Here is a 72089-nt window from a genome sequence, read left to right on the forward strand (position 1 = left end):
CGAGCGAGTTCCTGAGGACCTGGCCGCAACTGGAGGAGTACCCCCAGCTTCACGCCAAAATTCGAGAAACACCACAAAATTATCCCCTCAATGCGAGATGAGGAAATTTTGCCCTGCAGAATCTCTAGAGAAATCCCACATTCCCAATTGAAAGGCAAAAGGGAACTTGACACACTTTATGGCCCTCAGAGAGTTCCCTAACATCCTTCCCCATTGGAGAGGCATACAAAGTTAATGGACTCAACTCGTGAAGAGGCCCTATTCCCATTAAAGGGCTCGAGACTAATCCGGAAGTTCCCCTCCCAGCACAAAAGGGGACCAGACTTCCCTGAAGTAACTCGAGTGAGTTCCTGAGGTCCCCATTTAAACTCAAGAAGTACCGCCAGCGTCCCGCCGAAATTCGAGAAACAGCACAAAATATTCCCCTCAATGCGAGATGAGGAAATTTTGCGCAGCAGAATCTCAAGAGAAATCCCACATTCTGACTTGAAAGGCAAAAGGGTCCGGGCTCCGTTTATGCGACTCAGAATGTTCCCTAACATCCTTCCTCAGTGGAGAGGAAAACACACTTTATGGACTCAAATCGAGAAGAGGCAATATTCCCATTTAACGGCTCAAGAGTAACCCGGAAATTCCCCTTCCAGCACAAAAGGGGACCTGACTTCCCTGAAAAAACTCGAGTGAGTTCCTGAAGTCCCCGTGGCACCTCGAGATGTACCCCCAGCTTCGCGCTGCAATTCAAGAAACACCACAAAATTATCCCCTCAATGCGAGATGAGGAAATTTTGCGCTGCAGAATTTCAAGAGAAATCCCACATTCCCACTTGAAAGGAAAAAGTGTACTTGGCTCCCTTGAGGCGACTCCGAATGGTCCCTAACATACCTCCTCAGTGGAGAGGAGAACGCACTTTATGGACTCAAATCGAGAAGAGGCAATATTCCCATTTAACAGCTCGAGAGTAATGCCGAAGTTCCCCTTCCAACACAAAAGGGGACTTGACTACCCTGAAGAAACCCGACCAGTCCTGAGTTCCCCGTCGAAACTCCAGAAGTAAACCCTGCTTCCCGCAGCAACTCGAGAAACACCACAGAATTATGCTCTCAATGCGAGATGAGGTAAATTTCTGCTGCAGAATCTCAAGAGAAAACCCACATTCCCGTTTGAAAGGCACAAGGGTACTTGACTCCCTTTTGGCGACTCAGAATGGCCCCTAAAACCGTCCTCATTGGAGAGGAGAACACACTTTATGGACTCAAGTCGAGAAGAGGCAATATTCCTATTTAATGGCTCCAGAGTAATCCTGAAGTTCCCCTTTCAACACAAAAGGGGACTTGACTTCCCTGAAGCAACCCGAGCGAGTTCCTGAGGTCCCCGTCACAACTCGAGAAGCACCCCCAGCTTCTCGCCGCAACTCGAGGAACACCCCAAAATTATCCACTCCATGCACGATGTGGAAATTTGGCGATGCAGCATCTCAAGAGAAATACCACATTCCCTCTGGAAAGGCAAAAAGGTACTTGACACCCTTTATTCGACTCAGAAAGTTCCCTCACACAGCCGTGCCTTTGGAGAGGAGAACACACTTTACGGACTCAATTCGAGAGGAACTCCTGTGCACATTTAAGAGCTCGAGAGGAAACCGGAAGTTCCCCTTCCAACACAAAAGGGGACCTGACTTCCCTGAAGCAATCCCAGCGAGTTCCTGAGGTCCCCGTCGCATCTCGAGAAGCACCCACAGCATCCCGCCGCAACTCGAGAAACACCCCAAAATTATCCCCTCCATGCGAGATGAGGAAATTTTGCGATGCAGCATCTCAAGAGAAATACCACATTGCCTCTGGAAAGGCAAAAAGGTACTTGACACCCTTTATTCGACTCAGAAAGTTCCCTCACACAGCCGTCCCCTTTGGAGAGGAGAACACACTTTACGGACTCAATTAGAGAGGAGCCCCTGTGCACACTGAAAGGATCAAGAGGAACCCGGAAGTTCCACTTCCAACACCAAAGGGGACCTGACTTCCCTGATGCAACCCCAGCGAGTTCCTGAGGTCCCCGTCGCAACTCAAGAAGCACCCGCAGCTTCCCGCCACAACTCGAGAAACACCCCAAAATTATCACTTCATGCGAGATGAGGAAATTTGGCGATGCAGCATCTCAAGAGAAATACCACATTCCCTCTGGAAAGGCAAAAAGGTACTTGACACCCTTTATTCGAATCAGAAAGTTCCCTCACACAGCCTTCCCCTTTGGAGAGGAGAACACACTTTACGGACTCAATTCCAGAGGAACCCCTGTGCACATTTAAGGGCTCGAGAGGAAACCGGAAGTTCCCCTTCCAACACCAAAGGGGACCTGACTTCCCTGAAGCAACACCAGCGAGTTCCTGAGGTCCCCGTCGCAACTCGAGAAGCACACCCAGCTTCCCGCCGCAACTCGAGAAACACCCCAAAATTATCCCCTCCATGCGAGATGAGGAAATTTGGCGATGCAGCATCTCAAGAGAAATACCACATTCCCTCTGGAAAGGCAAAAAGGTACTTGACACCCTTTATTCGACTCAGAAAGTTCCCTCACACAGCCGTCCCCTTTGGAGAGGAGAACACACTTTACGGACTCAATTCGAGAGGAGCCCCTGTGCACATTGAAGGGCTCGAGAGGAAACCGGAAGTTCCCCTTCCAACACCAAAGTGCACCCGACTTCCCTGAAGCAACCCCAGCTTCCCGCCGCAACTCGAGAAACACCCTAAAATTATCCCCTCCATGCGAGATGAGGAAATTTGGCGCTGCAGCATCTCAAGGGAAATACCACATTCTCTCTGGAAAGGCAAAAAGGTACTTGACACCCTTTATTCGACTCAGAAAGTTCCCTCACACAGCCCACGCCTTTGGAGAGGAGAACACACCTTACGGACTCAATTCGAGAGGAGCCCCTGTGCACATTGAAGGGCTCGAGAGGAAACCGGAAGTTCCCCTTCCAACACCAAAGTGCACCTGACTTCCCTGAAGCAACCCCAGCTTCCCGCCGCAACTCGAGAAACACCCTATAATTATCCCCTCCATGCGAGATGAGGAAATTTGGCGCTGCAGCATCTCAAGAGAAATACCACATTCCCTCTGGAAAGGCAAAAAGGTACTTGACACCCTTTATTCGACTCAGAAAGTTCCCTCACACAGCCGTCCCCTTTGGAGAGGAAAACACACTTTACGGACTCAATTCGAGAGGAGCTCCTGGGCACATTGAAGGGCTCGAGAGGAAACCGGAAGTTCCCCTTCCAACACCAAAGGGGACCTGACTTCCCTGAAGGAACCCCAGCGAGTTCCTGAGGTCCCCGTCGCAACTCGAGAATCACCCCCAGCATCCCGCCGCAACTCGAGAAACACCCCAAAATTTTCCCCTCCATGCGAGATGAGGAAATTTGGCGATGCAGCATCTCAAGAGAAAAACCACATTCCCTCTGGAAAGGCAAAAAGTTACTTGACACCCTTTATTCGACTCAGAAATTTCCCTCACACAGCCGTCCCCTTTGGAGAGGAGAACACACTTTACGGACTCAATTAGAGAGGAGCCCCTTTGCACACTGAAGGGCTCGAGAGGAAACCGGAAGTTCCCCATCCAACACAAGAGGGGACCTGACTTCCCTTAAGCAACCCCAGCGAGTTCCTGAGGTCCTCGACTCAACTCGAGAAGCACCCCCAGCTTCCAGCCGCAACTCGAGAAACACCCCAAAATTATCCCCTCCATGCGAGATGAGGAAATTTGGCAATGCAGCTTCTCAAGGGAAATGCCACATTCCCTCTGGAAAGGCAAAAAGGTACTTGACACCCTTTATTCGACTCAGAAAGTTCCCTCACACAGCCGTCCCCTTAGGAGAGGAGAACACACTTTATGGATTCAATTCGAGAAGAGCCCCTGTGCACATTGAAGGGCTCGAGGGGAAACCAGAACTTCCCCTGCCAACACCAAAGGGGACCTTACTTCCCTGAAGCAACCCCAGCGAGTTCCTGAGGTCCCCGTCGCAACTCGAGAAGCACCCCCAGCTTCCCGCCGCAACTCGAGAAACACCCCAAAATTCTCCCCTCCATGCGAGATTCGGAAATTTGGCGATGCAGCATCTCACGAGAAATACCACATTCCCTCTGGAAAGGCAAAAAGGTACTTGACACCCTTTATTCGACACAGAAGGTTCCCTCACACAGCCGTCTTCTTTGGAGAGGAGAACAAACTTTACGGACTCAATTCGAAAAGATCCCCTTTGCACATTGAAGGGCTCGAAGGGAAACCGGAAGTTCCCCTTCCAACACCAAAGGGGACCTGACTTCCCTGAAGCAACCCCAGCGAGTTCCTGAGGTCCCCTTCGCAACTCGAGAAGCACCCCCAGCTCCCGCCGCAACTCGAGAAACACCCCAAAATTCTCCCCTGCATGAGAGATGAGGAAATTTGGCGATGCAGCATCTAAAGGTAAATACCACATTCCATCTGGAAACGCAAAAAGGTACTTGACACCCTTTATTCGACTCAGAAAGTTCCCTCACACAGCCGTCCCCTTTGGAAAGGGGAACACACTTTACGGACTCAATTCGAGGGGAGCCCCTGTGCACAGTGAAGGGCTCGAGAGGAAACCGGAAGTTCCCCTTCCAACACCAAACGGGACCTGACTTCCCTGAATCAACCCCAGCGAGTTCCTGAGGTCCCCGTCGCAACTCGAGAAGCACCCCCAGCTTCCCGCCGCAACTCGAGGAACACCCCAAAATTCACCCCTCCTTGCGAAATGAGGAAATTTGGCGATGCAGCTTCTCACGAGAAATACGACATTCCCTCTGGAAAGGCAAAAAGGTACTTGACACCCTTTATTCGACTCAAAAAGTTCCCTCACACAGCCTTCCCCTTTGGCGAGGAGAACACACTTTACGGACTCAATTCGAGAGTAGCCCTGTGAACATTGAGAGGCTCGAGAGGAAACCGGAAGTTCCCCTTCCAACACCAAAGGGGACCTGACTTCCCTGAAGCAACCCCAGCGAGTTACTGAGGTCCCCGTCGCAACTCGAGAAGCACGCCCAGCTTCCCGCCGCAATTCGAGAAACACCCCAAAATTATCCCCTCTATGCGAGATGAGGAAATTTGGCGATGCAGCATCTCAAGAGAAATACCACATTCCCTCTGGAAAGGCAAAAAGGTACTTGACACCCTTTATTCGACTCAGAAAGTTCCCTCACACAGCCGTCCCCTTTGGAGAGGAGAACACACTTTACGGACTCAATTCGAGAGGAGCCCCTGTGCACATTGAAGGGCTCGAGAGGAAATCGGAAGTTCCCCTTCCAACACCAAAGGGGACCTGACTTCCCTGAAGCAACCCCAGAGAGTTCCTGAGGTCCCCGTCGCAACTCGAGAAGCAGCCCCAGCTTCCCGCCGCAACTCGAGAAACACCCCAAAATTATCCCCTCCATGCAAGATGAGGAAATTTGGCGATGCAGCATCTCAAGAGAAATATCACATTCCCTCTGGAAAGGCAAAAAGGTACTTGACACCCTTTATTCAACTCAGAAAGTTCCCTCACACAGCCGTCCCCTTTGGAGAGGAGAACACACTTTACGGACTCAATTCGAGAGGAGCCCCTGTGCACATTGAAGGGTTCCAGAGGAAACCGGAAGTTCCCCTTCCAACAACTAAGGGGACCTGAATTCCCTGAAGCAACCCCTGCGACTTCCTGCGGTCCTCGTCGCAATTCGAGAAGCACCCCCAGCTTCCCGCCGCAACTCGAGAAACACACCAAAATTATCCCCTCCATTCGAGATTCGGAAATTTGGCGATGCAGCATCTCACGAGAAATACCACATTAACTCTGGAAAGGCAAAAAGGTACTTGACACCCTTTATTCGACACAGAAGGTTCCCTCACACAGCCGTCCTCTTTGGAGAGGAGAACACACTTTACAGACTCAATTCGAGAGGAGCCCCTGTGTACATTGAAGGGCTCGAGAGGAAACCGGAAGTTCCCCTTCCAACACCAAAGGGGACCTGACTTCTCTGAAGCAACCCAAACAAGTTCCTGAGGTCCCCGTCGCAGCTCGAGAAGCACCCCAGCTTCCAGCCGCAACTCGAGAAACATCCCAAAATTCTCCCCTCAATGCGAGATGAGGAAATTTGACGATGCAGCATCTCACGAGAAATACCACATTCCCTCTGGAAAGGCAAAAAGGTACTTGACACCCTTTATTCGACTCAGAAAGTTCCCTCACACAGCTGTCCCCTTTGGAGAGGAGAACACACTTTACGGACTCAATTCGAGAGGATCCCCTGTAAACACTGAAGGGCTCGAGAGGAAACTTAAGTTCCCCTTCCAACACCAAAGGGGACCTGACTTCTCTAAAGCAACCCCAGCGAGTTCCTGAGGTCCCCGTCGCAACTAGAGTAGCAACACCAGCTTTCCGCCACAACTCGAGAAAAACTCCAAAATTATCCCCTCCATGCGAAATGAGGAAATTTGGCGATGCAGCATCTCACGAGAAATACCACATTCCCTCTGGAAAGGCAAAAATGTTCTTGACACCCTTTATTCGACTCAGAAAGTTCCCTCACAAGGCCGTCCCCTTTGGAGAGGAGAACATTTTTAACGGACTCAATTCGAGGGGAGCCCCTGTGCACATTGAAGGGCTCAAGAGGAAACCGGACATTCCCCTTCCAACAACAAAGGGGACCTGACTTCCCTGAAGCAACCCCAGCGAGTTCCTGAGGTCCCCGTCGCAACTCGAGAAGCACCCCCAGCTTCCCGCCGCAACTCGAGAAACACCCCAAAATTATCCCCTCCATGCGAGATGAGGAAATTTGGCGATGCAGCATCTCAAGAGAAATGCCACATTCCCTCTGGAAAGGCAAAAAGTACTTGACACCCTTTATTCGACTCAGAAAGTTCCCTCACACAGCCGTCCCCTTTGGAGAGGAGAACACACTTTACGGACTCAATTCGAGAGGAGGCCCTATGCACATTGAAGGGCTCGAGAGGAAACCGGAAGTTCCCCTTCCAACATCAAAGGGGACCTGACTTCCCTGAAGCAACCCCAGCGAGTTCCTGAGGTCCCCGTCGCAACTCCAGAAGCACTCCCAGCTTCCAGGCGCAACTCGAGATACACCCTAAAATTCACCCCTCCATTCGAGATGAGGAAATTTTGCGATGCAGCATCTCAAGAGAAATACCACATTGCTTCTGGAAAGGCAAAACGGTACTTGACACCCTTTATTCGACTCAGAAAGTTCCCTCACACAGCCGTACCCTTTGGAGAGGAGAACACACTTTACGGACTCATTTCGAGAGTAGCCCCTGTGCACATTGAAGGGCTCGAGAGGAAACCGGAAGTTCCCCTTCCAACACAAAAGGGGACCTGACTTCCCTGAAGCAACCCCAGCGAGTTCCTGAGATCCCCGTTGCAACCCCAGAAGCACCCCCAGCTTCCCGCCGCAACTCGAGAAACACCCCAAAATTATCCCCTCCATGCGAGATGAGGAAATTTGGCGATGCAGCATCTCAAAAGTAATACCACATTCCCTCTGGAAAGGCAAAACGGTACTTGACACCCTTTATTCGACTCAGAAAGTTCCCTCACACAGCCGTCCCCTTTGGAGAGGAGAACACACTTTACGGACTCAATTCGAGAGGAACCCCTGTGCACATTGAAGGGCTCGAGAGGAAACCGGAAGTTCCCCTTCCAACACAAAAGGGGACCTGACTTCCCTGAAGCAACCCCAGCGAGTCCCTGAGGTCCCCGTCGCAACTCGAGAAGCACCCCCAGCTTCCCGCCGCAACTCGAGAAACACCCCAAAAATTTCCCCTCCATGCGAGATGAGGGAATTTGGTGATGCAGCATCTCACGAGAAATACCACATTAACTCTGGAAAGGCAAAAATATACTTGACACCCTTTATTCGATTCAGAAAGTTCCTCAGACAGCCGTCCCCTTTGGAGAGGAGAACACACGTTACGGACTCAATTCGAGAGGAGCCCCTGTGCACATTGAAGGGCTCGAGAGGAAACCGGAAGTTCCCCTTCCAACACCAAAGAGGACCTGACTTCCCTGAAGCAACCCCAGCGATGTCCTTAGGTCCCCGTCGCAACTCGAGAAGCACCCCCAGCTTCCCGCCGCAACTCGAGAAACACCACAAAATTCTCCCGTCTATGAGAGATGAGGAAATTTGGCGATGCAGCATCTCACGAGAAATACCACATTCCCTCTGGAAAGGCAAAAAGGTACTTGACACCCTTTATTCGACTCAGAATGTTCCCTAACACAGCCGTCCAATTTGGAGAGGAGAACACACGTTACGGACTCAATTCGAGAGCAGCCCCTGTGCATATTGAAGGGCTCGAGAGGAAACCGGACGTTCCCCTTCCACACCACAGGGGACCTACTTCCCTGGAGCAACCCCAGCGAGTTCCTGAGGTCCCCGTCGCAACTCGAGAAGCACCCCCAGCTTCCCGCCGCAATTCGAGAAACACCCCAAAATTCTCCCCTCCATGCGAGATGAGGAAATTTGGCGATGCAGAATCTCACGAGATATACCACATTCCCTCTGGAAAGGAAAAAAGGTACTTGACACCCGTTATTCGCCTCAGAAAGTTCCCTCACACAGCCGCCCCCTTTCGAAACGAGAACACACTTTACGGACTCAATTCGAGATGAGCTCCTGTGCACATTAAAGGGCTCGAGAGGAAACCGGAAGTTCCCCTTCCAACACCAAAGGGGACCTGACTTCCCTGAAGCAACCCCAGCGAGTTCCTGAGGTCCCCGTCACAACTCGAGAAGCACACCCAGCTTCCCGCCGCAACTCGTGGAACACCCCAAAATTCTCCCCTCCATGCGAGATGAGGAAATTTGACGATGCAGCATCTCACGAGAAATACCACATTCCCTCTGGAAAGGCAAAAAGGTACTTGACACCCTTTATTCGACTCAGAAAGTTCCCTCACACAGCCGTCCCCTTTGGAGAGGAGAACACACTTTACGGACTCAATTCGAGAGGATACCCTGTAAACACTGAAGGGCTCGAGAGGAAACCGGAAGTTCCCCTTCCAACACCAAAGGGGACCTGACTTCTCTGAAGCAACCCCAGCGAGTTCCTGAGGTCCCCGTCGCAACTAGAGTAGCAACCCCAGCTTTCCGCCACAACTCGAGAAAAACTCCAAAATTATCCCCTCCATGCGAAATGAGGAAATTTGGCGATGCAGCATCTCACGAGAAATACCACATTCCCTCTGGAAAGGCAAAAATGTTCTTGACACCCTTTATTCGACTCAGAAAGTTCCCTCACAAGGCCGTCCCCTTTGGAGAGGAGAACATATTTAACGGACTCAATTCGAAGGGAGCCCCTGTGCACATTGAAGGGCTCAAGAGGAAACCGGACATTCCCCTTCCAACAACAAAGGGGACCTGACTTCCCTGAAGCAACCCCAGCGAGTTCCTGAGGTCCCCGTCGCAACTCGAGAAGCACCCCCAGCTTCCCGCCGCAACTCGAGAAACACCCCAAAATTATCCCCTCCATGCGAGATGAGGAAATTTGGCGATGCAGCATCTCAAGAGAAATGCCACATTCCCTCTGGAAAGGCATAAAGTACTTGACACCCTTTATTCGACTCAGAAAGTTCCCTCACACAGCCGTCCCCTTTGGAGAGGAGAACACACTTTACGGACTCAATTCGAGAGGAGGCCCTATGCACATTGAAGGGCTCGAGAGGAAACCGGAAGTTCCCCTTCCAACATCAAAGGGGACCTGACTTCCCTGAAGCAACCCCAGCGAGTTCCTGAGGTCCCCGTCGCAACTCCAGAAGCACTCCCAGCTTCCCGGCACAACTCGAGATACACCCTAAAATTCACCCCTCCGTTCGAGATGAGGAAATTTTGCGATGCAGCATCTCAAGAGAAATACCACATTGCCTCTGGAAAGGCAAAACGGTACTTGACACCCTTTATTCGACTCAGAAAGTTCCCTCACACAGCCGTACCCTTTGGAGAGGAGAACACACTTTACCGACTCAATTCGAGAGTAGCCCCTGTGCACATTGAAGGGCTCGAGAGGAAACCGGAAGTTCCCCTTCCAACACCAAAGGGGACCTAACTTCCCTGAAGCAACCCCAGCGAGTTCCTGAGATCCCCGTTGCAACCCCAGAAGCACCCCCAGCTTCCCGCCGCAACTCGAGAAACACCCCAATATTATCCCCTCCATGCGAGATGAGGAAATTTGGCGATGCAGCATCTCAAAAGTAATACCACATTCCCTCTGGAAAGGCAAAACGGTACTTGACACCCTTTATTCGACTCAGAAAGTTCCCTCACACAGCCGTCCCCTTTGGAGAGGAGAACACACTTTACGGACTCAATTCGAGAGGAACCCCTGTGCACATTGAAGGGCTCGAGAGGAAACCGGAAGTTCCCCTTCCAACACAAAAGGGGACCTGACTTCCCTGAAGCAACCCCAGCGAGTCCCTGAGGTCCCCGTCGCAACTCGAGAAGCACCCCTAGCTTCCCGCCGCAACTCGAGAAACACCCCAAAATTTTCCCCTCCATGCGAGATGAGGGAATTTGGTGATGCAGCATCTCACGAGAAATACCACATTAACTCTGGAAAGGCAAAAATATACTTGACACCCTTTATTAGATTCAGAAAGTTCCTCAGACAGCCGTCCCCTTTGGAGAGGAGAACACACGTTACGGACTCAATTCGAGAGGAGCCCCTGTGCACATTGAAGGGCTCGAGAGGAAACCGGAAGTTCCCCTTCCAACACCAAAGAGGACCTGACTTCCCTGAAGCAACCCCAGCGATGTCCTTAGGTCCCCGTCGCAACTCGAGAAGCACCCCCAGCTTCCCGCCGCAACTCGAGAAACACCACAAAATTCTCCCGTCTATGAGAGATGAGGAAATTTGGCGATGCAGCATCTCACGAGAAATACCACATTCCCTCTGGAAAGGCAAAAAGGTACTTGACACCCTTTATTCGACTCAGAATGTTCCCTAACACAGCCGTCCACTTTGGAGAGGAGAACACACGTTACGGACTCAATTCGAGAGCAGCCCCTGTGCATATTGAAGGGCTCGAGAGGAAACCGGACGTTCCCCTTCCACACCACAGGGGACCTACTTCCCTGGAGCAACCCCAGCGAGTTCCTGAGGTCCCCGTCGCAACTCGAGAAGCACCCCCAGCTTCCCGCCGCAATTCGAGAAACACCCCAAAATTCTCCCCTCCATGCGAGATGAGGAAATTTGGCGATGCAGAATCTCACGAGATATACCACATTCCCTCTGGAAAGGAAAAAAGGTACTTGACACCCGTTATTCGCCTCAGAAAGTTCCCTCACACAGCCGCCCCCTTTGGAAAAGAGAACACACTTTACGGACTCAATTCGAGATGAGCTCTGTGCACATTAAAGGGCTCGAGAGGAAACCGGAAGTTCCCCTTCCAACACCAAAGGGGACCTGACTTCCCTGAAGCAACCCCAGCGAGTTCCTGAGGTCCCCGTCACAACTCGAGAAGCACACCCAGCTTCCCGCCGCAACTCGAGAAACACCCCGAAATTATCCGCTCCATGCGAGATGAGGAAATTTTGCGATGCAGCATCTCAAGAGAAATACCACATTGCCTCTGGAAAGGCAAAAATATACTTGACACCCTTTATTCGACTCAGAAAGTTCCCTCACACAGCCGTCCACTTTAGAGAGGAGAACACACTTTTCGGACTCAATTCGAGAGTAGCCCCTGTGCACATTGAAGGGCTGGAGAGGAAACCGGAAGTTCCCCTTCCAACACCAAAGGGGACCTGACTTCCCTGAAGCAACCCCAGGAGTTCCTGACGTCCCCGTCGCGACTCGAGAAGCACCCCCAGCTTCCGTCGGAACTCGAGAAACACCCCAAAATTATCCCCTCCATGTGAGATGAGGAAATTTGGCGTTGCAGCATCTCAAGAGAAATACCACATTCGCTCTGGAAAGGCAAAAAGGTACTTGACATGCTTTATTCGACTCAGAAAGTTCCATCACACAGCCGTCCCCTTTGGAGAGGAGAACACACTTTACGGACTCAATTCGAGAGGAACCCCTGTGCACATTGAAAGGCTCGAGGGAAAACCGGAATTTCCCCTTCCAACACCAAAGGGGACCTGACTTCCCTGAAGCAACCCCAGCGAGTTCCTGAAGTCCACGTCGCAACTCGAGAATCCCCCCCAGCTTACTGCCGCAACTCGAGAAACACCCCAAAATTATCCCCTCCATGCGAGATTAGGAAATTTGGGGATGCAGCATCTCAGAGAAATACCACATTCACTCTGGAAAGGCAAAAAGGTACTTGACACCCTGTATTCGACTCAGAAAGTTCCCTCACACAGCCGACCCCTTTGGAGAGGAGAACACACTTTACGGACTCAATTCGAGAGGAGCCCCTGTGCACATTGAAGGGCTCGAGAGGAAACCGGAATTTCCCCTTCCAACACCAAAGGGGACCTGACTTCCCTGAAGCAACCCCAGCGAGTTACTGAGGTCCCCGTCGCAACTCGAGAAGCACCCCCAGCTTCCCGCCGCAACTCGAGAATCACCCCAAAATTATCCCCTACATGCGAGATGAGGAAATTTGGCGATGCAGCATCTCACGAGAAATAGCATATTCCTTCTGGAAAGGCAAAAATGTACTTGACACCCTTTATTCGACTCAGAAAGTTCCCTCACACAGCCGTCACCTTTGGAGAGGAGAACACATTTTACGGACTCAATTCGAGAGGAGCCCCTTTGCACACTGAAGGGCTCGAGAGGAACCTGTAAGTTCCCCTTCCAACACCAAAGGGGACCTGACTTCCCTGAAGCAACCCCAGCGAGTTCCTGACGTCCCCGTCGCAACTCGAGAAGCACCCCCAGCTTCCCGCCGCAACTCGAGAAACACCCCAAAATTATCCCCTCCATGCGAGATGAGGAAATTTTTTGATGCAGCATCTCACGGGAAATACCACATTCCCTCTGGAAAGGCAAAAAGGTACTTGACACCCTTTATTCCACTCAGAAACTTTCCTCACACAGCCGTCCCCTTTGGAGAGGAGAACACACTTTACGGACTCAATTAGAGGGTAGCCCCTGTGCACATTTAAGCCTCAAGAGGAACCCGGAATTTCCCCTTCCAACACAAGACGGGACCTGACTTCCCTGAAGCAACCCCAGCGAGTTCCTGACGTCCCCGTCGCAACTCGAGAAGCACCCCCAGCTTCCATTCTCAACTCGAGAAACACCCCAAAATTATCCCCTCCATGCGAGATGAGGAAATTTCGCGAATTAGCTTCTCAAGGGAAATACCACATTCCCTCTGGAAAGGCAAAAAGGTACTTGACACCCTTTATTCGACTCAGAAAGTTCCCTCACACAGCCGTCCCCTTTGGAGAGGAGAACACACTTTATGAATTCAATTCGAGAAGAGCCCCTGTGCACACTGAAGGGCTCGAGAGGAAACCGGAAGTTCCTCTACCAACACCAAAGGGGACCTGACTTCCGTGAAGCAATCCCAGCGAGTTCCTTAGGTCCCCGTCGCAACTCGAGAAGCACCCCAGCTTCCCGCCGCAACTCGAGAAACACCCCAAAATTATCCCCTCCATTCGAGATGAGGAAATTTTGCGATGAAGCATCTCAAGAGAAATACCACCTTGCCTCTGGAAAGGCAAAAAGGTACTTGACACCCTTTATTCGATTCAGAAAGTTCCCTCACACAGTCGTCCCCTTTGGAGAGGAGAACACACTTTACGGACTCAATTAGAGGGGAGCCCCTGTGCACATTGAAGGGCTCAAGAGGAACCGGGAAGTTCCCCTTCCAACACCAAAGGGGACCTGACTTCCCTGAAGCAACCCCAGCGAGTTCCTGAGGTCCCCGTCGTAACTCGAGAAGCACCTTCTGCTTCCCGCCGAACGTCGAGAAACACCCGAAAATTATCCACTCCATGCGAGATGAGGAAATTTGGCGATGCAGCATCTCAGGAGAAATACCACATTCCCTCTGGAAAGGCAAAAAGGTACTTGACACCCTTTATTCGACTCAGAAAGTTCCCTCACACAGCCGTCCCCTTTGGAGAGGAGAACACACTTTATGGACTCAATTCGAGAAGAGCCCCTGTGCACATTGAAGGGCTCGAGAGGAAACCGGAAGTTCCCCTTCCAATACCAAAGGGGACCTGACTTCCCTGAAGCAACCCCAGCGAGTTCCTGAGGTCCCCGTCGCAACTCGAGAAGCACCCCCAGCTTCCCGCCGCAATTCGAGAAACACCCCAAAATTATCCCCTCCATGCGAGATGAGGAAATTTGGCAATGCAGCATCTCAAGAGAAATACCACATTCACTCTGGAAAGGAAAAAGGTACTTGACACCCTTTATTCGACTCAGAAAGTTCCCTCACACAGCCGTCCCCTTTGGAGAGGAGAACACACGCTATGGACTCAATTCGGGAGGAGCCCCTGTGCACATTGAAGGTCTCGAGGGGAAACCGGAAGTTCCCCTTCCAACACCAAAGGGGACCGGACTTCCCTGAAGCAACCCCAGCGAGTTCCTATGGTCATCATCGTAACTCGACAAGCACCTCCTGCTTCCCACCGCAATTCGAGAAACACCCGAAAATTATCCCCTCCATGCGAGATGAGGAAATTTGGCGATGCAGCATCTCAAGAGAAATACCACATTCCCTCTGGAAAGGCAAAAAGGTACTTGACACCCTTTATTCGACTCAGAACGTTCCCTCACACAGCCGTCCCCTATGGAGAGGAGAACACACTTTACGGACTCAATTCGAGAGGAGCCCCTGTGAACACTGAAGGGCTCCAAAGGAAACCGGAAGTTCCCCTTCCAACACCAAGTGGAACTTACTTCCCTAGAGCAACCCCAGCGAGTTCCTGAGGTCCCCGTCGCAACTCAAGAAGCAACCCCTGCTTCCCGCCGCAACTCGAGAAACACCCCAAAATTATCCCCTCCATGGGAGATGAGGAAATTTGGCAATGCAGCATCTCACGAGAAATACCACATTCCCTCTGGAAAGGAAAAAAGGTACTTGACACCCTTTATTCGACTCAGAAATTTCCCTCACACAGTCGTCCCCTTTGCAGAGGAGAAGGGGAGCCGCTGTGCACATTGAAGGGCTCGAGAGGAAAGCGGAAGTTCCCCTTCCAACACCAAAGGGGACCTGACTTCCCTAAAGCAACCCCAGCGAGTTCCTGAGGTCCCCGTCGCAACTCAAGAAGCAACCCCAGTTTCCTGCCGCAACTCGAGTAACACCCCAAAATTATCCCCTCCATGCGATATGAGGAAATTTGGCGATGCAGCATCTCACGAGAAATACCACATTCCCTCTGGAAAGGAAAAAAGGTACTTGACACCCTTTATTCGATTCAGAAAGTTCCCTCACACAGCCGACCCCTTTGGAGAGGAGAACACACTTTACGGACTCAATTCGAGAGGAGCCCCTGTAAACATTGAAGGGCTCGAGAGGAAACCGGAAGTTCCCATTCCAACACCAAAGGTGACCTGACTTCCCTGAAGCAACCCCAGCCAGTTCCAGAGGTCCTCGTCGCAACTAGATTAGCACCCCCAGCTTCCCGCCGCAACTCGAGAAACACTCCAAAATTATCCCCTCCATGCGAAATGAGGAATTTTGGCGATGCAGCATCTCACGAGAAATACCACATTCCCTCTGGAAAGGCAAAAAGGTACTTGACACCCTTTATTCGACTCATTAAGTTCCCTCACACAGCCGTCCCCTTTGGAGAGGAGAACACACTTTACGGACTCAATTCGAGAGGAGCCCCTGTGCACATTGAAGGGCTCGAGAGGAAACCGGAAATCCCCTTCCAACACCAAGGGGACCTGACTTCCCTGAAGCAACCGCAGCGAGTTCCTGAGGTCCCCGTCGCAACTCGAGAAGCACCCCCAGCTTCCCGCCGCAACTCGAGAAACACCCCAAAATTATCCCCTCCATGCGAGATGAGGAAATTTGGCGATGCAGCATCTCAAGAGAAATAACACATTCCCTCTGGAAAGGAAAAAGGTACTTGACACCCTTTATTCGACTCAGAAAGTTCCCTCACACAGCCGTCCCCTTTGGAGAGGAGAACACACGCTATGGACTCAATTCGGGAGGAGCCCCTGTGCACATTGAAGGTCTCGAGGGGAAACCGGAAGTTCCCCTTCCAACACCAAAGGGGACCTGACTTCCCTGAAGCAACCCCAGCGAGTTCCTGAGGTCCCCGTCGCAGCTCGAAAAGCACCCCCAGCTACCCGCCGCAACTGGAGAAACACCCCAAAATTATCCCCTCCATGCGAGTTGAGGAAATTTGGCGATGCAGCATCTCATGAGAAATACCACATTCCCTCTGGAAAGGCAAAAAGGTACTTGACACCCTTTATTCGACTCAGAAAGTTCCCTCACACAGCCGTCCCCTTTGGAGAGGAGACGACACTTTACGGACTCAGTTTGGGAGGAGCCCCTGTGCACATTGAAGGGCTCGAGAGGAAACCGAAAGTTCCCCTTCCAACACCAAAGGGGACTTGACTTCCCTGAAGCAACCCCAGCGAGTTCCAGAGCTCCCGGTAGCAAAACGAGAAGCACCCCCAGCTTCCCGCCGCAACTCGAGAAACACCCCAAAATTATCCCCTCCATGCGAGATGAGGAAATTTGGCGATGCAGCATCTCAAGAGAAATACCACATTCCCCCTGGAAAGGCAAAAAGGTACTTGACACCCTTTATTCGACTCAGAAAGTTCCCTCACACAGCCGTCCCCTTTGGAGAGGAGAGCACACTTTACCGACTCAATTCGAGAGGAGCCCCTTTGCACATTGAAGAGCTCCAGAGGAAACCGGAAGTTCCCTTTCCAACATCAAAGGGGACCTGACTTCCCTGAAGCAACCCCAGCGAGTTCCTGAGGTCCCTGTCGCAACTCGAGAAGCACCCCTAGCTTCCCGCCGCAACTGGAGAAACACCAAAAAATTATCCCCTCAATGCGAGATGAGGAAATTTTGCGATGCAGCATCTCAAGAGAAATACCACATTCCCTCTTGAAAGGCAAAGAGGTACTTGACACCCTTTATTCGACTCAGAAAGTTCCCTCACACAGCCGTCACCTTTTAGAGGAGAACACACTTTTTGGACTCATTTCGAGATCAGCCCCTGTTCACATTTAAGGGCTCGGGAGGAAATGGGAAGTTCCCCTTCCAACAGGAAAGGGGACTTGACTTCCCTGAAGGAAGCCCAGCGAGTTCCTGAGGTCCCCGTCGCAACTCGAGAAGCACCCCCAGCTTCTCGCCGCAACTCGAGAAACACCCCAAAATTATCCCCTCCATGCGAGATGAGGAAATTTGTCGATACAACATCTCAAGAGAAATACCACATTCACTCTGAAAAGGCAAAAAGGTACTTGACACCCTTTATTCGACTCAGACATTTCCCTCACACAGCCGTCCCCTTTGGAGTGGAAAACACACTTTACGGACTCAATTCGAGAGGAGCCCCTGTGCACATTGAAGGTCTCGAGAGGAAACCGGAAGTTCCCCTTCCAACACCAATGGGGACCTGACTTCCCTGAGGCAACCCCAGCGAGTTCCTGAAGTCCCCGTCGCAATTCGGGAAGCACCCCCAGCTTCCCGCCGTAACTCGAGAAACATCCCAAAATTATACCCTCCATGCTAGATGAGGAAATTTGGCGATGCAGCATCCCTAAAAAATACCACATTCACTCTGGAAAGGCAAAATGGAACTTGACACCCTTTATTCGACTCAGAAAGTTCCCTCACACAGTTGTCCCCTTTGGAGAGGAGAACACACTTTATGGATTCAATTCGAGAGGAGCCGCTGTGCACATTGAAGGGTTGGAGAGGAAACCGGAAGTTCCCCTTCCAACACCAAAGGGGACCTGACTTCCCTGAAGCAACCGCAGCGAGTTCCTGAGGTCCCCGTCGCAACTCGAGAAGCACCCCCAGCTTCCCGCCGTAACTCGAGAAACACCCCAAAATTATCCCCTCCATGCGAGATGAGGAAATGTGGCGATGCAGCATCTCACGAGAAATACCACATTCCCTCTGAAAGGCAAAAAGGTACTTGACACCCTTTATTCGACTCAGAAGTTCCCTCACCCAGCCGTCCCCTTTGGAGAGGAGAACACACTTTCCGGACTCAATTCGAGAGGAGCCCCTGTGCATATTGAGGGGCTCAAGAGTAAACCGGAAGTTCCCCTTCCAACACCAAACGGACCTGACTACCCTGAAGCAACACCAGCGAGTTCCTGAGTCCCCGTCGCAACTCGAGAAGCACCCCCCGCTTCCCGCCGCAACTCGAGAAACACCCCAAAATTATCCCCTCCATGCGAGATGAAAAAATTTGGCGATGCAGCATCTCAAGAGAAAAACCACATTCCCTCTCGAAAGGCAAAAAGGTACTTGACACCCTTTATTCGACTGAGAAAGTTCCCTCACACAGCGTTCCCCTTTGTAGAAGAGAACACACTTTACGGACTCAATTCGAGAGGAGCCCCTGTGCACATTGAAGGGCTCGAGAGGAAACCGGAAGTTCACCTTCCAACACCAAAGGGGACCTGACTTCCCTGAGGCAACACCAGCGAGTTCCTGAGGTCCCCGTCGGAACTCGAGTAGCAACCCCAGGTTCCCGCCGCAACTCGAGCAACACCCTAAAATTATCCTCTCCATGCGAGATGAGGATGTTTGGCGATGCAGCATCTCAAGAGAAATACCACATTCCCTCTGGAAATTCAAAATGGTACTTGACAACCTTTATTCCCCACAGAAAGTTCCGTCACACAGCCGTCCCCTTTGGAGAGGAGAACACACTTGTTGGACTCAATTCGAGATGAGCCCCTGTGCACATTTGAGGGCTCCAGAGGAAAACGAAAGTTCCCCTTCCAACACCAAAGGGGACCTGACTTCCCTGAACCAACCCCAGCGAGTTCCTGAGGTCCCCGTCGCAACTCGAGAAGAACCCCCAGCTTCCAGCCGCAACTCGAGAAACACCCCAAAATTATCCCCTCCCTGCGAGATGAGGAAATTTTGGGATGCAGCATCTCAAGAGAAATACCACATTCTCTCTTAAAAGGCAAAAAGGTACTTGACACCCTTTATTCGACTCAGAAAGTTCCCTCACACATCCATCCCCTTTGGAGAGGAGAACACACTTAACGGTCTCAATTCGGGAGTAGCCCCTGTGCACATTGAAGGGCTCGAGAGGAAACCGGAACTTCCCCTTCCAACACCAAAGGGGACCTGACTTCCCTGAAGCAACCCCAGCGAGTTCCTGAGGTCCCCGTCGCAACTCGAGAAGCACCCCCAGCTTCCCGCCGCAATTCGAGAAACACCCCAAAATTATCCCCTCCATGCGAGATGAGGAAATTTGGCGATGCAGCATCTCAAGAGAAATACCACATTCACTCTGGAAAGGAAAAAGGTACTTGACACCCTTTATTCGACTCAGAAAGTTCCCTCACACAGCCGTCCCCTTTGGAGAGGAGAACACACGCTATGGACTCAATTCGGGAGGAGCCCCTGTGCACATTGAAGGTCTCGAGGGGAAACCGGAAGTTCCCCTTCCAACACCAAAGGGGACCGGACTTCCCTGAAGCAACCCCAGCGAGTTCCTATGGTCATCATCGTAACTCGACAAGCACCTCCTGCTTCCCGCCGCAATTCGAGAAACACCCGAAAATTATCCCCTCCATGCGAGATGAGGAAATTTGGCGATGCAGCATCTCAAGAGAAATACCACATTCCCTCTGGAAAGGCAAAAAGGTACTTGACACCCTTTATTCGACTCAGAACGTTCCCTCACACAGCCGTCCCCTATGGAGAGGAGAACACACTTTACGGACTCAATTCGAGAGGAGCCCCTGTGAACACTGAAGGGCTCCAAAGGAAACCGGAAGTTCCCCTTCCAACACCAAGTGGAACTTACTTCCCTAGAGCAACCCCAGCGAGTTCCTGAGGTCCCCGTCGCAACTCAAGAAGCAACCCCTGCTTCCCGCCGCAACTCGAGAAACACCCCAAAATTATCCCCTCCATGCGAGATGAGGAAATTTGGCAATGCAGCATCTCACGAGAAATACCACATTCCCTCTGGAAAGGAAAAAAGGTACTTGACACCCTTTATTCGACTCAGAAATTTCCCTCACACAGTCGTCCCCTTTGCAGAGGAGAAGGGGAGCCGCTGTGCACATTGAAGGGCTCGAGAGGAAAGCGGAAGTTCCCCTTCCAACACCAAAGGGGACCTGACTTCCCTAAAGCAACCCCAGCGAGTTCCTGAGGTCCCCGTCGCAACTCAAGAAGCAACCCCAGTTTCCTGCCGCAACTCGAGTAACACCCCAAAATTATCCCCTCCATGCGATATGAGGAAATTTGGCGATGCAGCATCTCACGAGAAATACCACATTCCCTCTGGAAAGGAAAAAAGGTACTTGACACCCTTTATTCGACTCAGAAAGTTCCCTCACACAGCCGACCCCTTTGGAGAGGAGAACACACTTTACGGACTCAATTCGAGAGGAGCCCCTGTAAACATTGAAGGGCTCGAGAGGAAACCGGAAGTTCCCATTCCAACACCAAAGGTGACCTGACTTCCCTGAAGCAACCCCAGCCAGTTCCAGAGGTCCTCGTCGCAACTAGATTAGCACCCCCAGCTTCCCGCCGCAACTCGAGAAACACTCCAAAATTATCCCCTCCATGCGAAATGAGGAATTTTGGCGATGCAGCATCTCACGAGAAATACCACATTCCCTCTGGAAAGGCAAAAAGGTACTTGACACCCTTTATTCGACTCATTAAGTTCCTCACACAGCCGTCCCCTTTGGAGAGGAGAACACACTTTACGGACTCAATTCGAGAGGAGCCCCTGTGCACATTGAAGGTCTCGAGGGGAAACCGGAAGTTCCCCTTCCAACAACAAAGGGGACCTGACTTCCCTGAAGCAACCCCAGCGAGTTCCTGAGGTCCCCGTCGCAGCTCGAAAAGCACCCCCAGCTACCCGCCGCAACTGGAGAAACACCCCAAAATTATCCCCTCCATGCGAGTTGAGGAAATTTGGCGATGCAGCATCTCATGAGAAATACCACATTCCCTCTGGAAAGGCAAAAAGGTACTTGACACCCTTTATTCGACTCAGAAAGTTCCCTCACACAGCCGTCCCCTTTGGAGAGGAGAACACACTTTACGGACTCAATTCGAGAGGAGCCCCTGTGCACATTGAAGGTCTCGAGGGGAAACCGGAAGTTCCCCTTCCAACACCAAAGGGGACCTGACTTCCCTGAAGCAACCCCAGCGAGTTCCTGAGGTCCCCGTCGCAGCTCGAAAAGCACCCCCAGCTACCCGCCGCAACTGGAGAAACACCCCAAAATTATCCCCTCCATGCGAGTTGAGGAAATTTGGCGATGCAGCATCTCATGAGAAATACCACATTCCCTCTGGAAAGGCAAAAAGGTACTTGACACCCTTTATTCGACTAAGAAAGTTCCCTCACACAGCCGTCCCCTTTGGAGAGGAGACGACACTTTACGGACTCAGTTTGGGAGGAGCCCCTGTGCACATTGAAGGGCTCGAGAGGAAACCGAAAGTTCCCCTTCCAACACCAAAGGGGACTTGACTTCCCTGAAGCAACCCCAGCGAGTTCCAGAGCTCCCGGTAGCAAAACGAGAAGCACCCCCAGCTTCCCGCCGCAACTCGAGAAACACCCCAAAATTATCCCCTCCATGCGAGATGAGGAAATTTGGCGATGCAGCATCTCAAGAGAAATACCACATTCCCCCTGGAAAGGCAAAAAGGTACTTGACACCCTTTATTCGACTCAGAAAGTTCCCTCACACAGCCGTCCCCTTTGGAGAGGAGAGCACACTTTACCGACTCAATTCGAGAGGAGCCCCTGTGCACATTGAAGAGCTCCAGAGGAAACCGGAAGTTCCCTTTCGAACATCAAAGGGGACCTGACTTCCCTGAAGCAACCCCAGCGAGTTCCTGAGGCCCCTGTCGCAACTCGAGAAGCACCCCTAGCTTCCCGCCGCAACTGGAGAAACACCAAAAAATTATCCCCTCAATGCGAGATGAGGAAATTTTGCGATGCAGCATCTCAAGAGAAATACCACATTCCCTCTTGAAAGGCAAAGAGGTACTTGACACCCTTTATTCGACTCAGAAAGTTCCCTCACACAGCCGTCACCTTTTAGAGGAGAACACACTTTTTGGACTCATTTCGAGATCAGCCCCTGTTCACATTTAAGGGCTCGGGAGGAAATGGGAAGTTCCCCTTCCAACAGGAAAGGGGACTTGACTTCCCTGAAGGAAGCCCAGCGAGTTCCTGAGGTCCCCGTCGCAACTCGAGAAGCACCCCCAGCTTCTCGCCGCAACTCGAGAAACACCCCAAAATTATCCCCTCCATGCGAGATGAGGAAATTTGTCGATACAACATCTCAAGAGAAATACCACATTCACTCTGAAAAGGCAAAAAGGTACTTGACACCCTTTATTCGACTCAGACATTTCCCTCACACAGCCGTCCCCTTTGGAGTGGAAAACACACTTTACGGACTCAATTCGAGAGGAGCCCCTGTGCACATTGAAGGTCTCGAGAGGAAACCGGAAGTTCCCCTTCCAACACCAATGGGGACCTGACTTCCCTGAGGCAACCCCAGCGAGTTCCTGAAGTCCCCGTCGCAATTCGGGAAGCACCCCCAGCTTCCCGCCGTAACTCGAGAAACATCCCAAAATTATACCCTCCATGCTAGATGAGGAAATTTGGCGATGCAGCATCCCTAAAAAATACCACATTCACTCTGGAAAGGCAAAATGGAACTTGACACCCTTTATTCGACTCAGAAAGTTCCCTCACACAGTTGTCCCCTTTGGAGAGGAGAACACACTTTATGGATTCAATTCGAGAGGAGCCGCTGTGCATATTGAAGGGTTGGAGAGGAAACCGGAAGTTCCCCTTCCAACACCAAAGGGGACCTGACTTCCCTGAAGCAACCGCAGCGAGTTCCTGAGGTCCCCGTCGCAACTCGAGAAGCACCCCCAGCTTCCCGCCGTAACTCGAGAAACACCCCAAAATTATCCCCTCCATGCGAGATGAGGAAATGTGGCGATGCAGCATCTCACGAGAAATACCACATTCCCTCTGAAAGGCAAAAAGGTACTTGACACCCTTTATTCGACTCAGAAGTTCCCTCACCCAGCCGTCCCCTTTGGAGAGGAGAACACACTTTCCGGACTCAATTCGAGAGGAGCCCCTGTGCATATTGAGGGGCTCAAGAGTAAACCGGAAGTTCCCCTTCCAACACCAAACGGACCTGACTACCCTGAAGCAACACCAGCGAGTTCCTGAGTCCCCGTCGCAACTCGAGAAGCACCCCCCGCTTCCCGCCGCAACTCGAGAAACACCCCAAAATTATCCCCTCCATGCGAGATGAAAAAATTTGGCGATGCAGCATCTCAAGAGAAAAACCACATTCCCTCTCGAAAGGCAAAAAGGTACTTGACACCCTTTATTCGACTGAGAAAGTTCCCTCACACAGCGTTCCCCTTTGTAGAAGAGAACACACTTTACGGACTCAATTCGAGAGGAGCCCCTGTGCACATTGAAGGGCTCGAGAGGAAACCGGAAGTTCACCTTCCAACACCAAAGGGGACCTGACTTCCCTGAGGCAACACCAGCGGGTTCCTGAGGTCCCCGTCGGAACTCGAGTAGCAACCCCAGGTTCCCGCCGCAACTCGAGCAACACCCCAAAATTATCCTCTCCATGCGAGATGAGGATGTTTGGCGATGCAGCATCTCAAGAGAAATACCACATTCCCTCTGGAAATTCAAAATGGTACTTGACAACCTTTATTCCCCACAGAAAGTTCCGTCACACAGCCGTCCCCTTTGGAGAGGAGAACACACTTGTTGGACTCAATTCGAGATGAGCCCCTGTGCACATTTGAGGGCTCCAGAGGAAAACGAAAGTTCCCCTTCCAACACCAAAGGGGACCTGACTTCCCTGAACCAACCCCAGCGAGTTCCTGAGGTCCCCGTCGCAACTCGAGAAGAACCCCCAGCTTCCAGCCGCAACTCGAGAAACACCCCAAAATTATCCCCTCCATGCGAGATGAGGAAATTTTGGGATGCAGCATCTCAAGAGAAATACCACATTCTCTCTTAAAAGGCAAAAAGGTACTTGACACCCTTTATTCGACTCAGAAAGTTCCCTCACACATCCATCCCCTTTGGAGAGGAGAACACACTTAACGGTCTCAATTCGGGAGTAGCCCCTGTGCACATTGAAGGGCTCGAGAGGAAACCGGAACTTCCCCTTCCAACACCAAAGGGGACCTGACTTCCCTGAAGCAACCCCAGCGAGTTCCTGAGGTCCCCGTCGCAACTCGAGAAGCACCCCCAGCTTCCCGCCGCAATTCGAGAAACACCCCAAAATTATCCCCTCCATGCGAGATGAGGAAATTTGGCGATGCAGCATCTCAAGAGAAATACCACATTCACTCTGGAAAGGAAAAAGGTACTTGACACCCTTTATTCACCTCAGAAAGTTCCCTCACACAGCCGTCCCCTTTGGAGAGGAGAACACACGCTATGGACTCAATTCGGGAGGAGCCCCTGTGCACATTGAAGGTCTCGAGGGGAAACCGGAAGTTCCCCTTCCAACACCAAAGGGGACCGGACTTCCCTGAAGCAACCCCAGGGAGTTCCTATGGTCATCATCGTAACTCGACAAGCACCTCCTGCTTCCCGCCGCAATTCGAGAAACACCCGAAAATTATCCCCTCCATGCGAGATGAGGAAATTTGGCGATGCAGCATCTCAAGAGAAATACCACATTCCCTCTGGAAAGGCAAAAAGGTACTTGATACCCTTTATTCGACTCAGAACGTTCCCTCACACAGCCGTCCCCTATGGAGAGGAGAACACACTTTACGGACTCAATTCGAGAGGAGCCCCTGTGAACACTGAAGGGCTCCAAAGGAAACCGGAAGTTCCCCTTCCAACACCAAGTGGAACTTACTTCCCTAGAGCAACCCCAGCGAGTTCCTGAGGTCCCCGTCGCAACTCAAGAAGCAACCCCTGCTTCCCGCCGCAACTCGAGAAACACCCCAAAATTATCCCCTCCATGCGAGATGAGGAAATTTGGCAATGCAGCATCTCACGAGAAATACCACATTCCCTCTGGAAAGGAAAAAAGGTACTTGACACCCTTTATTCGACTCAGAAATTTCCCTCACACAGTCGTCCCCTTTGCAGAGGAGAAGGGGAGCCGCTGTGCACATTGAAGGGCTCGAGAGGAAAGCGGAAGTTCCCCTTCCAACACCAAAGGGGACCTGACTTCCCTAAAGCAACCCCCGCGAGTTCCTGAGGTCCCCGTCGCAACTCAAGAAGCAACCCCAGTTTCCTGCCGCAACTCGAGTAACACCCCAAAATTATCCCCTCCATGCGATATGAGGAAATTTGGCGATGCAGCATCTCACGAGAAATACCACATTCCCTCTGGAAAGGAAAAAAGGTACTTGACACCCTTTATTCGACTCAGAAAGTTCCCTCACACAGCCGACCCCTTTGGAGAGGAGAACACACTTAACGGTCTCAATTCGGGAGTAGCCCCTGTGCACATTGAAGGGCTCGAGAGGAAACCGGAAGTTCCCCTTCCAACACCAAAGGGGACCTGACTTCCCTGAAGCAACCCCAGCGAGTTCCTGAGGTCTCCGTCGCAACTCGGGAAGCACCCCCAGCTTCCCGCCGCAACTCGAGAAACACCCCAAAATTATGCCCTCAATGCGAGATGAGGAAATTTTGCGATGCCGCATCTCAAGAGAAATACCACATTCCCTCTTGAAAGGCAAAAAGGTACTTGACACCCTTTTTTCGACTCGGAAAGTTCCCTCACACAGCCGTGCCCTTTGGAGAGGAGAATACACTTTTTGGACTCAATTCGAGATGATTCCCTGTTCATACTTAAGGGCTCGAGAGGAAGCCGGAAGTTCCCCTTTCAACACCAAAGGGGACCTGACATCGTAAAACAAGCCGAGCGAGTTCCTTAGGTCCGCGTCACAACTCGAGAAGCACCCCCAGCTTCGAGCCGCAACTCGACAAACACCTCGAAATTATCCCCTCAATGCGAGATGAGGAAATTTTGCCATGCAGCATCTCAAGAGAAATACCAAATTCCCTCTTGAAAGGCAAAAAGTTACTTGACAGCCTTTATTCGACTCGGAAAGTTCCCTCACACTGCCGTCCCCTTTGGAGAGTAGAACACATTTTATGGACTCAATTCGAGATGAGCCCCTGTGCACATTTAAGGGCTCGAGAGGAAATCGGAAGTTCCCCTTCCAACACCAAAGGGGGCCTGACTTCCCTGAAGTAACCCCAGCGAGTTCCTGAGGTTCCCGTCGCAACTCGAGAAGCACCCCCAGCTTCGCGCCGCAACTCGAGAAACACCCCAAAATTATCCCCTCAATGCAAATGAGGAAATTATGCGATGCAGGATCTCAAGAGAAAGACCACATTCCCTCTTGAAAGTCAAAAGGGTACAGGACAACCTTTTTGCGACTCAGAAAGTTCCCTAACACAGCTGTCCCCTTTGGAGAGGAGAACACACTTGATGGACTCAATACGAGATGAGCCCCTATTCCCATTTAATGGCTCGAGGGTAAATCGGACGTTCCGCTTCCAACTCCAATGAGGACCTGACTGCCCTGAAGCAACCAGAGGGACTTCCTGGGGTCCCCGTCGCATCTCGAGCAGTTACCCCAGCTTCCCGCCGCAACAAGAGAAAAACCACAAAATTTTCCCCGCAATGCGAGGTGAGGAAATTTTGTGCTGCATCTCAAGAGAAATATCACATTCTCTCTTGAAAGGCAAAACGGTACTTGACACCCTTTATGCGACTCAAAATGTTCCCTCACACAGCCGTCCCCATTGGAGAGAACAATCTTTAAGGACTCAATTCCAAAGGAGGCCCTATTCCCTTTTAACGGCTCCAGAGTAAACCGGACGTTCCTATTCCAAAACGAAAGGGGACCTGACTTCGCTGAATCAACCCGAGCGAGTTCCTGAGTTCTCCCACGCACTTCGAGAAGTACCCCCAGCTTCTCCCCAAAACTATGGAAACACCACAATATTATAGACTCAATGCGAGATGAGGAAATTTTGCGCTGCAGAATCTCAAGTGAAATACCACATTCCCGCTTGAAAGGCAATGGGTACTAGACACCCTTTATTCGACTCAGAAATTTCACTAACATCACTCCCCATTGGAGAGGAGAACACATTTTATGGAATCAATTCAAGATGAGCCCCTATTCCCATTAACAGCTCGAGAGTAAACCGGAGGTTCCCCTTCCAACAAAAAAGGGGTCCTGACTTCCGTGAAAAAACCCGAGCGAGTTCCTGAAGTCCCCGTCTCAACCTGAGAAGCACCCCCAGATTCCCGCCGCAAGTCGAGAAACACCACAAAATTATCCCCTCAATGTGAGAGGAGGAAATTTTGCGATGCAGAATCTCAAGAGAAATACCACATTCCCTCTGGAAAGGCAAAAACGTACTTGACACCCTTTATTCGACTCAGAACGTTCCCTCACAAAGCCGTCCCCTTTGAGAGGAGAACACCCTTTATGGACTCAATTCGAGATGAGCCCCTGTTCACATTTAAGGGCTTGAGAGGAAACCGGAATTTCCCCTTGCAACACCAAAGGGGACCTGACTTCCCTGAAGCAACCCCAGCGAGTTCCTGAGGTCCCCGTCGCTACTCGAGAAGCACCCCCAGCTTCCCGCCTCAACTCGAGAAACATCCCAAAATTATCCCCTCAATGCGAGATGAGGCAATTTTGCGATGCAGCATCTCAAGAGAAATACCACATTCCCTCTTGAAAGGCAAAAAGGTACTTGACACCGTTTATTTGACTCAGAATGTTCCCTCATACAGCCGTGCCCTTTGGAGAGGAGAACACACTTTATGGACTCAATTCGAGATGAGCCCCTGTGCACATTGAAGGGCTCGAGAGGAAACCGGAAGTTCTGCTTCCAACACCTAAGGGAACCTGACTTCCCTGAAGCAACCCCAGCGAGCTCCTGAGGTCCCCATCGCTACTCGAGAAGCAGCCCCAGCTTCCCGCCGCAACTCGAGAAACACCCCAAAATTATACTCTCAATGCGAGATGAGGAAATTTTGCAATGCAAGATCTCAAGAGAAATACCACATTTCCTCTTGAAAGGCAAAAAGGTACTTGACACGCTTTATTCGACTCAATAAGTTCCCTCACTGCCATCCACATTGGAGAGGAGAACACACTTTATGGACTCCATTCGAGATGAGCCCTTGTTCATATTTGAGGGCTCTAGAGTAAACCGGAAGTTCCCCTGCCAACACCAAAGAGGACCTCACTTACCTGAAGCAACCGGAGTGATTTGCTGAAGTCCTCGTCTCAACTCGAGGAGCACCCCTAGCTTCCCACCGCAACTGGAGAAACCACAAAATTATCCCTTAAATGCGAGATGAGGAAAACTTGCGAGGCAGAATCTCAAGGAAATACCACATTCCCTCTTGAAAGGCAAAAAGGTACTTGACACGCTTTATTCGTCTCAATAAGTTCCCTCACTGCCATCCACATTGGAGAGGAGAACACACTTTATGGACTCCATTCGAGATGAGCCCTTGTTCATATTTGAGGGCTCTAGAGTAAACCGGAAGGTCCCCTTCCAACACCAAAGGGGACCTGACTTCCCTGAAGAAACCCCAGGGAGTTCCTGAGGTCCCCGTCGCAACTCCAGAAGCACCCCTAGCTTCCCGCCGCAACTCGAGAAACACCCCAAAATTTTCCCCTCCATGCCAGATGAGGAAATTTTGGGATGCAGCATCTCAAGAGAAATACCACATTCCCCCTGGAAAGGCAAAAGGGTACTTGACACCCTTTTTCGACTCAGAAAGTTCCCTCACACAGCCGTCCCCTTTGGAGAGGAGAACACACTTTATGGACTCAATTCGAGAGGAGCCCCTGTGCACATTGAAGGGCTCGAGAGGAACCCGGAAGTTCCCCTTCCAACACCAAAGGGGACCGGACTTCCCTGAAGCAACCCCAGCGAGTTCCTATGGTCATCATCGTAACTCGACAAGCACCTCCTGCTTCCCGCCGCAATTCGAGAAACACCCGAAAATTATCCCCTCCATGCGAGATGAGGAAATTTGGCGATGCAGCATCTCAAGAGAAATACCACATTCCCTCTGGAAAGGCAAAAAGGTACTTGACACCCTTTATTCGACTCAGAACGTTCCCTCACACAGCCGTCCCCTATGGAGAGGAGAACACACTTTACGGACTCAATTCGAGAGGAGCCCCTGTGAACATTGAAGGGCTCCAAAGGAAACCGGAAGTTCCCCTTCCAACACCAAGGGGAACTGACTTCCCTAGAGCAACCCCAGCGAGTTCCTGAGGTCCCCGTCGCAACTCAAGAAGCAACCCCTGCTTCCCGCCGCAACTCGAGAATCACCCCAAAATTATCCCCTCCATGCGATATGAGGAAATTTGGCAATGCAGCATCTCACGAGAAATACCACATTCCCTCTGGAAAGGAAAAAAGGTACTTGACACCCTTTATTCGACTCAGAAAGTTCCCTCACACAGTCGTCCCCTTTGCAGAGGAGAAGGGGAGCCGCTGTGCACATTGAAGGGCTCGAGAGGAAAGCGGAAGTTCCCCTTCCAACACCAAAGGGGACCTGACTTCCCTAAAGCAACCCCAGCGAGTTTCTGAGGTCCCCGTCGCAACTCGAGAAGCACCACCAGTTTCCTGCCGCAACTCGAGTAACACCCCAAAATTATCCCCTCCATGCGATATGAGGAAATTTGGCGATGCAGCATCTCACGAGAAATACCACATTCCCTCTGGAAAGGAAAAAAGGTACTTGACACCCTTTATTCGACTCAGAAAGTTCCCTCACACAGCCGACCCCTTTGGAGAGGAGAACACACTTTACGGACTCAATTCGAGAGGAGCCCCTGTAAACATTGAAGGGCTCGAGAGGAAACCGGAAGTTCCCATTCCAACAACAAAGGTGACCTGACTTCCCTGAAGCAACCCCAGCCAGTTCCAGAGGTCCTCGTCGCAACTAGATTAGCACCCCCAGCTTCGCGCCGCAACTCGAGAAACACTCCAAAATTATCCCCTCCATGCGAAATGAGGAATTTTGGCGATGCAGCATCTCACGAGAAATACCACATTCCCTCTTGAAAGGCAAAAAGGTACTTGACACCCTTTATTCGACTCATTAAGTTCCCTCACACAGCCGTCCCCTTTGGAGAGGAGAACACAATTTACGGACTCAATTCGAGAGGAGCCCCTGTGCACATTGAAGGGCTCGAGAGGAAACCGGAAATCCCCTTCCAACACCAAGGGGACCTGACTTCCCTGAAGCAACCGCAGCGAGTTCCTGAGGTCCCCGTCGCAACTCGAGAAGCACCCCCAGCTTCCCGCCGCAACTCGAGAAACACCCCAAAATTATCCCCTCCATGCGAGATGAGGAAATTTGGCGATGCAGCATCTCAAGAGAAATAACACATTCCCTCTGGAAAGGAAAAAGGTACTTGACACCCTTTATTCGACTCAGAAAGTTCCCTCACACAGCCGTCCCCTTTGGAGAGGAGAACACACGCTATGGACTCAATTCGGGAGGAGCCCCTGTGCACATTGAAGGTCTCGAGGGGAAACCGGAAGTTCCCCTTCCAACACCAAAGGGGACCTGACTTCCCTGAAGCAACCCCAGCGAGTTCCTGAGGTCCCCGTCGCAGCTCAAAAAGCACCCCCAGCTACCCGCCGCAACTGGAGAAACACCCCAAAATTATCCCCTCCATGCGAGTTGAGGAAATTTGGCGATGCAGCATCTCATGAGAAATACCACATTCCCTCTGGAAAGGCAAAAAGGTACTTGACACCCTTTATTCGACTCAGAAAGTTCCCTCACACAGCCGTCCCCTTTGGAGAGGAGAAGACACTTTACGGACTCAGTTTGGGAGGAGCCCCTGTGCACATTGAAGGGCTCGAGAGGAAACCGGAAGTTCCCCTTCCAACACCAAAGGGGACTTGACTTCCCTGAAGCAACCCCAGCGAGTTCCAGAGCTCCCGGTAGCAAAACGAGAAGCACCCCCAGCTTCCTGCCGCAACTCGAGAAACACCCCAAAATTATCCCCTCCATGCGAGATGAGGAAATTTGGCGATGCAGCATCTCAAGAGAAATACCACATTCCCCCTGGAAAGGCAAAAAGGTACTTGACACCCTTTATTCGACTCAGAAAGTTCCCTCACACAGCCGTCCCCTTTGGAGAGGAGAGCACACTTTACCGACTCAATTCGAGAGGAGCCCCTGTGCACATTGAAGAGCTCCAGAGGAAACCGGAAGTTCCCTTTCCAACATCAAAGGGGACCTGACTTCCCTGAAGCAACCCCAGCGAGTTCCTGAGGTCCCTGTCGCAACTCGAGAAGCACCCCTAGCTTCCCGCCGCAACTGGAGAAACACCAAAAAATTATCCCCTCAATGCGAGATGAGGAAATTTTGCGATGCAGCATCTCAAGAGAAATACCACATTCCCTCTTGAAAGGCAAAGAGGTACTTGACACCCTTTATTCGACTCAGAAAGTTCCCTCACACAGCCGTCACCTTTTAGAGGAGAACACACTTTTTGGACTCATTTCGAGATCACCCCCTGTTCACATTTAAGGGCTCGGGAGGAAACGGGAAGTTCCCCTTCCAACAGGAAAGGGGACTTGACTTCCCTGAAGGAAGCCCAGCGAGTTCCTGAGGTCCCCGTCGCAACTCGAGAAGCACCCCCAGCTTCTCGCCGCAACTCGAGAAACACCCGAAAATTATCCCCTCCATGCGAGATGAGGAAATTTGTCGATACAACATCTCAAGAGAAATACCACATTCACTCTGAAAAGGCAAAAAGGTACTTGACACCCTTTATTCGACTCAGACATTTCCCTCACACAGCCGTCCCCTTTGGAGTGGAAAACACACTTTACGGACTCAATTCGAGAGGAGCCCCTGTGCACATTGAAGGTCTCGAGAGGAAACCGGAAGTTCCCCTTCCAACACCAATGGGGACCTGACTTCCCTGAGGCAACCCCAGCGAGTTCCTGAAGTCCCCGTCACAATTCGGGAAGCACCCCCAGCTTCCCGCCGTAACTCGAGAAACATCCCAAAATTATCCCCTCCATGCGAGATGAGGAAATTTGGCGATGCAGCATGTCAAAAGAAATACCATCTTCCCTCTGGAAAATCAAAAAGCTACTTGACACCCTTTATTCGACTCAGAAAGTTCCCTCACACAGTTGTCCCCTTTGGAGAGGAGAACACACTTTATGGATTCAATTCGAGAGGAGCCGCTGTGCACATTGAAGGGTTGGAGAGGAAACCGGAAGTTCCCCTTCCAACACCAAAGGGGACCTGACTTCCCTGAAGCAACCGCAGCGAGTTCCTGAGGTCCCCGTCGCAACTCGAGAAGCACCCCCAGCTTCCCGCCGTAACTCGAGAAACACCCCAAAATTATCCCCTCCATGCGAGATGAGGAAATGTGGCGATGCAGCATCTCACGAGAAATACCACATTCCCTCTGAAAGGCAAAAAGGTACTTGACACCCTTTATTCGACTCAGAAGTTCCCTCACCCAGCCGTCCCCTTTGGAGAGGAGAACACACTTTCCGGACTCAATTCGAGAGGAGCCCCTGTGCATATTGAGGGGCTCAAGAGTAAACCGGAATTTCCCCTTCCAACACCAAACGGACCTGACTACCCTGAAGCAACACCAGCGAGTTCCTGATTCCCCGTCGCAACTCGAGAAGCACCGCCCGCTTCCCGCCGCAACTCGAGAAACACCCCAAAATTATCCCCTCCATGCGAGATGAAAAAATTTGGCGATGCAGCATCTCAAGAGAAAAACCACATTCCCTCTCGAAAGGCAAAAAGGTACTTGACACCCTTTATTCGACTGAGAAAGTTCCCTCACACAGCGTTCCCCTTTGTAGAAGAGAACACACTTTACGGACTCAATTCGAGAGGAGCCCGTGTGCACATTGAAGGGCTCGAGAGGAAACCGGAAGTTCACCTTCCAACACCAAAGGGGACCTGACTTCCCTGAGGCAACACCAGCGAGTTCCTGAGGTCCCCGTCGCAACTCGAGTAGCAACCCCTAGTTCCCGCCGCAACTCGAGCAACACCCCAAAATTATCCTCTCCATGCGAGATGAGGATGTTTGGCGATGCAGCATCTCAAGAGAAATACCACATTCCCTCTGGAAATTCAAAATGGTACTTGACAACCTTTATTCCCCACAGAAAGTTCCGTCACACAGCCGTCCCCTTTGGAGAGGAGAACACACTTGATGGACTCAATTCGAGATGAGCCCCTGTGCACATTTGAGGGCTCCAGAGGAAAACGAAAGTTCCCCTTCCAACACCAAAGGGGACCTGACTTCCCTGAACCAACCCCAGCGAGTTCCTGAGGTCCCCGTCGCAACTCGAGAAGAACCCCCAGCTTCCAGCCGCAACTCGAGAAACACCCCAAAATTATCCCCTCCATGCGAGATGAGGAAATTTTGGGATGCAGCATCTCAAGAGAAATACCACATTCTCTCTTAAAAGGCAAAAAGGTACTTGACACCCTTTATTCGACTCAGAAAGTTCCCTCACACATCCATCCCCTTTGGAGAGGAGAACACACTTAACGGTCTCAATTCGGGAGTAGCCCCTGTGCACATTGAAGGGCTCGAGAGGAAACCGGAAGTTCCCCTTCCAACACCAAAGGGGACCTGACTTCCCTGAAGCAACCCCAGCGAGTTCCTGAGGTCTCCGTCGCAACTCGGGAAGCACCCCCAGCTTCCCGCCGCAACTCGAGAAACACCCCAAAATTATGCCCTCAATGCGAGATGAGGAAATTTTGCGATGCCGCATCTCAAGAGAAATACCACATTCCCTCTTGAAAGGCAAAAAGGTACTTGACACCCTTTTTTCGACTCGGAAAGTTCCCTCACACAGCCGTGCCCTTTGGAGAGGAGAATACACTTTTTGGACTCAATTCGAGATGATTCCCTGTTCATACTTAAGGGCTCGAGAGGAAGCCGGAAGTTCCCCTTTCAACACCAAAGGGGACCTGACATCGTAAAACAAGCCGAGCGAGTTCCTTAGGTCCGCGTCACAACTCGAGAAGCACCCCCAGCTTCGAGCCGCAACTCGACAAACACCTCGAAATTATCCCCTCAATGCGAGATGAGGAAATTTTGCCATGCAGCATCTCAAGAGAAATACCAAATTCCCTCTTGAAAGGCAAAAAGTTACTTGACAGCCTTTATTCGACTCGGAAAGTTCCCTCACACTGCCGTCCCCTTTGGAGAGTAGAACACATTTTATGGACTCAATTCGAGATGAGCCCCTGTGCACATTTAAGGGCTCGAGAGGAAATCGGAAGTTCCCCTTCCAACACCAAAGGGGGCCTGACTTCCCTGAAGTAACCCCAGCGAGTTCCTGAGGTTCCCGTCGCAACTCGAGAAGCACCCCCAGCTTCGCGCCGCAACTCGAGAAACACCCCAAAATTATCCCCTCAATGCAAATGAGGAAATTATGCGATGCAGGATCTCAAGAGAAAGACCACATTCCCTCTTGAAAGTCAAAAGGGTACAGGACAACCTTTTTGCGACTCAGAAAGTTCCCTAACACAGCTGTCCCCTTTGGAGAGGAGAACACACTTGATGGACTCAATACGAGATGAGCCCCTATTCCCATTTAAGGGCTCGAGGGTAAATCGGACGTTCCGCTTCCAACTCCAATGAGGACCTGACTGCCCTGAAGCAACCAGAGGGACTTCCTGGGGTCCCCGTCGCATCTCGAGCAGTTACCCCAGCTTCCCGCCGCAACAAGAGAAAAACCACAAAATTTTCCCCGCAATGCGAGGTGAGGAAATTTTGTGCTGCATCTCAAGAGAAATATCACATTCTCTCTTGAAAGGCAAAACGGTACTTGACACCCTTTATGCGACTCAAAATGTTCCCTCACACAGCCGTCCCCATTGGAGAGAACAATCTTTAAGGACTCAATTCCAAAGGAGGCCCTATTCCCTTTTAACGGCTCCAGAGTAAACCGGACGTTCCTATTCCAAAACGAAAGGGGACCTGACTTCGCTGAATCAACCCGAGCGAGTTCCTGAGTTCTCCCACGCACTTCGAGAAGTACCCCCAGCTTCTCCCCAAAGCTATGGAAACACCACAATATTATAGACTCAATGCGAGATGAGGAAATTTTGCGCTGCAGAATCTCAAGTGAAATACCACATTCCCGCTTGAAAGGCAATGGGTACTTGACACCCTTTATTCGACTCAGAAATTTCACTAACATCACTCCCCATTGGAGAGGAGAACACATTTTATGGAATCAATTCAAGATGAGCCCCTATTCCCATTAACGGCTCGAGAGTAAACCGGAGGTTCCCCTTCCAACAAAAAAGGGGTCCTGACTTCCGTGAAAAAACCCGAGCGAGTTCCTGAAGTCCCCGTCTCAACCTGAGAAGCACCCCCAGATTCCCGCCGCAAGTCGAGAAACACCACAAAATTATCCCCTCAATGTGAGAGGAGGAAATTTTGCGATGCAGAATCTCAAGAGAAATACCACATTCCCTCTGGAAAGGCAAAAACGTACTTGACACCCTTTATTCGACTCAGAACGTTCCCTCACACAGCCGTCCCCTTTGAGAGGAGAACACCCTTTATGGACTCAATTCGAGATGAGCCCCTGTTCACATTTAAGGGCTTGAGAGGAAACCGGAATTTCCCCTTGCAACACCAAAGGGGACCTGACTTCCCTGAAGCAACCCCAGCGAGTTCCTGAGGTCCCCGTCGCTACTCGAGAAGCACCCCCAGCTTCCCGCCTCAACTCGAGAAACATCCCAAAATTATCCCCTCAATGCGAGATGAGGCAATTTTGCGATGCAGCATCTCAAGAGAAATACCACATTCCCTCTTGAAAGGCAAAAAGGTACTTGACACCGTTTATTTGACTCAGAATGTTCCCTCATACAGCCGTGCCCTTTGGAGAGGAGAACACACTTTATGGACTCAATTCGAGATGAGCCCCTGTGCACATTGAAGGGCTCGAGAGGAAACCGGAAGTTCCGCTTCCAACACCTAAGGGAACCTGACTTCCCTGAAGCAACCCCAGCGAGCTCCTGAGGTCCCCATCGCTACTCGAGAAGCAGCCCCAGCTTCCCGCCGCAACTCGAGAAACACCCCAAAATTATACTCTCAATGCGAGATGAGGAAATTTTGCAATGCAGGATCTCAAGAGAAATACCACATTTCCTCTTGAAAGGCAAAAAGGTACTTGACACGCTTTATTCGACTCAATAAGTTCCCTCACTGCCATCCACATTGGAGAGGAGAACACACTTTATGGACTCCATTCGAGATGAGCCCTTGTTCATATTTGAGGGCTCTAGAGTAAACCGGAAGTTCCCCTGCCAACACCAAAGAGGACCTCACTTACCTGAAGCAACCGGAGTGATTTGCTGAAGTCCTCGTCTCAACTCGAGGAGCACCCCTAGCTTCCCACCGCAACTGGAGAAACCACAAAATTATCCCTTAAATGCGAGATGAGGAAAACTTCCGATGCAGAATCTCAAGGAAATACCACATTCCCTCTTGAAAGGCAAAAAGGTACTTGACACGCTTTATTCGTCTCAATAAGTTCCCTCACTGCCATCCACATTGGAGAGGAGAACACACTTTATGGACTCCATTCGAGATGAGCCCTTGTTCATATTTGAGGGCTCTAGAGTAAACCGGAAATTCCCCTGCCAACACCAAAGAGGACCTGACTTACCTGAAGCAACCCGAGCGATTTGCTGAAGTCCTCGTCTCAACTCGAGAAGCACCCCTAGCTTCCCACCGCAACTGGAGAAACCACAAAATTATCCCTTAAGTGCGAAATGAGGAAAACTTGCGATGCAGAATCTCAAGAGAAATACCACATTCCCTCTTGAAAGGCAAAAAGGTACTTGACACCCTTTATTTGACTCAGAAAGTTCCCTCACATAGCCGTCCCCTTTGGAGAGGAGAACACACTTTATGGACTCAATTCGAGATGAGCCCTTGTTCACATTTAAGGGCTCGAGAGGAACCCGGAAGTTCCCCTTCCAACACCAAAGGGGACCGGACTTCCCTGAAGCAACCCCAGCGAGTTCCTATGGTCATCATCGTAACTCGACAAGCACCTCCTGCTTCCCGCCGCAATTCGAGAAACACCCGAAAATTATCCCCTCCATGCGAGATGAGGAAATTTGGCGATGCAGCATCTCAAGAGAAATACCACATTCCCTCTGGAAAGGCAAAAAGGTACTTGACACCCTTTATTCGACTCAGAACGTTCCCTCACACAGCCGTCCCCTATGGAGAGGAGAACACACTTTACGGACTCAATTCGAGAGGAGCCCCTGTGAACATTGAAGGGCTCCAAAGGAAACCGGAAGTTCCCCTTCCAACACCAAGGGGAACTGACTTCCCTAGAGCAACCCCAGCGAGTTCCTGAGGTCCCCGTCGCAACTCAAGAAGCAACCCCTGCTTCCCGCCGCAACTCGAGAATCACCCCAAAATTATCCCCTCCATGCGATATGAGGAAATTTGGCAATGCAGCATCTCACGAGAAATACCACATTCCCTCTGGAAAGGAAAAAAGGTACTTGACACCCTTTATTCGACTCAGAAAGTTCCCTCACACAGTCGTCCCCTTTGCAGAGGAGAAGGGGAGCCGCTGTGCACATTGAAGGGCTCGAGAGGAAAGCGGAAGTTCCCCTTCCAACACCAAAGGGGACCTGACTTCCCTAAAGCAACCCCAGCGAGTTTCTGAGGTCCCCGTCGCAACTCGAGAAGCACCACCAGTTTCCTGCCGCAACTCGAGTAACACCCCAAAATTATCCCCTCCATGCGATATGAGGAAATTTGGCGATGCAGCATCTCACGAGAAATACCACATTCCCTCTGGAAAGGAAAAAAGGTACTTGATACCCTTTATTCGACTCAGAAAGTTCCCTCACACAGCCGACCACTTTGGAGAGGAGAACACACTTTACGGACTCAATTCGAGAGGAGCCCCTGTAAACATTGAAGGGCTCGAGAGGAAACCGGAAGTTCCCATTCCAACAACAAAGGTGACCTGACTTCCCTGAAGCAACCCCAGCCAGTTCCAGAGGTCCTCGTCGCAACTAGATTAGCACCCCCAGCTTCGCGCCGCAACTCGAGAAACACTCCAAAATTATCCCCTCCATGCGAAATGAGGAATTTTGGCGATGCAGCATCTCACGAGAAATACCACATTCCCTCTGGAAAGGCAAAAAGGTACTTGACACCCTTTATTCGACTCATTAAGTTCCCTCACACAGCCGTCGCTTTGGAGAGGAGAACACAATTTACGGACTCAATTCGAGAGGAGCCCCTGTGCACATTGAAGGGCTCGAGAGGAAACCGGAAATCCCCTTCCAACACCAAGGGGACCTGACTTCCCTGAAGCAACCGCAGCGAGTTCCTGAGGTCCCCGTCGCAACTCGAGAAGCACCCCCAGCTTCCCGCCGCAACTCGAGAAACACCCCAAAATTATCCCCTCCATGCGAGATGAGGAAATTTGGCGATGCAGCATCTCAAGAGAAATAACACATTCCCTCTGGAAAGGAAAAAGGTACTTGACACCCTTTATTCGACTCAGAAAGTTCCCTCACACAGCCGTCCCCTTTGGAGAGGAGAACACACGCTATGGACTCAATTCGGGAGGAGCCCCTGTGCACATTGAAGGTCTCGAGGGGAAACCGGAAGTTCCCCTTCCAACACCAAAGGGGACCTGACTTCCCTGAAGCAACCCCAGCGAGTTCCTGAGGTCCCCGTCGCAGCTCAAAAAGCACCCCCAGCTACCCGCCGCAACTGGAGAAACACCCCAAAATTATCCCCTCCATGCGAGTTGAGGAAATTTGGCGATGCAGCATCTCATGAGAAATACCACATTCCCTCTGGAAAGGCAAAAAGGTACTTGACACCCTTTATTCGACTCAGAAAGTTCCCTCACACAGCCGTCCCCTTTGGAGAGGAGAAGACACTTTACGGACTCAGTTTGGGAGGAGCCCCTGTGCACATTGAAGGGCTCGAGAGGAAACCGGAAGTTCCCCTTCCAACACCAAAGGGGACTTGACTTCCCTGAAGCAACCCCAGCGAGTTCCAGAGCTCCCGGTAGCAAAACGAGAAGCACCCCCAGCTTCCTGCCGCAACTCGAGAAACACCCCAAAATTATCCCCTCCATGCGAGATGAGGAAATTTGGCGATGCAGCATCTCAAGAGAAATACCACATTCCCCCTGGAAAGGCAAAAAGGTACTTGACACCCTTTATTCGACTCAGAAAGTTCCCTCACACAGCCGTCCCCTTTGGAGAGGAGAGCACACTTTACCGACTCAATTCGAGAGGAGCCCCTGTGCACATTGAAGAGCTCCAGAGGAAACCGGAAGTTCCCTTTCCAACATCAAAGGGGACCTGACTTCCCTGAAGCAACCCCAGCGAGTTCCTGAGGTCCCTGTCGCAACTCGAGAAGCACCCCTAGCTTCCCGCCGCAACTGGAGAAACACCAAAAAATTATCCCCTCAATGCGAGATGAGGAAATTTTGCGATGCAGCATCTCAAGAGAAATACCACATTCCCTCTTGAAAGGCAAAGAGGTACTTGACACCCTTTATTCGACTCAGAAAGTTCCCTCACACAGCCGTCACCTTTTAGAGGAGAACACACTTTTTGGACTCATTTCGAGATCACCCCCTGTTCACATTTAAGGGCTCGGGAGGAAACGGGAAGTTCCCCTTCCAACAGGAAAGGGGACTTGACTTCCCTGAAGGAAGCCCAGCGAGTTCCTGAGGTCCCCGTCGCAACTCGAGAAGCACCCCCAGCTTCTCGCCGCAACTCGAGAAACACCCGAAAATTATCCCCTCCATGCGAGATGAGGAAATTTGTCGATACAACATCTCAAGAGAAATACCACATTCACTCTGAAAAGGCAAAAAGGTACTTGACACCCTTTATTCGACTCAGACATTTCCCTCACACAGCCGTCCCCTTTGGAGTGGAAAACACACTTTACGGACTCAATTCGAGAGGAGCCCCTGTGCACATTGAAGGTCTCGAGAGGAAACCGGAAGTTCCCCTTCCAACACCAATGGGGACCTGACTTCCCTGAGGCAACCCCAGCGAGTTCCTGAAGTCCCCGTCACAATTCGGGAAGCACCCCCAGCTTCCCGCCGTAACTCGAGAAACATCCCAAAATTATACCCTCCATGCTAGATGAGGAAATTTGGCGATGCAGCATCCCTAAAAAATACCACATTCACTCTGGAAAGGCAAAATGGAACTTGACACCCTTTATTCGACTCAGAAAGTTCCCTCACACAGTTGTCCCCTTTGGAGAGGAGAACACACTTTATGGATTCAATTCGAGAGGAGCCGCTGTGCACATTGAAGGGTTGGAGAGGAAACCGGAAGTTCCCCTTCCAACACCAAAGGGGACCTGACTTCCCTGAAGCAACCGCAGCGAGTTCCTGAGGTCCCCGTCGCAACTCGAGAAGCACCCCCAGCTTCCCGCCGTAACTCGAGAAACACCCCAAAATTATCCCCTCCATGCGAGATGAGGAAATGTGGCGATGCAGCATCTCACGAGAAATACCACATTCCCTCTGAAAGGCAAAAAGGTACTTGACACCCTTTATTCGACTCAGAAGTTCCCTCACCCAGCCGTCCCCTTTGGAGAGGAGAACACACTTTCCGGACTCAATTCGAGAGGAGCCCCTGTGCATATTGAGGGGCTCAAGAGTAAACCGGAATTTCCCCTTCCAACACCAAACGGACCTGACTACCCTGAAGCAACACCAGCGAGTTCCTGATTCCCCGTCGCAACTCGAGAAGCACCGCCCGCTTCCCGCCGCAACTCGAGAAACACCCCAAAATTATCCCCTCCATGCGAGATGAAAAAATTTGGCGATGCAGCATCTCAAGAGAAAAACCACATTCCCTCTCGAAAGGCAAAAAGGTACTTGACACCCTTTATTCGACTGAGAAAGTTCCCTCACACAGCGTTCCCCTTTGTAGAAGAGAACACACTTTACGGACTCAATTCGAGAGGAGCCCGTGTGCACATTGAAGGGCTCGAGAGGAAACCGGAAGTTCACCTTCCAACACCAAAGGGGACCTGACTTCCCTGAGGCAACACCAGCGAGTTCCTGAGGTCCCCGTCGCAACTCGAGTAGCAACCCCTAGTTCCCGCCGCAACTCGAGCAACACCCCAAAATTATCCTCTCCATGCGAGATGAGGATGTTTGGCGATGCAGCATCTCAAGAGAAATACCACATTCCCTCTGGAAATTCAAAATGGTACTTGACAACCTTTATTCCCCACAGAAAGTTCCGTCACACAGCCGTCCCCTTTGGAGAGGAGAACACACTTGATGGACTCAATTCGAGATGAGCCCCTGTGCACATTTGAGGGCTCCAGAGGAAAACGAAAGTTCCCCTTCCAACACCAAAGGGGACCTGACTTCCCTGAACCAACCCCAGCGAGTTCCTGAGGTCCCCGTCGCAACTCGAGAAGAACCCCCAGCTTCCAGCCGCAACTCGAGAAACACCCCAAAATTATCCCCTCCATGCGAGATGAGGAAATTTTGGGATGCAGCATCTCAAGAGAAATACCACATTCTCTCTTAAAAGGCAAAAAGGTACTTGACACCCTTTATTCGACTCAGAAAGTTCCCTCACACATCCATCCCCTTTGGAGAGGAGAACACACTTAACGGTCTCAATTCGGGAGTAGCCCCTGTGCACATTGAAGGGCTCGAGAGGAAACCGGAAGTTCCCCTTCCAACACCAAAGGGGACCTGACTTCCCTGAAGCAACCCCAGCGAGTTCCTGAGGTCTCCGTCGCAACTCGGGAAGCACCCCCAGCTTCCCGCCGCAACTCGAGAAACACCCCAAAATTATGCCCTCAATGCGAGATGAGGAAATTTTGCGATGCCGCATCTCAAGAGAAATACCACATTCCCTCTTGAAAGGCAAAAAGGTACTTGACACCCTTTTTTCGACTCGGAAAGTTCCCTCACACAGCCGTGCCCTTTGGAGAGGAGAATACACTTTTTGGACTCAATTCGAGATGATTCCCTGTTCATACTTAAGGGCTCGAGAGGAAGCCGGAAGTTCCCCTTTCAACACCAAAGGGGACCTGACATCGTAAAACAAGCCGAGCGAGTTCCTTAGGTCCGCGTCACAACTCGAGAAGCACCCCCAGCTTCGAGCCGCAACTCGACAAACACCTCGAAATTATCCCCTCAATGCGAGATGAGGAAATTTTGCCATGCAGCATCTCAAGAGAAATACCAAATTCCCTCTTGAAAGGCAAAAAGTTACTTGACAGCCTTTATTCGACTCGGAAAGTTCCCTCACACTGCCGTCCCCTTTGGAGAGTAGAACACATTTTATGGACTCAATTCGAGATGAGCCCCTGTGCACATTTAAGGGCTCGAGAGGAAATCGGAAGTTCCCCTTCCAACACCAAAGGGGGCCTGACTTCCCTGAAGTAACCCCAGCGAGTTCCTGAGGTTCCCGTCGCAACTCGAGAAGCACCCCCAGCTTCGCGCCGCAACTCGAGAAACACCCCAAAATTATCCCCTCAATGCAAATGAGGAAATTATGCGATGCAGGATCTCAAGAGAAAGACCACATTCCCTCTTGAAAGTCAAAAGGGTACAGGACAACCTTTTTGCGACTCAGAAAGTTCCCTAACACAGCTGTCCCCTTTGGAGAGGAGAACACACTTGATGGACTCAATACGAGATGAGCCCCTATTCCCATTTAATGGCTCGAGGGTAAATCGGACGTTCCGCTTCCAACTCCAATGAGGACCTGACTGCCCTGAAGCAACCAGAGGGACTTCCTGGGGTCCCCGTCGCATCTCGAGCAGTTACCCCAGCTTCCCGCCGCAACAAGAGAAAAACCACAAAATTTTCCCCGCAATGCGAGGTGAGGAAATTTTGTGCTGCATCTCAAGAGAAATATCACATTCTCTCTTGAAAGGCAAAACGGTACTTGACACCCTTTATGCGACTCAAAATGTTCCCTCACACAGCCGTCCCCATTGGAGAGAACAATCTTTAAGGACTCAATTCCAAAGGAGGCCCTATTCCCTTTTAACGGCTCCAGAGTAAACCGGACGTTCCTATTCCAAAACGAAAGGGGACCTGACTTCGCTGAATCAACCCGAGCGAGTTCCTGAGTTCTCCCACGCACTTCGAGAAGTACCCCCAGCTTCTCCCCAAAGCTATGGAAACACCACAATATTATAGACTCAATGCGAGATGAGGAAATTTTGCGCTGCAGAATCTCAAGTGAAATACCACATTCCCGCTTGAAAGGCAATGGGTACTTGACACCCTTTATTCGACTCAGAAATTTCACTAACATCACTCCCCATTGGAGAGGAGAACACATTTTATGGAATCAATTCAAGATGAGCCCCTATTCCCATTAACGGCTCGAGAGTAAACCGGAGGTTCCCCTTCCAACAAAAAAGGGGTCCTGACTTCCGTGAAAAAACCCGAGCGAGTTCCTGAAGTCCCCGTCTCAACCTGAGAAGCACCCCCAGATTCCCGCCGCAAGTCGAGAAACACCACAAAATTATCCCCTCAATGTGAGAGGAGGAAATTTTGCGATGCAGAATCTCAAGAGAAATACCACATTCCCTCTGGAAAGGCAAAAACGTACTTGACACCCTTTATTCGACTCAGAACGTTCCCTCACAAAGCCGTCCCCTTTGAGAGGAGAACACCCTTTATGGACTCAATTCGAGATGAGCCCCTGTTCACATTTAAGGGCTTGAGAGGAAACCGGAATTTCCCCTTGCAACACCAAAGGGGACCTGACTTCCCTGAAGCAACCCCAGCGAGTTCCTGAGGTCCCCGTCGCTACTCGAGAAGCACCCCCAGCTTCCCGCCTCAACTCGAGAAACATCCCAAAATTATCCCCTCAATGCGAGATGAGGCAATTTTGCGATGCAGCATCTCAAGAGAAATACCACATTCCCTCTTGAAAGGCAAAAAGGTACTTGACACCGTTTATTTGACTCAGAATGTTCCCTCATACAGCCGTGCCCTTTGGAGAGGAGAACACACTTTATGGACTCAATTCGAGATGAGCCCCTGTGCACATTGAAGGGCTCGAGAGGAAACCGGAAGTTCCGCTTCCAACACCTAAGGGAACCTGACTTCCCTGAAGCAACCCCAGCGAGCTCCTGAGGTCCCCATCGCTACTCGAGAAGCAGCCCCAGCTTCCCGCCGCAACTCGAGAAACACCCCAAAATTATACTCTCAATGCGAGATGAGGAAATTTTGCAATGCAGGATCTCAAGAGAAATACCACATTTCCTCTTGAAAGGCAAAAAGGTACTTGACACGCTTTATTCGACTCAATAAGTTCCCTCACTGCCATCCACATTGGAGAGGAGAACACACTTTATGGACTCCATTCGAGATGAGCCCTTGTTCATATTTGAGGGCTCTAGAGTAAACCGGAAGTTCCCCTGCCAACACCAAAGAGGACCTCACTTACCTGAAGCAACCGGAGTGATTTGCTGAAGTCCTCGTCTCAACTCGAGGAGCACCCCTAGCTTCCCACCGCAACTGGAGAAACCACAAAATTATCCCTTAAATGCGAGATGAGGAAAACTTCCGATGCAGAATCTCAAGGAAATACCACATTCCCTCTTGAAAGGCAAAAAGGTACTTGACACGCTTTATTCGTCTCAATAAGTTCCCTCACTGCCATCCACATTGGAGAGGAGAACACACTTTATGGACTCCATTCGAGATGAGCCCTTGTTCATATTTGAGGGCTCTAGAGTAAACCGGAAATTCCCCTGCCAACACCAAAGAGGACCTGACTTACCTGAAGCAACCCGAGCGATTTGCTGAAGTCCTCGTCTCAACTCGAGAAGCACCCCTAGCTTCCCACCGCAACTGGAGAAACCACAAAATTATCCCTTAAGTGCGAAATGAGGAAAACTTGCGATGCAGAATCTCAAGAGAAATACCACATTCCCTCTTGAAAGGCAAAAAGGTACTTGACACCCTTTATTTGACTCAGAAAGTTCCCTCACATAGCCGTCCCCTTTGGAGAGGAGAACACACTTTATGGACTCAATTCGAGATGAGCCCTTGTTCACATTTAAGGGCTCGAGAGGAACCCGGAAGTTCCCCTTCCAACACCAAAGGGGACCGGACTTCCCTGAAGCAACCCCAGCGAGTTCCTATGGTCATCATCGTAACTCGACAAGCACCTCCTGCTTCCCGCCGCAATTCGAGAAACACCCGAAAATTATCCCCTCCATGCGAGATGAGGAAATTTGGCGATGCAGCATCTCAAGAGAAATACCACATTCCCTCTGGAAAGGCAAAAAGGTACTTGACACCCTTTATTCGACTCAGAACGTTCCCTCACACAGCCGTCCCCTATGGAGAGGAGAACACACTTTACGGACTCAATTCGAGAGGAGCCCCTGTGAACATTGAAGGGCTCCAAAGGAAACCGGAAGTTCCCCTTCCAACACCAAGGGGAACTGACTTCCCTAGAGCAACCCCAGCGAGTTCCTGAGGTCCCCGTCGCAACTCAAGAAGCAACCCCTGCTTCCCGCCGCAACTCGAGAATCACCCCAAAATTATCCCCTCCATGCGATATGAGGAAATTTGGCAATGCAGCATCTCACGAGAAATACCACATTCCCTCTGGAAAGGAAAAAAGGTACTTGACACCCTTTATTCGACTCAGAAAGTTCCCTCACACAGTCGTCCCCTTTGCAGAGGAGAAGGGGAGCCGCTGTGCACATTGAAGGGCTCGAGAGGAAAGCGGAAGTTCCCCTTCCAACACCAAAGGGGACCTGACTTCCCTAAAGCAACCCCAGCGAGTTTCTGAGGTCCCCGTCGCAACTCGAGAAGCACCACCAGTTTCCTGCCGCAACTCGAGTAACACCCCAAAATTATCCCCTCCATGCGATATGAGGAAATTTGGCGATGCAGCATCTCACGAGAAATACCACATTCCCTCTGGAAAGGAAAAAAGGTACTTGATACCCTTTATTCGACTCAGAAAGTTCCCTCACACAGCCGACCACTTTGGAGAGGAGAACACACTTTACGGACTCAATTCGAGAGGAGCCCCTGTAAACATTGAAGGGCTCGAGAGGAAACCGGAAGTTCCCATTCCAACAACAAAGGTGACCTGACTTCCCTGAAGCAACCCCAGCCAGTTCCAGAGGTCCTCGTCGCAACTAGATTAGCACCCCCAGCTTCGCGCCGCAACTCGAGAAACACTCCAAAATTATCCCCTCCATGCGAAATGAGGAATTTTGGCGATGCAGCATCTCACGAGAAATACCACATTCCCTCTGGAAAGGCAAAAAGGTACTTGACACCCTTTATTCGACTCATTAAGTTCCCTCACACAGCCGTCGCTTTGGAGAGGAGAACACAATTTACGGACTCAATTCGAGAGGAGCCCCTGTGCACATTGAAGGGCTCGAGAGGAAACCGGAAATCCCCTTCCAACACCAAGGGGACCTGACTTCCCTGAAGCAACCGCAGCGAGTTCCTGAGGTCCCCGTCGCAACTCGAGAAGCACCCCCAGCTTCCCGCCGCAACTCGAGAAACACCCCAAAATTATCCCCTCCATGCGAGATGAGGAAATTTGGCGATGCAGCATCTCAAGAGAAATAACACATTCCCTCTGGAAAGGAAAAAGGTACTTGACACCCTATATTCGACTCAGAAAGTTCCCTCACACAGCCGTCCCCTTTGGAGAGGAGAACACACGCTATGGACTCAATTCGGGAGGAGCCCCTGTGCACATTGAAGGTCTCGAGGGGAAACCGGAAGTTCCCCTTCCAACACCAAAGGGGACCTGACTTCCCTGAAGCAACCCCAGCGAGTTCCTGAGGTCCCCGTCGCAGCTCAAAAAGCACCCCCAGCTACCCGCCGCAACTGGAGAAACACCCCAAAATTATCCACTCCATGCGAGTTGAGGAAATTTGGCGATGCAGCATCTCATGAGAAATACCACATTCCCTCTGGAAAGGCAAAAAGGTACTTGACACCCTTTATTCGACTCAGAAAGTTCCCTCACACAGCCGTCCCCTTTGGAGAGGAGAAGACACTTTACGGACTCAGTTTGGGAGGAGCCCCTGTGCACATTGAAGGGCTCGAGAGGAAACCGGAAGTTCCCCTTCCAACACCAAAGGGGACTTGACTTCCCTGAAGCAACCCCAGCGAGTTCCAGAGCTCCCGGTAGCAAAACGAGAAGCACCCCCAGCTTCCTGCCGCAACTCGAGAAACACCCCAAAATTATCCCCTCCATGCGAGATGAGGAAATTTGGCGATGCAGCATCTCAAGAGAAATACCACATTCCCCCTGGAAAGGCAAAAAGGTACTTGACACCCTTTATTCGACTCAGAAAGTTCCCTCACACAGCCGTCCCCTTTGGAGAGGAGAGCACACTTTACCGACTCAATTCGAGAGGAGCCCCTGTGCACATTGAAGAGCTCCAGAGGAAACCGGAAGTTCCCTTGCCAACATCAAAGGGGACCTGACTTCCCTGAAGCAACCCCAGCGAGTTCCTGAGGTCCCTGTCGCAACTCGAGAAGCACCCCTAGCTTCCCGCCGCAACTGGAGAAACACCAAAAAATTATCCCCTCAATGCGAGATGAGGAAATTTTGCGATGCAGCATCTCAAGAGAAATACCACATTCCCTCTTGAAAGGCAAAGAGGTACTTGACACCCTTTATTCGACTCAGAAAGTTCCCTCACACAGCCGTCACCTTTTAGAGGAGAACACACTTTTTGGACTCATTTCGAGATCACCCCCTGTTCACATTTAAGGGCTCGGGAGGAAACGGGAAGTTCCCCTTCCAACAGGAAAGGGGACTTGACTTCCCTGAAGGAAGCCCAGCGAGTTCCTGAGGTCCCCGTCGCAACTCGAGAAGCACCCCCAGCTTCTCGCCGCAACTCGAGAAACACCCGAAAATTATCCCCTCCATGCGAGATGAGGAAATTTGTCGATACAACATCTCAAGAGAAATACCACATTCACTCTGAAAAGGCAAAAAGGTACTTGACACCCTTTATTCGACTCAGACATTTCCCTCACACAGCCGTCCCCTTTGGAGTGGAAAACACACTTTACGGACTCAATTCGAGAGGAGCCCCTGTGCACATTGAAGGTCTCGAGAGGAAACCGGAAGTTCCCCTTCCAACACCAATGGGGACCTGACTTCCCTGAGGCAACCCCAGCGAGTTCCTGAAGTCCCCGTCACAATTCGGGAAGCACCCCCAGCTTCCCGCCGTAACTCGAGAAACATCCCAAAATTATCCCCTCCATGCGAGATGAGGAAATTTGGCGATGCAGCATGTCAAAAGAAATACCATCTTCCCTCTGGAAAATCAAAAAGCTACTTGACACCCTTTATTCGACTCAGAAAGTTCCCTCACACAGCCGTCCCATTTGGAGAGGAGAACACACTTTACGGACTCAATTCGAGAGGAGCCCCTGTGCACATTGAAGGGCTCGAGAGGAAACCGGAAGTTCCCCTTCCAACACCAAAGGGGACCTGACTTCCTTGAAGTAACCCCAGCGAGTTCCTGAGGTCCACGTCGCAACTAGAGTAGCACCCCCAGCTTCCCGCCGCAACTCGAGAAACACCCCAAAATTCTCCCCTCCATGCGAGATGAGGAAATTTGGCGATGCAGCATCTCACGAGAAATACCACATTTCCGCTAGAAAGGCAAAAAGGTACTACACACCCTTTATTCGACTCAGAAAGTTCCCTCATACAGCCGTCCCCGTTAGAGAGTAGAAAACACTTTACAGACTCAATTCGAGAGGAGGCCCGGTGCACATTAAAGGGCTCGAGAGGAAACCGGAATTTCCCCTTTCAACACCAAAGTCGAACTTACTTCCCTGAAGCAACCCAGCGAGTTCATGACGTCCACGTCGCAACTCGAGAAGCACGCCCAGCTTCAGGTCGCAACTCGAGAAACACCCCAAAAATATCCCCTCAATGCGAGATGAGGAAATTTTGCCATGAAGCATCTCAAGAGAAATACCACATTCCCACTGGAAAGGAAAAAAGGTACTTGACACCCTTTATTCGACTCAGAAAGTTCCCTCACACAGCCGTCCCCTTTGGAGAGGAGAACTCACTTTACATACTCAATTAAAGAGGAGCCCCTGTGCACATTGAAGGGCTCGAGAGGAAACCGGAAGTTCCGCTTCCAACACCAAAGGGGACCTAACTTCCCTGAAGCAACCCTAGCGAGTTTTTGAGGTCCCCGTCGCAACTCGAGAAGCACTCCTAGCTTCCCGCCGCAACTCGAGAAACAGCCCAAAATTATCCCCTCCATGCGAGATGAGGAAATTTGGCGATGCAGCATCTCAAGAGAAATACCACATTCCCTCTGGAAAGGCAAAAAGGTACTTGACACCCTTTATTCGATTCAGAAAGTTCCCTCACACAGCCGTCCCCATTGGAGAGGAGAACTCACTTTATGGATTCTATTCGAGAGGAACCCCTGTGCACATTGAAGGGCTGGATAGGAAACCGGAAGTTCCCCTTCCAACATCAAAGGGGACCTGACTTCCCTGAAGCAACCCCAGCGAGTTGCTGAGGTCCCCGTCGCAACTCGAGAAGCACCCTCAGCTTCCCGCCGCAACTCGAGAAACACCCCAAAATTCTCCCCTCCATGCGAGATGAGGAAATTTGGCGATGCAGCATCTCAAGAGAAATACCATATTCCCTCTGGAAAGGCAAAAAGGTACTTGACACCCTTTATTGGACTCAGAAAGTTCACTCACACAGCCGTCCCCTTTGGAGAGTAGAACAATCTTTACGGACTCAATTCGAGAGGAGCCTCTGTGCACATTGAAGGGCTCGATAGGAACCCGGAAGTTCCCCTTCCAACACCAAATGGGACCTGACTTCCCTGAAGAAACCCGAGTGAGTTCCTGAGGTCCCCGCCGCAACTCGAGAAACAACCCAAAATTCTCCCCTCCATGCGAGATGAGGAAATTTGGCGATGCAGCATCTCAAAAGAAATACAATCTTCCCTCTGGAAAGGCAAAAAGGTACTTGACACCCTTTATTCGACTCAGAAATTTCCCTCACACAGCCGTCCCCTTTGGAGAGGAGAACAAATTTTACGGGCTCAATTCGAGAGGAGACCCTGTGCACATTGAAGGGCTCGAGAGGAAACAGGAAGATGCCCTTCCAACACCAAAGGGGACCTGACTTCCCTGAAGCAACCCCAGCGAGTTCCTGAGGTCCCCGTCGCATCTCGGGAAGCACCCCCAGCTTCCCGCCGCATCTCGAGAAACACCCCTAAATTATCCCCTCCATGCGAGAATAGTAAATGTTGCGATGCAGCATCTCAAGAGAAATAACACATTCCCTCTGGAAAGGCAAAAAGATACTTGACACCCTTTATTCGACTCAGAAAGTTCCCTCACACAGCCGTCCCATTTGGAGAGGAGAACACACTTTACGGACTCAATTCGAGAGGAGCCCCTGTGCACATTGAAGGGATCGAGAGGAAACCGGAAGTTCCGCTTCCAACACCAAAGGGGACCTGATTTCCCTGAAGTAACCCCAGCGAGTTCCTGAGGTCCCCGTCGGAACTAGAGTAGCACCCCCAGCTTCCCTCCGCAACTCGAAAAACATCCCAAAATTATCCCTTCCGTGCGAGATGAGGAAATTTGGCGATGCAGCATCTCACGAGAAATACCACATTCCCTCAGGAAAGGGAAAAAGGTACTTGACACCCTTTATTCGACTCAGTAAGTTCCCTCACACAGCCGTCCACTGTGGAGAGGAGAACACACTTTACGGACTCAATTCGAGAGGAGCCCCTGTGCACATTGAAGGGCTCGAGAGGAAACCGGAGTTTCCCCTTTCAACACCAAAGTCGAACTTACTTCCCTGAAGCAACCCCATCGAGTTCCTGACGTCCACGTCGCAACTCGAGAAGCACGCCCTGCTTCAGGCCGCAACTCGAGAAACACCCCAAATATATTCCCTCCATGCGAGATGAGGAAATTTTGCCATGAAGCATCTCAAGAGAAATACCACATTCCCTCTGGAAAGGCAAAAAGGTACTTGACACCCTTTATTCGACTCAGAAAGTTCCCTCACACGGCCGTCCTCTTTGGAGAGGAGTACACACTTTACATACTCAATTAAAGAGGAGCCCCTGTGCACATTGAAGGGCTCGAGAGGAAACCGGAAGTTCCCCTTCCAACACCAAAAGGGACCTCACTTCCCTGAAGCAACCCTAGCGAGTTTTTGAGGTCCCCGTCGCAACTCGAGAAGCACTCACAGCTTCCCGCCGCAACTCGGGAAACACTCCAAAATTCTCCCCTCCATGCGAGATGAGGAAATTTGGCGATGCAGCATCTCACGAGAAATACCACATTCCCTCTTGACAGGCAAAAAGGTACTTCACACCCTTTATTCGACTCAGAACGTTCCCTCACACAGCCGTCCCCTTTGGAGAGGAGAACTCACTTTATGGATTCTATTCGAGAGGAACCCCTGTGCACATTGAAGGGCTGGATAGGACACCGGAAGTTCCCCTTCCAACATCAAAGGAGACCTGACTTCCCTGAAGCAACCCCAGCGATTTCCTGAGGTCCCCGTCGGAACTCGAGAAGCACGCTCAGCTTCCCGCCGCAACTCGAGAAACACCCCAAAATTCTCCCCTCCATGCGAGATGAGGAAATTTGGCGATGCAGCATCTCAAGAGAAATACCATATTCCCTCTGGAAAGGCAAAAAGGTACTTGACACTCTTTTCGACTCAGAAAGTTCCCTCACAAAGCAGTCCCCTTTGGAGAGGAGAACACACTTTACGGACTCAATTCGAGAGGAGCCCCTGTGCACATTGAAGGGCTCGAGAGGAAACCGGAAGTTCCTCTTCCAAAACCAAAGGGGAGATGACTTCCCTGAAGCAACCCCAGCGAGTTCCTGAGGTCCCCGTCGCAACTCGAGAAGCACCCCCAGATTCCCGCCGCAACTCGAGAAACACCCCAAAATTATCCCCTCCATGCGAGATGAGGAATTTTGGCGATGCAGCATCTCAAGAGAGATACCACATTCACTCTGGAAAGGCAAAATGTACTTGACACCCTTTATTCGACTCAGAAAGTTCCCTCACACAGCCGTCCCCTTTGGAGAGGAGAACACATTTTACGGACTCTGTTTGAGAGGAGCCCCTTTGCACATTGAAGGGCTTGAGAGGAAACCGGAAGTTCCCCTTCCAACACCAAAGGGGACCTGAATTCCCTGAAGCAACTACAGCGAGTTCCTGAGGTCCCAGTCGCAACTCGAGAAGCACCCCCAGCTTCCCGCCGCAACTCGAGAAACACCACAAAATTATCCCCTCCATGCGAGATGAGGAAATTTGGCGATTCAGAATCTCAAGAGAAATAATCCATTCCCTCTGGAAAGGCAAAAAGGTACTTGACACCCTTTATTCGACTCAAAATGTTCCCTCACACAGCCGTCCCCTTTGGAGAGAACATACTTTACGGACTCAATTCAAGAGGAGCCCCTGTGCACATTGAAGGGCTCATGAGGAAACCGGAAGTTCCCCTTACAACAACAAAGGGGACCTGAGTTATCTGAGGCAACACAAGCGAGTTCCTGAGGTCCCCGTCGCAACTCGAGAAGCACCCCCAGCTTCCCGCCGCAACTCGAGAAACACCCCAAAATTATCCCCTCCATGCGAGATGAGGAAATTTGGCGATTCAGCATCTCAAGAGAAATAATACATTCCCTGTGGAAAGGCAAAAAGGTACTTGACACCCTTTATTCGACTCAAAATGTTCCCTCACACAGCCGTCCCCTTCGGATAGAACATACTTTACGGACTCAATTCGAGAGGAGACCCTTTGCACATTGAAGGCCTCGAGAGGAAACCGGAAGTTCCCCTTCCAACACCAAAGGGGACCTGACTTCCCTGAGGCAACCCCACCGAGTTCCTGATGTCCCCGTCGCAACTCGAGAAACACCCCCAGCTTCCCGTCGCAACTCGAGAAACATCCCAAAATTATCCCCTCCATGCGAGATGAGGAAATTTGTCCATGCAGCATCTCAAGAGAAATACCACATTCCCTCTCGAAAGGCAAAAAGTTACTTGACACCCTTTATTCGACTCAGAAAGTTCCCTCACACAGCCGTCCCCTTTGGAGAGGAGAACACACTTTATGGACTCAATTCGAGAGGAGCCCCTGTGCACATTGAAGGGCTCGAAAGGAAACCGGAAGTTCCCCTTCCAACACCAAAGGGGACGTGACTTCCCTGAGGCAACACAAGAGAGTTCCGGAGGTCCCCGTTGCAACTCGAGAAGCAGCCCCAGCTTCCCGCCGCAACTAGAGAAGCACCCTAAATTTATCCCCTCCATGCGAGATGAGGAAATTTGGCGATGCAGCATCTCAAGAGAAATACCCCATTCCCTCTGGAAAGGCAAAAAGGTACTTGACACCCTTTATTCGACTCAGAAAGTTCCCTCACACAGCCGTCCCGTTTGGAGAGGAGAACACACATTAAGGACTCAATACAAGAGGAGCCCCTGTGCACATTGAAGGGCTCGAGAGGAAACCGGAAGTTTCCCTTCCAACACCAAAGGGGATCTGACTTCCCTGAGGTAACCCCAGCGAGTTCCTGAGGTACCCGTCGCAACTCGAGAAGCGCCCCCAGCGTCCCGACGCAACTCGAGAAACACCTCAAAATTTTCCCCTGCATGCGAGAAGAGGAAATTTGGCGATGCAGCATCTCAAGAGAAATACTACATTCCCTCTGGAAAGGCAAAAAGGTACTTGACACCCTTTATTCGACTCAGAAAGTTCCCTCACACAGCCGTCCCCTTTGGAGAGGAGAACACACTTTACGGACTCAATTCGAGAGGAGCCCCTGTGCACATTGAAGGGCTTGAGAGGAAACCGGAAGTTCCCCTTCCAAAACCAAAGGGGACCTGACTTCCCTGAAGCAACCCCAGCGAGTTCCTGAGGTCCCCGCCGCAACTCGAGAAGCACCCCCACCTTCCCGTCGCAACTCGAGAAACACCCCAAAATTATCATCTCAATGCGAGATGAGGAAATTTGGCGATGCAGCATCTCAAGAGAAATACCACATTCCCTCTGCAAATGCAAAAAGGTACTTGACACCCTTTATTCGACTCAGAAAGTTCCCTCACACAGCCGTCCCCTTTGGAGAGGAGAACACACATTAAGGACTCAATACAAGAGGAGCCCCTGTGCACATTAAAGGGCTCGAGAGGAAACCGGAAGTTCCCCTTCCAACACCAAAGGGGAGCTGACTTCCCTGAAGCAACCCCAGCGAGTTCCTGAGGTCCCCGGCGCAACTCGAGAAGCACCCCCAGATTCCCGCCGCAACTCGAGAAACACCCCAAAATTATCCCCTTCATGCGAGATGAGGAAATTTGGCAATGCAGCATCTCAAGAGAAATAATACACTCCCTCTGGAAAGGCAAAAAGGTACTTGACACCCTTTATTCCACTCAAAATGTTCCCTCACACAGCCGTCCCCTTTGGAGAGAACATACTTTACGGACTCAATTCGAGAGGAGCCCCTGTGCACATTGAATGGCTCGAGAGGAAAACGGAAGTTCCCCTTCCAACACCAAAGGGGACCTGACTTCCCTGAGGCAACACAAACGAGTTCCTGAGGTCCCCGTCGCAACTCGAGAGGCACCCCCAGGTTCCCGCCGCAACTCGAGAAACACCCCAGAATTATCCCCTCCTTGCTAGATGAGTAAATTTGGCGATGCAGCATCTCAAAGAAATAATACATTCCCTCTGGAAAGGCAAAAAGGTACTTGACACCCTTTATTCGACTCAAAATGATCCCTCACACAGCCGTCCCCTTTGGAGAGAACATACTTTACGGACTCAATTCGAGAGGAGCCCCTGTGCACACTGAAGGGCTCGAGAGGAAACCTGAAGTTCCCCTTCCAACACCAAGGGGACCTGACTTCAATGAAGCAACCCCAGCGAGTTCCTGAGGTCCCCGTCGCAACCCTAGAAGCACCCCCAGCTTCCCGCCGGAACTCGAGAAACACCCCAAAATTATCCCCTCCATGCGAGATGAGGAAATTTGGCGATGCAGCATCTCAAGAGAAATACCATATTCCCTCTGGAAAGGCAAAAAGGTACTTGACACTCTTTTCGACTCAGAAAGTTCCCTCACACAGCAGTCCCCTTTGGAGAGGAGAACACACTTTATGGACTCAATTCGAGAGGAGCCCCTGTGCACATTGAAGGGCTCTAGAGGAAACCGGAAGTTCCCCTTCCAACACCAAAGGGGAGCTGACTTCCCTGAAGCAACCCCAGCGAGTTCCTGAGGTCCCCGGCGCAACTCGAGAAGCACCCCCAGATTCCCGCCGCAACTCGAGAAACACTCCAAAATTATCCCCTCCATGCGAGATGAGGAAATTTGGCGATGCAGCATCTCAAGAGAAATAATACATTCCCTCTGGAAAGGCAAAAAGGTACTTGACACCCTTTATTCGACTCAAAATGTTCCCTCACACAGCCGTCCCCTTTGGAGAGAACATACTTTACGGACTCAATTCGAGAGGAGCCCCTGTGCACATTGAAGGGCTCGAGAGGAAAACGGAAGTTCCCCTTCCAACACCAAAGGGGACCTGACTTCCCTGAGGCAACCCCACCGAGTTCTTGAGAACCCGTCGCAACTCGAGAAACACCCCCAGCTTCCAGCCGCAACTCGAGAAACACCCCAAAATTATCCCCTCCATGCGAGATGAGGAAATTTGGCGATGCAGCATCTCAAGAGAAATACCACATTCCCTCTGGAAAGGCAAAAAGTTACTTAACACCCTTTATTCGACTCAGAAAGTTCCCTCACACAGCCGTCCCCTTTGGAGAGGAGAACACACTTTACGGACTCAATTCGAGAGGAGCCCCTGTGCACATTGAAGGGCTTGAGAGGAAACCGGAAGTTCCCCTTCCAAAACCAAAGGGGACCTGACTTCCCTGAAGCAACCCCAGCGAGTTCCTGAGGTCCCCGCCGCAACTCGAGAAGGACCCCCACCTTCCCGTCGCAACTCGAGAAACACCCCAAAATTATCATCTCAATGCGAGATGAGGAAATTTGGCGATGCAGCATCTCAAGAGAAATACCACATTCCCTCTGCAAATGCAAAAAGGTACTTGACACCCTTTATTCGACTCAGAAAGTTCCCTCACACAGCCGTCCCCTTTGGAGAGGAGAACACACATTAAGGACTCAATACAAGAGGAGCCCCTGTGCACATTAAAGGGCTCGAGAGGAAACCGGAAGTTCCCCTTCCAACACCAAAGGGGAGCTGACTTCCCTGAAGCAACCCCAGCGAGTTCCTGAGGTCCCCGGCGCAACTCGAGAAGCACCCCCAGATTCCCGCCGCAACTCGAGAAACACCCCAAAATTATCCCCTTCATGCGAGATGAGGAAATTTGGCAATGCAGCATCTCAAGAGAAATAATACACTCCCTCTGGAAAGGCAAAAAGGTACTTGACACCCTTTATTCGACTCAGAAAGTTCCCTCACACAGCCGTCCCGTTTGGAGAGGAGAACACACATTAAGGACTCAATACAAGAGGAGCCCCTGTGCACATTGAAGGGCTCGAGAGGAACCGGAAGTTCCCCTTCCAACACCAAAGGGGATCTGACTTCCCTGAGGCAACCCCAGCGAGTTCCTGAGGTACCCGTCGCAACTCGAGAAGCGCCCCCAGCGTCCCGATGCAACTCGAGAAACACCTCAAAATTATCCCCTCCATGCGAGAAGAGGAAATTTGGCGATGCAGCATCTCAAGAGAAATACTTCATTCCCTGTGGAAAGGCAAAATGTACTTGACACCCTTTATTCGACTCAGAAAGTTCCCTCACACAGCCGTCCTGTTTGGAGAGGAGAACACATTTTACGGACTCTATTTGAGAGGAGCCCCTGTGCACATTGAAGGGCTCGAGAGGAAACCGGAAGTTCCCCTTCCAACAACAAAGGGGACCTGACTTCCCTGAGGCAACACAAGCCAGTTCCTGAGGTCCCCGTCGCAACTCAAGAGGCACCCACAGGTTCCTGCCGCAACTCGAGAAACACCCCAGAATTATCCCCTCCTTGCTAGATGAGTAAATTTGGCGATGCAGCATCTCAAAGAAATAATACATTCCCTCTGGAAAGGCAAAAAGGTACTTGACACCCTTTATTCGACTCAAAATGTTCCCTCACACAGCCGTCCCCTTTGGAGAGAACATACTTTACGGACTCAATTCGAGAGGAGCCCCTGTGCACTCTGAAGGGCTCGAGAGGAAACCTGAAGTTCCCCTTCCAACACCAAGGGGACCTGACTTCAATGAAGCAACCCCAGCGAGTTCCTGAGGTCCACGTCGCAACTCTAGAAGCACCACCAGCTTCCCGCCCCTACTCGAGAAACACCCCAAAATTATCCCCTCCATGCGAGATGAGGAAATTTGGCGATGCAGCATCTCAAGAGAAATACCATATTCCCTCTGGAAAGGCAAAAAGGTACTTGACACTCTTTTCGACTCAGAAAGTTCCCTCACACAGCAGTCCCCTTTGGAGAGGAGAACACACTTTACGGACTCAATTCGAGAGGAGCCCCTGTGCACATTGAAGGGCTCTAGAGGAAACCGGAAGTTCCCCTTCCAACACCAAAGGGGAGCTGACTTCCCTGAAGCAACCCCAGCGAGTTCCTGAGGTCCCCGTCGCAACTCGAGAAGCACCCCCAGATTCCCGCCGCAACTCGAGAAACACCCCAAAATTATCCCCTCCATGCGAGATGAGGAAATTTGGCGATTCAGCATCTCAAGAGAAATACCACATTCACTCTGGAAAGGCAAAATGTACTTGACAGCCTTTATTCGACTCAGAAAGTTCCCTCACACAGCCGTCCCGTTTGGAGAGGAGAACACATTTTACGGACTCTATTTGAGAGGAGCCCCTGTGCACATTGAAGGGCTCGAGAGGAAACCGGAAGTTCCCCTTCCAACAACAAAGGGGACCTGACTTCCCTGAGGCAAGACAAACGAGTTCCTGAGGTCCCCGTCGCAACTCGAGAGGCACCCACAGGTTCCTGCCGCAACTCGAGAAACACCCCAGAATTATCCCCTCCTTGCTAGATGAGTAAATATGGCGATGCAGCATCTCAAAGAAATAATACATTCCCTCTGGAAAGGCAAAAAGGTACTTTACACCCTTTATTCGACTCAAAATGTTCCCTCACACAGCCGTCCCCTTTGGAGAGAACATACTTTACGGACTCAATTCGAGAGGAGCCCCTGTGCACACTGAAGGGCTCGAGAGGAAACCTGAAGTTCCCCTTCCAACACCAAGCGGACCTGACTTCAATGAAGCAACCCCAGCGAGTTCCTGAGGTCCACGTCGCAACTCTAGAAGCACCCCCAGCTTCCCGCCCCTACTCGAGAAACACCCCAAAATTATCCCCTCCATGCGAGATGAGGAAATTGGCGATGCAGCATCTCAAGAGAAATACCATATTCCCTCTGGAAAGGCAAAAAGGTACTTGACACTCTTTTCGACTCAGAAAGTTCCCTCACACAGCAGTCCCCTTTGGAGAGGAGAACACACTTTACGGACTCAATTCGAGAGGAGCCCCTGTGCACATTGAAGGGCTCTAGAGGAAACCGGAAGTTCCCCTTCCAACACCAAAGGGGAGCTGACTTCCCTGAAGCAACCCCAGCGAGTTCCTGAGGTCCCCGTCGCAACTCGAGAAGCACCCCCAGATTCCCGCCGCAACTCGAGAAACACCCCAAAATTATCCCCTCCATGCGAGATGAGGAAATTTGGCGATTCAGCATCTCAAGAGAAATACCACATTCACTCTGGAAAGGCAAAATGTACTTGACAGCCTTTATTCGACTCAGAAAGTTCCCTCACACAGCCGTCCCGTTTGGAGAGGAGAACACATTTTACGGACTCTGTTTGAGAGGAGCCCCTGTGCACATTGAAGGGCTCGAGAGGAAACCGGAAGTTCCCCTTCCAACACCAAAGGGGAACTGACTTCCCTGAAGCAACTACAGCGAGTTCCTGATGTCCCCGTCGCAACTCGAGAAGCACCGCCAGCTTCCCGCCGCAACTCGAGAAAAACCACAAAATTATCCCCTCCATGCGAGATGAGGAAATTTGGCGATTCAGAATCTCAAGAGAAATAATATATTCCCTCTGGAAAGGCAAAAAGGTACTTGACACCCTTTATTTGACTCAAAATGTTCCCTCACACAGCCGTCCCCTTTGGAGAGAACATACTTTACGGACTCAATTCGAGAGGAGCCCCTGTGCACATTGAAGGGCTCAAGAGGAAACCGGAAGTTCCCCTTCCAACACCAAAGGGGACCTGACTTATCTGAGGCAACACAAGCGAGTTCCTGAGGTCCCCGTCGCAACTCGAGAAGCACCCCCAGCTTCCCGCCGCAACTCGAGAAACACCCCAAAATTATACCCTCCATGCGAGATGAGGAAATTTGGCGATGCAGCATCTCAAGAGAAATAATACATTCCCTGTGGAAAGGCAAAAAGGTACTTGACACCCTTTATTCGACTCAAAATGTTCCCTCACACAGCCGTCCCCTTTGGAGAGAACATACTTTACGGACTCAATTCGAGAGGAGACCCTGTGCACATTGAAGGGCTCGAGAGGAAACCGGAAGTTCCCCTTCCAACACCAAAGGGGACCTGACTTCCCTGAGGCAACCCCACCGAGTTCCTGAGGTCCCCGTCGCAACTCGAGTAACACCCCCAGCTTCCCGCCGCAACTCGAGAAACACCCCAAAATTATCCCCTCCATGCGAGATGAGGAAATTTGTCGATGCAGCATCTCAAGAGAAATACCACATTCCCTCTGGAAAGGCAAAAAGTTACTTGACACCCTTTATTCGACTCAGAAAGTTCCCTCACACAGCCGTCCCCTTTGGAGAGGAGAACACACTTTACGGACTCAATTCGAGAGGAGCCCCTGTGCACATTGAAGGGCTCGATAGGAAACCGGAAGTTTCCCTTCCAAAACCAAAGGGGACCTGACTTCCCTGAAGCAACCCCAGCGAGTTCCTGAGGTCCCCGTCGAAACTCGAGAAGCAGCCCCAGCTTCCCGTCGCAACTCGAGAAACACCCCAAAATTATCCTCTCAATGCGAGATGAGGAAATTTGGCGATGCAGCATCTCAAGAGAAATACCACATTCCCTCTGCAAATGCAAAAAGGTACTTGAAACCCTTTATTCGACTCAGAAAGTTCCCTCACACAGCCGTCCCCTTTGGAGAGGAGAACACACTTTACGGACTCAATTCGAGAGGAGCCCCTGTGCACATTGAAGGGCTCGAAAGGAAACCGGAAGTTCCCCTTCCAACACCAAAGGGGACCTGACTTCCCTGAGGCAACACAAGAGAGTTCCGGAGGTCCCCGTCGCAACTCGAGAAGCAGCCCCAGCTTCCCGCCGCAACTAGAGAAGCACCCTAAAATTATCCCCTCCATGCGAGATGAGGAAATTTGGCGATGCAGCATCTCAAGAGAAATACCCCATTCCCTCTGGAAAGGCAAAAAGGTACTTGACACCCTTTATTCGACTCAGAAAGTTCCCTCACACAGCCGTCCCGTTTGGAGAGGAGAACACATATTAAGGATTCAATACAAGAGGAGCCCCTGTGCACATTGAAGGGCTCGAGAGGAAACCGGAAGTTCCCCTTCCAACACCTAAGGGGAACTGACTTCCCTGAAGCAACCCCAGCGAGTTCCTGAGGTCCCCGTCGCAACTCGAGAAGCACCCCCAGATTCCCGCCGCAACTCGAGAAACAGCCCTAAATTATCCCCTCCATGCGAGATGAGGAAATTTGGCTATGCAGCATCTCAAGAGAAATACCACATTCCCTCTGGAAAGGGAAAAAGATACTTGACACCCTTTATTCGACTTAGAAAGTTCGCTCACACAGCCGTCCCCTTTGGAGAGGAGAACACACATTAGGACTCAGTACAAGAGGTGCCCCTGTGCAAATTGAAGGGCTCGAGAGGAAACCGGAAGTTCCCCTTCCAACACCAAAGGGGACCTGACTTCCCTCAGGCAACCCCAGCGAGTTCCTGAGGTACCTGTCGCAACTCGAGTAGCGCCCCCAGCTTCCCGCCGCAACTCGAGAAACACACCAAAATTATCCCCACCATTCGAGATGAGGAAAGTTTGCGATGCAGCATCTCAAGACAAATACCACATTCCCTCTGGAAAGGCAAAAAGGTGCTTGACACCTTTATTCGACTCAGAAAGTTCCCTCACACAGCCGTCCCCTTTGGAGAGGAGAACACACTTTACGGATTCAATTCGAGAAGAGCCCCTGTCCACAATGTAAACCTCGAGAGGAAACCGGAAGTCCCTCTTCCAACACGAAAGGGGACCTGATTTCCCTGAAGCAACCCCAGGGAGTTCCAGAGGTCCTCGTCGCAACTCGAGAAGCACCCCTAGCTTCCCGCCGCAACTGGAGAAATACCCCAAAATTATCCCCTCCATGCGAGATTAGGAATTTTTGCCATGCAGCATCTCAAGAGAAATACCACATTGCCTCTGGAAAGGCAAAAATGTACTTGACACCCTTTTTTCGACTCAGAAAGTTCTCTCACACAGCCGTCCCCTTTGGAGAGGAGAACACACTTTACAGACTCAATTCGAGGGGAGCCACTGTGCACATTGAAAGACTCGAGAGGAAACTGGAAGTTCCCCTTCCAACAACAAAGGGGACCTGACTTCCCTGAAGCAACCCCATGGAGTTTCTGAGGTCCCAGTTGCAACTCGAGAAGCACCCCCAGCTTCCCGCCGCAACTCGAGAAACACCCCAAATTTATCCCCTCCATGCGAGATGAGGAAATTTGGCGATGCAGCATCTCAAGAGAAATACCACATTCCCTCAGGCAAGGCAAAAAGGTACTTGACACCCTTTATTCGACTCAGAAAATTCCCTCACACAGACGTCCCCTTTGGAGAGGAGAACACACTTTACGGACTCAATTCGAGAGGAGCCCCTGTGCACATTGAAGGGCTCGAGAGGAATCCGGATGTTGCCCTTCCAACACCAAAGGGGACCTGACTTCCCTGAAGAAACCCCAGCGAGTTCCTGAGGTCCCCTTCGCAACTAGAGTAGCAAACCCAGCTTCCCGTCGCAAGTTGAGAAACACCCCAAAATTATCCCCTCCAATGGAGATGAGGAAATTTGGCGATGCAGCGTCTCAAGAGAAATACCATATTCCCTCCGGCAAGGCAAAAAGGTACTTGACACCCTTTATTCGACTCAGAAAGTTCCCTCACACAGCCGTCCCCTTTGGAGATGAGAACACACTTTACGGACTCAATTCGAGGGGAGCCCCTGTGCACATTGAAAGACTCGAGAGGAAACCGGAATTTCCCCTTCCATCACCAAAGGGGACCTGACTTCCCTGAAGCAAACCCAGCGAGTTCCTGAGGTCCCCGTCGCATTCGAGAAGCAACCCCAGCTTCCCGCCGCACCTCGAGAACCAGCCCAAAATTCTCCCCTCCATGCGAGATGAGGAAATTTGGCGATGCAGCATCTCAAGAGAAATACCACATTCCCTCTGGAAAGGCAAAAAGGTACTTGACACCCTTTATTCGACTCAGAAAGTTCCCTCACACAGCCATCCCCTTTGGAGAGGCGAACACACTTTTCGGACTCAATTCGAGAGGAGCCCCTGTGCACATTGAAGGGCCCGAGAGGAAATCGGAAGTTCCCCTTCCAACACCAAAGGGGACCTGACTTCCCTGAAGCAACCCCAGCGAGTTCCTGTGGTCCCCGTCGCAACTCGAGAAGCACCCCCAGCTTCCCGCCGCAACTCGAGAAACACCCCAAAATGCTCCCCTACAAGCGAGATGAGGAAATTTGGCGATGCAGCATCTCAAGAGAATTACCACATTCCCTCTGGAAAGGCAAAATGTACTTGACACCCTTTATTCGACTCAGAAAGTTCCCTCACACAGCCGTCCCGTTTAGAGAGGAGAACATATTTTACGGACTCTATTTGAGAAGAGCCCCTGTGCACAAAGAAGGGCTCGAGAGGAAACCGGAAGTTCCCCTTCCATCATCAAATGGGACCTGACTTCCCTGAAGCAACCCCAGCGAGTTCCTGAGGTCCCCGTCGCATTGGAGAAGCACCCCCAGGTTCCCGCCGCAACTCGAGAAACACCCCAAAATTCTCCCCTCCATGCGAGATGAGGATATTTGACGATGCAGCATCTCAAGAGAAATACCACATTCCCTCTGGAAAGGCAAAAAGGTACTTGACACCCTTTATTCGACTCAGAAAGTTCCCTCACACAGCCGTCCCCTTTGGAGAGGAGAACACACTTTACGGACTCAGTTCGAGGGGAGCCCCTGTTCACATTGAAAGACTCGAGAGGAAACTGGAAGTTCCCCTTCCAACAACAAAGGGGACCTGACTTCTCTGAAGCAACCCCATGGAGTTTCTGAGGTCCCCGTTGCAACTCGAGAAGAACCCCCAGCTTCCTGCCGCAACTCAAGAAACACCCCAAATTTATCCCCTCCATGCGAGATGAGGAAATTTGGCGATGCAGCATCTCACGAGAAATACCACATTCCCTCTGGAAAGGCAACAAGGAACTTGACACCCTTTATTCGACTCAGAAAGTTCCCTCACACAGCCGTCCCCTTAGGAGAGGAGAACACACTTTACGGACTCAATTCGAGAGGAGCGCCTGTGCACATTAAAGGGCTCGAGCGGAAAATGGAAATTCCCCTTCCAACACCAAAGGGGACCTGACTTCCCTGAAGCAACCACAGCGAGTTCCTGAGGTCCCTGTCGCAACTCGAGAAGCACCCCCAGCTTCCAGCTGCAACTAGAGAAATACCCCAAAATTCTCCCCTCCATGCGAGATGGGGAAATTTGGCGATGCAGCATCTCAAAAGAAATACCACATTCCCTCTGGAAAGGCAAAAAGTTACTTGACACCCTTTATTCGACTCAGAAAGTTCCCTCAAACAGTCGTCCACTTTGGAGAGGAGAACACACTTTACGGACTCAATTCGAGAGGAGCCCCTGTGCACAGTGAAGGGCTCGAGAGGAAACCGGAAGTTCCCCTTCCAACACCAAAGGGGACCTGACTTCCCTGAAGCAACCCCAGCGAGTTCCTGAGGTCCCCGTCGCAACTCGAGAAGCACCCCCAGGTTCCCGTCGCAACTCGAGAAACACCCCAAAATTATCCCTTCCATGCGAGATGAGGAAATTTGGCGATGCAGCATCTCACTAGAAATATCACATTCCCTCTGGAAAGGCAAAAAGATACTTGACACCCTTTATTCGACTCAGAAAGTTCCCTCACACAGCTGTCCCCTTTGGAAAGGAGAATACACTTCACGGACTCATTTCGAGAGGAGGCCTTGTCCACATTGAAGTGCTCGAGAGGAAACCGTAAGTTCTCCTTCCAACACCAAAGGGGACCTGACTTCCCTGAAGCAACCCCAGCGAGTTCCTGAGGTCCCGGTCGCAACTCGAGAAGCACCACCAGCTTCCCGCCACAGCTAGAGAAACACACCAAAATTATCCCCTCCATGCGAGATGAGGAAATTTTGCGATGCAGCATCTCAAGAGAAATACCACATTCCCTCTGAAAACGCAAAAAGGTACTTGACACCCTTTATTCGACTCAGAAAGTTCCCTCACACAGCCGTCCCCTTTGGAGAGGAGAACACACTTTACGGACTCAATTCGAGAGGAGCCCCTGTGCACATTGAAGGGCTCGAGAGGAAACCGGAAGTTCCCCTTCCAACACCAAAGGGGACCTGACTTCCCTGAAGCAACCCCAGCGTCTTCCTGAGGTCCCCGTTGCAACTCGAGAAACACCCCAAAATTATCCCCTCAATGCAAGATGAGGAAATTTTGCGATGCAGCATCTCAAGAGAAATACCACATTCATTCTTGAAAGGCAAAAAGGTACTTGACACCCTTTATTCGACTCAGAACGTTCCCTCACACAACAGTCCCCATGGGGAGGAGAACACACTTTATGGACTCAATTCGAGATGAGCCCCTGTTCACATTAAACGTTTCGATAGTAATACCCAAGTTTCCCTTCCAACACCAAAGGGAACCAGACCTCCCTGAAGTAATTCGAGTGTGTTCCAGAGGTACTCGTCGGAACTGCATAAGTACCCCCAGCTTCCCAACCCAATTCGTGAAACACCAAAAAATTATTCCCTCCATGCGAGATGAGTAAATTTTGCGCTGCAGAATCTCAAGAGAAATCCCACATTCCCGCTTGAAAGGCAACAGTGTCCTTGACTCCCTTTAGGCGACTCAGAATGTTCCCTAACATCCATCCTCAGTGCAGAGGAGAACACACTCTCCCGACTCAAATCGAGAAGAGGCAATGTTCCCATTTAACGGCTGGATAGTAATCTGGAAGTTCCCCTTCCAGCACAAAAGGGGACCTGACTTCCCTGAAGTAATCCGAGTGTGTTTCAGAGGTCCTCGTCGCAAATGGAGAATCACCCCCAGCTTCCCAACCCAATTCGTGTAACAGCACATAATTATCTCCTCCATTCGAGATGAGGAAATTTTGCACAGCACAATCTCAAGAGAAATCCCACATTCCCGCTTGAAAGGCAAAAGGGTACTTGACTCCCTTTACGCGAATCAGAATGGTCCCTAACATCCGTCCTCAGTGGAGAGGAGAACACACTTTACCGACTCAAATCGAGAAGAGGCAATATTCCCATTTAACGGCTAGAGAGTAATCCGGAAGTTTCCCTTCCAGCACAAAAGGGGACCTGACTTCCCTGAAGTAACTCGAGTGAGTTCCTGAGGTCCCCTTCGCACCTCGAGGAATACCCCCAGCTTCCCACTGCAATTCGAGAGACACCACAAAATTATCCCCTCAATGCGAGATGAAGAAATTTTGCGCTGCAGAATTTCAAGAGAAATCCCACATTCCCGCCTGAAAGGGAAAAGGGCATTTGACACGCTTTATTCAGTTCAGATCAGTTCCGTCGCTTAGTCCTGTCCGACTCTCCGCGACCCCATGAATCACTGTACGCTAGGCCTCCCTGTCCTACACCAACTCCCGGAGTTCACTCAAACTCATGGCCACAGAGTCGGTGATGCTATCCAGCCATCTCATTCTCTGTCGTCCCCTTCTCCTCCAGCCCCCAACCTCTCCTAGCATCAGAATCTTTTCCAGTGAGTCAACTCATCGCATGAGGTGGCCGAAGTACTGCAGTTTCAGCTTTAGCATCAGTCCTTCCAAAGAACACCGACGATTGATCTCCCTTAGAATGGACTGGTTGCATCTTCTTGCAGTCCAAGGGACTCTCAAGAGTCTTCTCCAATACCACAGTTCGAAAGCATCAGTTCTTCGGCGATCAGCTTTCTTCACAGTCCAACTCTCACATCCATACATGACCACGGGAAAAGCCATAGCTTTGACTAGATGGAGCTTTTTTGGCAAAGTGATGTCTCTGCTTTTTAATATACTATCAAGGTTGATCATAACTTTCCTTCCAAGGAGTAAGCGCCTTTTAATTTCATGGCTTCAATCAGCATCTGCAGTGATTTTGGAGCCCCCCAAAATAAAGTGTGACACTGTTTCCACTGTTTTTCCATCTATTTCCCATGAAAGGTTGGGACCAGATTCCATCACCTTTGTTTTCTGAATGTTGAGCTTCAAGCCAACCTTTTCACTCTCCTCTTTCACTTTCATCAAGAGGCTTTTGAGTTCCTCCTCACTTTCTGCCCTAAAGGTGGTGTCATCTGCATATCTGAGGTTATTGATATTTCTCCCAGCAATCTTGATTCCAGTTGTTTTTCTTCCAGCCGAGCTTTTCTCATCATGCACTCTGCATATAAGTTAATTAAGCAAGATTACAATATACAGCCTTGACGTACTGCTTTTCCTATTTGGAACCAGTGTGTTGTTCCATGCAGAGTTCTGACTGTTGCTTCCTGACCTGCATACAGGTTTCTAAAGAGGCAGGTCAGGTGGTCTGGTATTCCCATCTCCTTCAGAATCTTCCACAGTTTATTGTGATCCACACAGTCAAAAGCTTTGGCATAGTCAATGAAGCAGAAATAGATGTCTTTCTGGAACTCTCTCGCTTTCTCCATGATCCAGCGGATGTTGGCAATTTGATCTCTGGTGCTCTGCCTTTTCTAAAACCTGCTTGAACATGTGGGAGTTCACGGATCACATATTGCTGAAGCCTGGCTTGGAGAATTTTGAGCATGACTGTACTAGCGTGTGAGATGAGTGCAATTGTGCGGTAGCTTGAGCATTCTTTGGCATTGCCTTTCTTTGGAATTAGAATGAAGACTGATCTTTTCCAGTCCTGTGGCCACTGCTGAGTTTTCCAAATTTGCTGGCATATTGAGTGCAGCACTTTCACAACATCATCTTTCAAGATTTGAAATAGCTCAACTGGAATTCCATCACTTCCACTAGCTTTCTTCGTAGTGTTGCTTTCTAAGGCACACTTGAATTCACATTCCAAGATGTCTGGCTCTAGGCCAGTGATCACATTTTCGTGACTATCCTGGTCGTGAAGACCTTTTTTGTACAGTTCTTCTGTGTATTCTTGCCACCTCTTCTTAATATCTTCTTCTTCTGTTAGGTCCATACCATTTCTGTCATTTATCGAGCCCATCTTTGCATGAAATGTTCCCTTAGAATCTCTAATGTTCTTGAAGAGATCTCTTGTTTTTCCTATTCTGTTGTTTTCCTCTATTTCTTTGCATTGATCATTGAGGAAGGCTTTCTTATCTCTCCTTGCTATTCTTTGGAACTCTGCATTCTAATGCTTATATCTTTCCCATTCGCCTTTGCTTTTCGCTTCTCTTCTATTCACAGCTATTTGTAAGGCCACCTCAGACAGCCATTTTGCTTTTTTTTTGCATTTCTTTTCCATGGGGATGCTCTTGGTCCCTGTCTCCTGTACAATGTCACGAACCTCCATCCAGAGTTCATCAGGCACTCTATCTATCAGCTCTAGTCCCTTAAATCTATTTCTCACTTCCACTGTATAATCATAAGGGATTTGATTGAGGTCATATCTGAATGGTCTAGGGGTTTTCCCTACTTTCTTCAATTTAAGTCTGAATTTGGCAATAAGGAGTTCATGATCTGAGCCACAGTCAGCTCCTGGTCTTGTTTTTGCTAACTGTATACAGCTTCTCCATCTTTGGCTGCAAAGAATATAATCAATCTGATTTTGGTGTTGACCATCTGGTGATGTCCACGTGTAGAGTCTTCTCTTGTGTTGTTTGAAGAGGGGGTTTGCTATGACCAGTGCATTCTCTTGACAAAACTCTATTAGCTTTGGCCCTGCTTCATTCCGTGCTCCAAGGCCAAATTTGCCTGTTACTCCAGGTGTTTCTTGACTTCCTACTTTTGCATTCCAGTCCCCTAGAATGAAAAGGACATCTTTTTTGGGTGTTAGTTCTAAAAGGTCTTGTAGGTCTTCATAGAACCGTTCAAATTTGGTTTCTTCAGGGTTAGTGGCTGGGGCATAGGCCTGGATTACTGTAATGTTGAATGGTTTGCCTTGGAAACGAACAGAAATAATTCTGTTCTTTTAAAGATTGCATCCAAGTACTGCATTTCGGAGTCACTTGTTGACCATGATGGCTACTCCATTTCTTCTAAGGGATTTCTGCCCACAGAAATATATATATATATAATGGTCATCTGAGTTAAATTCACACATTCCAGTCCATTTTAATTCACTGATTCCTAGAATGTCTATGTTCACTCTTGCCATCTCCTGTTTGACCACTTCCAATTTGCCTTGACTCCTGGACCTCACATTCCAGGTTCCTATGCAATATTGCTCTTTACAGCACCAGACCTTTCTTCTATCACCGGTCAAATCCACAGCTGGGTACTGGTTTTGCTTTTGCTCCATTCCTTCATTCCTTCTAGAGTTATTTCTCCACTGATCTCCAGTAGCATACTGGGCACCTACAGACCTGGGGAATTCCTCATTCAGTATCCTGTCATTTTGCCCTTTGATACTGTTCATGGGGTTCTCAATGCAAATATACTGACGTGGTTTGCCATTCCCTTCTCCAGTGGACCACATTCAGCTGTGGTGCATGTGATCAGATGGAGTAGATTCCTGTGATTATGATTTCAGTGTGTCTGCCATCTGAAGCCCCCTCGCAATACCTACCATCTGATTTGAGTTTCTCTTACCTTGGGTGTGGGATATCTCTTCACAGCTGCTCCAAGAAAGCACAGCTGCTGCACCTTACCTTGGATGAGGGGTATGTCCTCAAGGCCGCCCCTCCTGACCTTGAACGTGAGTACCTCCTCTCGACCCTCCCCCGCACAGCCACCACCTATTGGAGGTGGGGTACCTCCTCTCGGCTGCCTGCCCTGGCCTCAGGCATGGGGTAGCTCCTCACCGCTGCGCATCTTTGCATGGTCGGTTGCGCCAGGGCCGGCTTCTCTGGAGTCTGTGCCGGCGGGGCCTGCGTATCCGGAGTCTGGTGGGCGGGGCCGGGGTCTCTCCCATCTGGGCGGGCGGGGCCGGGGTCTCTTGCATCTGCGCAGGCAGGGGACGGCTTCTCTTGCCTCTGTGCGGGCGGCGCCAGCAACAATAGCGTCTGAGCGGGCGGGGCCGAGGTCTCTCGAGTCTGCGCGGGCGGGGTCGGGTTCTCTCCCATCTGCGCGGGTGGGGAAGCCCTCTCTCGCGTCTGCACAGGCAAGGCCTGTGTCTCTGGCGTCTCAGCCGCCTGGGCCGGCAAAACTCGTGTCTGCGCGGGTGGGGCTGGTATTTCTCCCGTTTGCACAGCCGGGTGAGACTCAAAAAATTCCCTCAAACAGTCGTCCCCATTGGAGAGGAGAACACACTTCATGGACTTAACTCGAGAAGAGGCCCTATTCCCATTTAAAGGCTCAACAGTAATCCCGAAATTCCCCTTCCAACACAAAAGGGTTCCTGACTTCCCTGAAGCAGCCAGAGAGAATTCCTGAGGTCCTCTTCGCTACCTGAGAACTTCAACCAGGTTCCCGCCGCAACTCTAGAAACACCACAAAATTATCCCCTCAATGCGAGATCAGGAAAATATTCCGCTGTACAATTCAAGAGAAATCCCACGTTCCGCTGGAAAGGCAAAACTGTATTTGACACCCTTTATGCGACTCAGAAAATTCCCTCACACAGCCATCCCCATTGGAGAGGAGAACACAATTTATGGACTCACCTTGGGAAGAGGCCCTATTCCCATTTAACGGCTCGAGAGTAATTCCGAAATTCCCGTTCCAGTAGAAAAGGGTGACTAATTTCCCTGAATCAACCCCAGTGAGTTCCTGAGGTCCCCGTGGCAACTCGAGAAGTACCCCCAGCATCCCGCCTCAAAAGTGGAAACACCAAAAAAGTATCCGCTCAATGTGAGATGAGGAAATTTTGCACTGCACAATTAAATAGAAATCCCACATTCCCGCTTGAAAGGCAAAAGGGCGCTTGACACACTTTATGCGATTCAGATAGTTTCCTAAAACCTGTACTTATTGGAGCGGAGAACACACTTTATGGACTGAAATCTAGAAGAGGACCTATTCCCATTTAAGGGCTCAAGAGTAATCCGGAAGTTCCACTTCCAAAAAAAGGGGACTTGACTTCACTGAAGCAACACGAACGAGTTCCTGAGGTCCACGCTGCAACTTGAGAAGTATCCCCAGATCCAAGCCGAAACTCGAGACACAACAAAATTATCCCCTCAATGCGAGATGAGGAAATTTTGCGATGCAGAATCTCAAGAGAAATACCACCTTCCCTCTTGTAAGGCAAAATTTTATTGACACCCTTTTTGGGGACGCAGAAATTTCACTATCATCCATCCCCATTGGAGAGGAAAATAAACTTTACGAACTCAATTCGAGTTGAGCCCCTCTTCTCATTTAACGGCTCTAGAGTAAACCTAAATTTTCCCTTCCAAGAAAAAGGGGACCTGACTTCCCTGAAGAAACCCGAGCAAGGTCCTGAGGTCCCCATCGTACCTCGAGAAGTACCCCCAGATTCCCGCCGCAACTCGAGAAACACCACAAAATTATTCCCTCAATGCGAGATGAAGAAATTTTGCGCTGCAGAATTTCAAGAGAAATACCACATTCCTTCTTGCAAGGCAAAAGTGTACAGGACACCCTTTTTGCGACTCAGAAAGTTCCCTCACACAGCCGTCCCCTTTGGAGAGGAGAACACACTTTATGGACTCAATACGAGATGAGTCCCTATTCCCATTTAATGGCTGGAGAGTAAACCGGAAGTTCCCCTTCCAACTCCAATGGGGACCTGACTGCCCTGAAGCAACCAGAGCGACTTCCTGGGGTCCCCGTCGCAACTCGAGCAGTAACCCCAGCTTCCCGCCGCAACAAGAGAAAAACCACAAAATTTTCCCCGCAATGCGAGGTGAGGAAATTTTGTGCTGCATCTCGAGAAAATATCACATTCTCTCTTGAAAGGCAAAAGGGTACTTGACACCTTTTATGCGACTCAAAAAGTTCCCTCACACAGCCGTCCCCATTGGAGAGGAGAACACACTTTAAGGACACAATTTCAGAGGAGGCCCTATTCCCTTTTAACGGCTCCAGAGTAAACCGGACGTTCCTATTCCAAAACGAAAGGGGACCTGACTTCCCTGAATCAACCCGAGCGAGTTCCTGAGGTCTCCGACGCACTTCGAGAAGTACCCCCAGCTTCTCCCCGCAACTATAGAAACACCACAATATTATAGACTCAATGTGAGATGAGGAAATTTTGCGCTGCAGAATCTCAAGTGAAATACCACATTCCCGCTTGAAAGGCAATGGGTACTTGACACCCTTTATTCGACTCAAAATTTCACTAACATCAGTCCCCATTGGAGAGGAGAACACATT

This window comes from Moschus berezovskii, chromosome 7, assembly GCF_049115385.1.
Source record: "Moschus berezovskii isolate FMDL1 chromosome 7, NW_MosBer_1.0, whole genome shotgun sequence".
NCBI classification, from domain to species: Eukaryota; Metazoa; Chordata; class Mammalia; order Artiodactyla; family Moschidae; genus Moschus; species Moschus berezovskii.